This window comes from Pinus tabuliformis, chromosome 3_2 (assembly GCF_031772625.1).
Source record: "Pinus tabuliformis cultivar Carrire ecotype Pingquan chromosome 3_2, CPIR1, whole genome shotgun sequence".
NCBI lineage: Eukaryota > Viridiplantae > Streptophyta > Pinopsida > Pinales > Pinaceae > Pinus > Pinus tabuliformis.
In genome coordinates this window covers 250,714,049-250,786,137 of record NC_142302.1, presented here as the reverse complement: position 1 = coordinate 250,786,137, position 72,089 = coordinate 250,714,049, and positions in this window count along the sequence as shown.

Genomic DNA, 72,089 nt, shown 5'->3' with positions numbered 1-72,089 from the left:
TAGAATAGGAGTAGAAGTAATTTAGCTAGGTTGTTAGTTTTGCTTTCAATAATTGATAGGCAAAGTTATTTATATTCTCTACATGACCCTAGGGAATGTTTGCCTCTCTCAAGTAATGTTTGTTCTGGCTAAACGGCATTTGACGTTTACTAAAGACACCTTGTCTCTGTTAAAGGTTTTGGACTTCGGCTCCTATGAACAGCAAATCTTTTGAGAATTTGATCTTTATTATCGATAGAACTTTGACCCAGAAATGATGATAGTTTCAACTCCAAAAAATTAAAAGAAAGCTATCTCAGTGAAGAATTTGTTTTAGGTCAGCACAATGAAAGGTATCAATATTAAAATAAAGATTCTCTGTGAAAGCAGCCATTACCAAAAGCAGCCCTATCATTGTCGTCCAGAACTTTCTTAAGGAAAGAAAATTTGACTTCCTCCCTGCTGAAGGAAAACACAACATTCAGAGGAATGACCTAAAAAGATGCTATATCTCAAAGAATAAGAGGTCTCATCACGAGCCGACTTATCATGATCACAGATATTATAACTTGCTGACTTTGCCAAGACTGTCTACCAAAACAGGGCAATGACTCAAGATTGTTGCAATCAAAAGACAAGGGGTCTCATCACGAGCCAGCTTGCTCAGCAAAAGTGTAAATCAGGTGAATGACTGTGTCATAATTTGGCCACCAAACCAAGACATTGTTCTTTAGAGAATAAAAAAAAGGAAAAAGCATCAAGAAAGGGATTCTTTCTGAAAAAGTTGTAAATAACCTGAGGCAGGATAAAGGATCATTCCTGGATAATAGGTAACCCTGTCGAGGCTATGGACGCCTGCTGGCAGCAGTGACTCTACCTGCGACAAAGGAGCATATTTAAGAAGGACTGATACATAGATAACACTTTATTTTTATGTTTTACAAGACCAAGTAATGATTGATTTAAATTCGAATACAATCTGGGGATGCAAGTAATTGAGCTAGAATGGAGCTGAAACAAAACATCATTGACGCTTTGAAGTATCATTTGTCTTTATCTTTTTATAATAAAGTTCAAATTTCCTGAAAAAAAAAAATTTAGAAGTTTGAAAACGTCAATAGAAAAAGAGCAGAGATAACTGGTTCTCCCAAGTGAATCGCCAATTGTTGTGGCCAGCAACAACCCCCCTCTTTCAATCTAGTATCAACCACGATACTGAATGAATGGGGACCCTTAGTTAATTTTTAGGAAAAGCAAGGATTTCTTTTTGAGGTTACAACCATACGCTTAGAAAAGGTTTCTTGAATGTCTTAAGCCTAAGCCTGTGTTCATGAAAGCAAATCTTAAGGTCGCACCACATAAGGATAAGAAACACCTTCATTTCCCTTCTAAAGACCAATATGCGCGCCGCCCCAGTGTTAATAACGACATCGCATCGCAACATACTAGCATCCATAAAGAAAAGCTTACAAATCTGCCGATATGCGATCGCGCGATCGCATATCGCAAAAATGAGGCAAGCAAAGTTTGGCAAACATTGAATTATTGTGATCTGCGATATTGCGATCGCTGCGATTTGCGATTGCGCGACATGCAAGGGTACGCTGGCAAATCATAAAGCACCTTAGTACGAATCCTTCGGGCGCGTCACCCAAAGAAAAGCCACTTACTATAACCTGACTTGAAATTATGCGCTTTTAATGATAGTAATAAATTAGTTGTCAGTTATTAAGTGGAATAAAGACGCGTGCCTTGATGCGGATTTGCTTCACGTAAGGTGGCATATCTGATTATCTCTTGCATTTAAAACTCTCCCATCACCTTTCTGATCAGTCTTTCCATTTCACTCGTAACCTGCAGGAGCAAGGTGCAAAGGCAAATCAGACAGAAGCGCAAAGCGAAATGGGAAAGAAGAACAAAGCTCGAGGCTCCGAAACAAGAGAAAAAACCAAGGAGATGGCGCCCCTGTACACAGATACAGCCTGCAACAGAGATGCAGGTATCTCAACATGGGAAGGCATGTATAGGCTGTTAGAAGAAGAGAACCCTAGAATAATGAACGTAACTGCCGCTGTCGCGGGTGCATCACGTCCTTCGGAGGCATCCCTGGAAGACCTAGCGTGTTCTTTCCTCCATAGCGGCAAGGCCGAAGATCCTACCATATACAGACATGATCAAGTGGATTCTAGATGATGCGGAATTGGCAAATAGGCAATTCAAAGTCCAGGGACATGGGCTCATGGGATCGTTTGCTGCCCAAGACCTGAAGCTCATGTATCATCTTCCTGAACCGCAAGCGACCTATAATGCACAATTTGTTAAGAAGTTCGCAGTAGAAAATCCGGATCTATCAGACACCACTAAAGAATGGTCAAGAAGAGATGAGTCGTTGAAAAAGGATAAAAACGGTATGTACAGCACTGGTTCCCTTACCTCTCCATATTGTTTTGCTGCAGCCATGCTCTGTAGATTATTTGGTATGCCCAATATCAATAAGTTTTCATCTGAATGGCTACCATTAGTTGATGCCGCGACTAACTCCGAGATAGTAGATTGGGCCAAAATCCTTTCTGATACTCTATACACGGCGGTTGTCAATTACCGTTCTAAGAGATCCTTCTCCCAAAGGGTCTATCCTCCTTTTTATTTGTCTGCCTATATAATGGACTCTATCTATCTTGTATCAAATTTTCCTACCATGGGTTGGAAATGGACTACCCAAGACCCATTGCCCATCTATGTTTATCATAAAGTATTATGGGATTCCCAGTTTGCCCCTCATTTTTACCAGATTTTCCATGGGCTCATATTGCCCATACATAGAATGATATATGATAAGGACCCCCCAAGGTGCTCTCCCGAGGCCCAAATTGACATCATCCCCATCGCGAGATGGTTTGGGGAAGAATGGTTTACCTACATTCGAGTTTTTGGAAGCACTGTACCTCCACATGTCCTACCCTTGTATGTCCCTGATAAACTGTTGGCCCGGGAAATCGCTTATCAAACTTGTTCTGAAGGCGGCTTAACCAAGGACCTAAAGGACAAAAAGAAGGCCATTTGGCCTCAATTTCCCGTCACTTGTGGGGCCTTCTCTTTGTTCGATGTGGGGCACGCTTTTGACGCGGTGGAGAATGTGACGTGTCTTCAATTATTTAACTTCTCATCAAGACCATTCGACCCAAATAATGTGGCCCAGGAATTTACAATCAACGTCAAGATAAGAGTGTTCTCTAGGAAGAAAGATCTGCTTGATGATCTCTTTCAGAGTAAAAGCTCGCTCAAAGAGATTTTGCAAGAAGCTCAGTCGAGGTTGTCTCCAGACGACCTCCGGAAATTCACGTTATATAGAGAGAGAAAGCTGGCTAGTATTCCACTAGAAGGGTTGCAAGTAGCTACTAGAGAACCGACTCCGAGCATCAGCCTCAGTGAAAAGTACAGCAGTTCCAGATCTAAGTCCAGCGCCGCAAGAGAAATATCTGAACATCCTGAAGAGTCTGTGCATGACAAAGAAAAGAACGAAGAAACAACCAAAGACACAGCTCAGTCAAGTACGATGGCTCAGCAGCAAGTTATCACCTCACCACCAAGAAACGTTCCCCCTCCTGTCGTCGAAACACCTCTTGTCACAACAGAGTTGGATAAAGAGTGGGAAACCTTCAATGAATTAATTAATCTTGAAGGGCAAGTCCCGAAGACACCTGTGGGCAATACACAGGTGGTGCAAGAGGTCGTCTCGACCATAGTCAGTAGCGCCGCAGAAGCAGAACACCTTCCTATCGCTCCATCCTCAGAACTTCTACTCAACGTAGAAGAAATTCCTCCACTGGACATATTCTATAGTCCCCAGCACAAAGCAGTTGTAAGGAGACAAAGAAAGAAGAGAAAGCTTGAGAATGCACTGTCTCAAGATGCTGAACATCTAGACGTCTTGTGGAAAGACCCAAATAATAATCCAACTGAGAATCTCACGAAGCTGTCTCAGATTGCAGGAGCATATGCTTCTGTGACTATTGACAAGGCCTCTAAAGTTCAGCAACTCCTAAAAGAACATGAAAATCAAATACAACTGCTACAACAACAGTTGCAACAAGCCAGCGCAAACACTGAAGCTTCCAGACAGCTCGAAAAGCTACAGGAAGACTTTCGCCAGATGCAGGTAAGCTATCAAAGAAGTCTTGAAGAAAAAGAAAAGCAACTGCAGACGGTGCAAGAAATGCATAAAGATGAACCTAAGCTGGCAGAGTTTATTTCAGAGTCCATCGGCTTGAACGAGCAACTATCACAGCAACAGGAAGATATGGTACGTAGAATATCATAGTGGAGACACTTTTGTGAACTAAGCGATAGGATCACCAGCCAGGTGGTGGAATTGCGGAACGACTATGATCAGAACAACAAAAGAGTAACAGAATATTTGACTTGGAAAGATGATGAGGAAGGGAAAAGAGCAGGGGCACCCAAGATTAATGAAAATCGCAAGGAGCTGCTCTTTAATAAATGGGACGAACAAATCACACAGGCGGAGCAAGCAGCAGAGACAGCGGCGACACAAGCGAGCATCCTTATCGACTGTGTAAATGAAAATTTACACAGAGCCAATTTGATTTCAGAGACCACCCCGGGATACCTACTGAGCAAGTTGCAACTGGAGACAGAATGGAAGCAGAAAGCGCAGGCAAACTGGAAAACAATCCAGGCATTGGCTAGACTAAATTGGGAAAGTTACTGGACATACTTAGTTAAACCGCACAGCCAATGCATGACAGTAAGATGCATCATGAACGCAGCCGAGAAGGTAGCGCCAGCTCTTATGGATGTCGTTTTTGCAGCCCAGCTAAGCGCAGAAATCAGCCAGCCTACTCTTCTCAAGCCTATGCTTGACAGCTGCAACTTCAAAGACCAAGTTCACAAGTAATTTCATTTAGAATGTTGTTTTTTCCTTTTTAACTAAATTAGAAAAAGGGCGGTCATTTGAGAACCGTATCCTCAATTTTGTAATAATACTATTATTAGAATTAGGAAGTAGTATTTTAACCCTTCTCATTGCATTAGAGAAGGGTCCAAAATTTGTCAAAAACTTGTCCTAGGAATATGCACTTCTGCACCCTCAGAGGAGGTTTTGATGAATGGAAGGATCGAGATTTATTTATGTTTGCATTTTAATGTCTGCTACTGATGTTGCACTACTGTACTCTTAGTAGATATTAGAACAAGTAGAGATAAATCGTTATTGCTTGAAGTCTGTGAGTAAAACTCATTCATAAATGGTACTTTTATCTCTTGACGAATTTCTGCTTATATTCTTAGAGTGATATGCAGCTGATATTGTTTATATGTTAATGTATGAGCATATGGGTTATCATTTGGCACTTTTGTACGGTGGACTCATTTATTTACGCTTGACATATGAATGATTTATTTATGCGATATGTTGTTCACAATTGTTTTGTTTAACTTCTTATGCAGAATGGTTCATCTTAAATGGTTTATATTCTTGTGATAGCTGAATGATCTTTATTACCAGTTATTATATGAAATCTTTCTAAATCGCATAATGGAAAAGATATATCCCGGGTTAGTGTAGATTACATATGTTGTTTTCATTAGATTACTATAGCTTAGAATCAGTTTGCAAGTTAGATTTAAATTAGTTTTTAGAATGCTTCCAGAATCAACATAATCAAACTCTACACACACACACATCCCATGCATCGGGAAGCTGGTCCCGTTACCCCCAGTCGGACCCGCTACATCAAACGGGCAAGGAGCCGCCAACCAGGTTCCGGACCGGGTGGGTATCCCCCTTATTGTTGACCCGATTTCGGGGCCCTCAACATCTCCTTAATTTAAGGGATAACTGTTGCATGACTTCAAAAAGACTTCTAATTTGAATTTCTCCAACTAACTCAAGACGAATTAATTAATTATTTTCAAGCAGCTAATGAAACTAAATTCGAATTTTAATTTAAGGACAAATTAAAATTGGAATATTCTTGTTGCCACATTTCAACACTCCCTCTCAACAAGAAAGGGATTATCTGCCACCCTGATCCTATCTCTATGGAGCTCGAATTTACACTTTGGCAATGCCTTTGTCAAAATGTCAACATCTTGCTCCTTTGTCGAAATATACTGGAGCAACATGATCCTCCTTGTTACACAATCTCTGAGATGATGATACCGGATGTCGATGTGTTTGGACCTATCATGAAATACTGGATTCTCAGAGAGTTTGATACAAATCTATTTATCACAATAGATCACAGTTGGATCCATCCTCTGATCAAACAAACCAACTAGGATTTTCCGTATCCAGATGGCCTCACATGTTGCCTGACTTGCAGCCATGTATTCTGCCTCTATCATGCTAAGTGCAACCGACATCTGCTTCCTGTTGTACCAAGACACTACCGCTGACCCAAGGTTGAAAATCCCTCCTGATGTGCTCTTCCGATCTGATGGACTCCCTGCGCAATCTGCATCAGTGAAGCCCTATATCTTCACTCCCTTTGTTCATATGTACCATAATCCATATTGATATGTGCCTTTGAGGTATCTCAATACCTACTTTGCCGCCTTCCAAAACATCTTGGAGGGCTGAACGATGGCTTGACTCAGCTAGTTCACAGCATAGCACAAATCTAGTCATGTATCAACTAAGTACATCAGTGAACCAACAAGATGCCTGTACACAGTAGCCTCTACTACTTCTCCTGAAGTAGCATCCTCCTTCCTCCAGTTACCTACTAGAAGAGTCTACATGGGCTTGCATTTCTCCATGTGGAATCTATTGAGTATATCGTTGGCATACTTTCCCTGAGACACAAATAACTCCCCATCCTTCTGCCACACTTCCATGCCAAGGAAGTAATGCATGAGACCCATGTCCTTCATCTCGAATTATCTTGCAAGGTCCTCCTTGCAAGACATGATCAATTGATCATCACCTATCAACATGAGATCATCAACATAAAGTACAATGATCAACGGCTTACCTTTCACCATGATGTGGTATAGGTTCACATCCGCTTCACTCTTTGTGAAGCCCAACCTGGTGAAGTAGTTGTCTATCCTAGTGTACCAAGAAAGAGGTGCTTGCTTTAGACCGTACAACTCTCTCTTGAGTTGGCACACATGTGACTCACGATCGAAGGTCTCAAAACCTTCCAGCTGCTCTATGTACATCTCTTCCTCAATCTTTCCATTGAGGAATGTAGTCTTCACATCCATTTGATGGATCTTCCAACCCATCTATGCTAATAGTGCCAACATCAATCTGATAGATGAGTACCTTGCGACAGGAGAAAAAGTCTCATCATAGTCAATCCCCTCGACCTGTGAAAAGCCACGGGAAACAAATCTTGCCTTATGCTTCTCCACGCTACCATCAGCAGCTTGCTATAACTTTTAAAGCCAACGGGAACTCACAATTGACTTGTTCTCCAGTCTCAAAACCACATCCCAAACACGGTTACGAACAATGGAGTCATACTCCTCCACCACGAAACCACATCCCAAACACAGTTACGAATAATGGAGTCATACTCCTCCACCATAGCATCAACCCAAATCAGCTATTCCTCAAAGGAATATGGCTCAATATCAACACATTCCCCAACAAGGGCCATGTATCCAATGTACCTCTCAGGTGACCTCCTCTGTCTACGTTGAGAGGATGGTGCTCCCACATTCTCTCTCACATCCTCGGACAATCTGTCAGCTTCTCTTGTGTGTTTTCGTCCATCTCTGGAAGACTTGAGTGGATGTCTCCACTCCTAGAACCTTTGCATGTGGCTACTCTGCATCAGTCTGAGGCTCCTCCTACATAGGAACCAATAGTTCCTCCACAGCATCTAGTTGGAGCTCCCTCTCAAGGGAAACTCGCATGGCCTTTTGCTCATCAAACTTGAGATCTCTGCAAACCATTGTCCTCTGACTGGTAGGCAAGTACACCCGATAGTTGTGAGTTGTATCAGTGTACCCCACAAGTATCCCCAACTCTATTGTCGGCTCAAGCTTCTTCCGTGCATCCTTTATCACATGGAAATATACCGATGAGCCAAAGATCCTGAAGTGACCCACAGCTGGTCTCTTACCAGAGAAAGCTGCCTCTGGTGTCTTCATCCCAAGTATGCGATGTGGGCTTCTATTCTACAAATAGACCATTGTGTTGCATGCCTCAGCCCACAAGTGAAGTGGTAGGCCTTGGTCATGCAGCATCACCCGTGTTGCCCCTACAATAGTTTTGTTCTTCCTCTTGGCCACCCCATTCTGCTATGGGTTATGAGGTGCTGTCAACTCCCGTTTAATTCCTTCCACTGCACAGAAGTCCTTAAACTCTTGAGAGATATATTCTCCACCGTTGTCACTTCTCAAGGCCTTGATCTTCTTCCCTACCTCTTTCTCAACCAAAGCTTTGAACTCACAAAAATTTGTGAAGGTTTGGTCCTTCTTTTGCATGAAATAAATCCAACATTTACAAGAAAAACCATCAATGAAAATCACATAATACCTTTGCTTCTCTGTGGATGTCGTCGATAATGGTCTACACAAATCAGTATGAACTCGCTCTAAGATAGCCTCTACTCGACTGTCTCGATCATGAAAGGAAGACTTGGTGTACTTTCCCAAGGTACAACCTTTGCATGTGTCAACTTGCTCAATTTTACCTTTGGGAAGTCCTGTAGGTATCTACTGCATTATCTTTAAAGCCCCATGATGCAAATGGCCCAACTGACTGTGCCACAACTCACCAATGTCTTGGCTTTGCACCAATTATGCTTTCATACTCAATGTTGTACAATCATCTACCTCTAGTTTATAGAGCTTCTTCACCCGAATCCCTATCCTCTTGGTCTAACCCGTGGCTATGTGTCTTAGGAATGCCTTTCCTTTACTGAAGACAACATTGTAGCCTTTGTCCTCCAACATCACGACCGATATCAAGTTCTTCTTCAGCCCAGGCACATACATCACACCTGTCAAGGTGAGAGGAGCTCCATGCTCCCTTTGAAAAGCAACCATGCCCACTCCTGAAACACTATACCTTCCATCGTCACCCATCTCGATGCGCATCTTGAGGTCTTTCTCCTCCAAGGCACTGAATAAATTTTTATCATCGATCATGTCGAATGAGGCTCCACTGTCAAGATACCAGACACAACCCATCATCGATGACACCATGCATGCAATGAGGGTAAAGTCTGTTGAGCCCCAGAACTACCTCTCTTCTACATACTTTTCTAAACCTTTTCTCTTCCATTTTTCCACATCAGTGCCTCATAAGCTATCAAAGATTGTTACATATTCATTCTAGGAGTGCATTTAAGTGGTTTTCAAACTATATCCTTGTGCACGCTATTTGATTTAAATTTTGTTCATTAGCTACGGAATGTAGCCACTTTCCGCAACTGACTTGCAATTCCGCAATTGTTTTCATTGTTCTGTAGGTTACAGGTGTCAGCAAGGGAAACGAGGCACGTGGGAAGCTCAAAAATGTTCTACACATGGACAAGGTCCTATTTGTTCAGCTGAATTTGCAAAGAAAGGCATCAGTCAAAGGACAGTCAACAAAGAGTCCTACGTCCATTAGGTCTCTGTTCCAGCACGTGAAATAAGTCCGAGACCGTTCCTGAGTTCATGGATCCACTTTTTCCAGCTATAGGTTGTCTCCATGACGCAATCTAACACCCACCTTTCGTAGATTTAATGTTTATGGCAACCAAGAAGCTAAACTCACGGATTTTGTCCTATTTACATGTCCTCTGCTGAAGATTTTTCTCCAAACAACAGTTATCTATTTTCCTCTATAAATAAAGCGTTTGCAAATGCAAGTAGTTAGTCTTGATGTTAGCTTTGATGTTGTTGGTGTAGCGTTAGTCTTGTTGTTGTAACGAGAAGACATATTCTCTGTTTTGCAATACAAAAACTCTGTTTCTTATGACTGTTTAAAGCGTGATTTTGAGGTGACAGCGTATTAACCAAAGGCTGCGCAGAGGGCCCCTGCTGGCTGAGGTTTTGTTTTTCGTTTTTGTATAGTTTCCATGCGTGTTTTCTCTTATTTCCATTGTACATTTCTCATAATTCGTTTATGGTATTAATCGTTTTTATTCTTGTACATGATTTTGCAGCATTGTTATATTTTTCACTAATACTGATTAGTGATTTCAGGATAGGTTGAGCTCGAGCCTTTTAATATAATCTTTGCATCAAGTAGTGATCTGAGATTTGCTTCTCTTCTGAACTTTTTAGCTTTTAAATTTCAGTTGTTATGCTTTGATTTTAGTGAGATTTGTTTGTTGCTATTAGCTAGTTTAGACATCAAGTTATTCATATTATTTGACGTTATCTCTAGTGCCATGGCTTAACCCGAGAAGTTAATTGGCCAGCTATCGGATTATAAGTGAAGTAATTTGATTTTTCTTTCATTAATCTGCGAGTAGGTAATTTAGATATCAATTCTTCATGTTATTTGATGTTATCTCCAATGCCATGGCTTAACCCGAGAAGTTAATTGGCGATCTATCGGATTATAAGTGAATTAATTTGATTTTTCTTTCATTAATCTGCGAGTAGGTAATTTAGATATCAATTCTTCATGTTATTTGACATTATCTCCGGTGCCATGGATTAACCCGAGAAGTTAATTGGCGAACTATCGGATTATAAGTGAAGTAATTTGATTTTGCTTTCATTAGTCTACAATTTTTTGTTTTGAGTGCAGTAGTTTAGATTTTATTTCTGTAATTAGATGGACAGTAGAGACAATAACTTCATGATCAACACTTCATCTTTTGCTTGATTTAAGAAGCTGCATATTTACACTTTTATTCAAGTACTGATTTTATCAATAGCATGTTTTGAGATCTTTTGAAGTGCTAAGTTTTGGAAGTTACCATAAGGACATAAACCTTGTCTTGAAATCTACATCCATACTTGACCTTTAAATGTATCCTTAAGACCTTAGAATAGGATTTCCATTTGCATTAGACACTTTAGGAGATCAAGAAGAACAAAACCCCAAAACAAGATAAAAAATGAAAACAATAAAAGTAAGAAAGAGGTTGTCTTGCACATACAGTGTGCCACACTTCATCAGTTTACGACTCCCGGACTGATAATTAATGTTGCAATTTAGGACATAGCAAATTGACTAAACAAAGTCCATTTCGAACTAAGAGGCTAATGCCTCACCTTCTAATCTTTTCTATGATCCCTTCTTGGACTTCTTCGATGGGAAATTAGTCGCATAATGTCCCATCTTGTGACAATTAAAGCATCTCACTTTAGACTTGTCAACCTTCTTCCCTCCATGAGAAGAATTAGATTTGGAATGGGAAGCCTTCCCCTTCCCTTTCCTTGCCTTACTTGCTAAGGCCAGATTTTCTTCATCATCATGCTTGGATGAAGAACCATCTCGTGTGCTCCCCTTGATCTCCTCCTGCATGAGATCCGACCACAGTCGTTCCCAATTTGGCAATTCCTCCCTTCCATTCATAGAGTCCTGGTAGCTATTCTAGCTCTTTGGAAGGCCAAGGAGAGCGAGGCTCATGATATCATCATCGGCAGTAGTTATTCCTACACTGCTAAGCTCATCTCTGCAGTTGGTGAGCTTGTTCAGATATGTGGAAATAATATCGCCCTTCTCCATCTTAATTCTTCGAAGCTTATCCTTGAGCGCCAATTTCCTTTGGTCACTACTGTTCAAGTAGAGGTCCTTCAATGTCTTCCACATTGAAAATGGAGTATCCTTCCCATGGAGACTCAAGAAAATATGGTCTCAAACTCCCTCAAGGATGATCCGTCTGACCTTTTCCACACACTTCTTCCACTCAGCCAACTCTTGTGCATTAGTTGAAGTTGGCTTTTGGATTTCTTGATCAATGAATTCCTTCAATCCATTGTCTTCTAATACAGCCTCCATGTGATCTTTCCATGCTATGTAATTTGAGTTACCTTCCAAGGCATACTCGAGTCTCAAGCCATTGAATTCCATTAACCAACCTTGAAGTATGATAGGAATTATATTTTTCACCTACAACCCCGAACTTCAAACTTCGAATTCTCTTCTCCATGTATTGTTCACAACACTGATACCATGTAGAAATTATGGTTGTAGATTAACCTATTCATGCAATATAACCAAAGCAAAATACTATAATCTACTTCTACTTTCAGTTTGCGGAAGCTTAAAGATCGAGCTGAACAATATAACCAGAAGAAGAAGAATCAATGCACAATATAGAGAAGAATACTTCGGGGAAAGCCTCAACTAAAAACCCCACTATCTGTATTATCATACAAGGTGGAAATATATCAGAATTATACAAAGCCTTAGATCTCAAAACTAGCTAGCTCTCAGTACAATCCTCACAGATGCTCATAGGCAAACTTGACCTCCCACAAGTCTTCTCCTCTGCCCTCCAAGCTCCTATTTCCTTGTGCAGTTTCTCCTGGGTGATCCTCCTGTTACCAAGTGGAACACTGATTTCACACACTGCTCAAACACACTGTTAGAACTGCACAATCTTCAAGGAATGATGCCCTGACTGCATGCATGAGTTTTCTTTATAAGAGAACACATGCAACTGATAATACATTGTCCCTATCTTTAAACTCAACTGGATCTTTCTCAGAATAGACATGCATGAGTTACTGATGAGAGAATCTTCAGTTATCTGGAGTACACTAGTTAAGTGCATGCATGCATCAACTGACTAATAACTCACAATTAGGTCCTCAAACAGTTTGGAACTAATTTAACTGGACTTAACTCAGTAATCTACGCTAACTAATTACAAATCAAATATAACTCAATCTTATCTCCTTAATTAAGGGATAATCTCCTTAATTTTGAGGGATCACTGTTGCATGACTTCAGAAAGACTTCCAACTTGAATTTATCCAACTAATTAACTCAAGATGAATTAATTAATTATTTTTAAGCAGCTGGTGAGACTAAATTTGAATTTTAATTCCAGTATAAATTAAAATTGGAATATTATTGTTGCCACATTTCAACAATGGGAAAGTGGAGTGAGTTCCATAAGAGTTCCACCCACAACACAAGTGAGTATCGATCCAAGCAGTCACTGGTGGCCAAGCTAAAGGCTTCAAAATCATATGCATGTTCCGACTCTGGGTCAAAACTCGACAAGGGGAATGAAAGAGGGAAGCAGATTATCGATGCAGAGCCCAACGCCACCGTTGCCACCACGAAGATCCACAAGGAGGCACCCGAAGATCCAGAGGAGGAAGAGTGCCTCTTCCACTCCCAGATGTGGGTAAAGGGTTCCCCACTACAGTTCATTGTCGACAGCGGGAGCCAAAAGAACCTCATTTCAGCAGAGTTCGTGAAGCGGTTGGGCTTACTGACCACAACACATCCAACACCATACACCATCAGGTGGCTTCACCAAGGACGGGATCTTCGCGTGAGCCAGCAGTGTCTCCTTCCATACATCATCAAGCCCTTCACGAATGAGGTATTATGTGATGTTGCTCCCCTTGATGTTTGTGATGTATTATTAGGCCAACCATATTTATGGAAGCGACATTTTATGTATGAGTCAAGTCCTCGTGCTATTATTGTTACTTTGGAAAATAAGTTGTACAGGATACTAGAGGTAGCACCACCTACCGCCATCGCTTTGGTTACTGCAAAACAATGCAGTAAGCTCATTTCCAAAACCGGGAAATTTTCTTTCCTAATGATACGGCCTCAAGGAAAGAATAAGACGGTGGCCACGACCTCCAGATAGGGCCCCTCCGCAGGGCAACAACATATGGACAAGGTCATGGAGGAGTACAAGGACATCTTCACCTCCCCCGCAAGGGTGCCTCCACACTTTCAGCTCAAGCACACCATCGATCTGACCCCAGGTGTGTCGCTACCCCATGGACCAATATATTGGCACTCCGTCCTGGAGAACGATGAAATCAAGAGGACAGATTTAGGAGCTGTTGCAGAAAGGTCACATCCAGTCGAGTTCATCACCCTATGGTACAGAAGAAGGATGGGACTTGGAGGCTTTGTATTGAAAATCGAGCGCTGAACAAGATCACTGTCTGGAATAGGTGCCCGTTCCCATGGATTGATGACCTTCTGGACCAACTGAAGGGGGGAAAATATTTCAACAAAATTGACTTGAAGTCAGGATATCACCAGGTACCAATTGAACCCTCCGATGTGTGGAAGATTGCTTTCAAAGTTAAGGAGGGCCTTCTCGAATGGTTGCTTATGCCTTTCGGGTTGACGAATGCTCCTGTAACCTTCATGAGGCCAATGGATGACATCTTGTGACCATTCACCAACTCATTTGTAGTGGTATACTTGGATGACATCTTGATCTTCAGCCAAAGTTGGGAAGAGCACCTCCTCAACATCCGACAGGTTCTCCAAACACTACAGCAATAGAAGCTATGTGCCAATTTGGAAAAATGCACTTTTGGGATGACCCAAGTTCAGTATTTGGTATACATAAACATTATTGATGAATGGGGGTGCTTGTGGATCCAGCCAAGATCCAAGTCTTCCAGAATTGGCCAGCTCCAACAACTTTGATAGAGCTTTGCAGCTTTCTGGGTCTTGCCAATTTCTACTGCAAGTTCGTGCTAAGATTCTCTCATATCACTTGGCCCCTGAGTCAAGTCACCAAGGGAGGAGAAAAAGAAAAATTATTTTTCTTTGAATCTCAACAGACAACATTCAAAAAGTTGAAACATCGCCTCTACTTTGTACTAGTGCTCACATTACCATATTTGCAACAGCCATTTGAGATCGAGACAAATGCCTTTAACTATGCTATTGGGGCAATCCTTACTCAACAGGGGCATCCAGTGGCGTATCACAGTGAGACACTTTCAGAGACAGTCCAAAATTATTCCATTTATGAAGAAGAGGTGTTTTCCAATGTGCAGGTCTTCTGACAATGGAAGCATTACATTTTTTGGAAGAAAACAGTCATCCACATAGACCACTAGCCCCTGCCGTTCATACAGATGCAAGGGAAGTTGCAGAATGATCGCCATCAGAAGTGGTCCACATACCTACAACAGTTCCATTTGAATATCAAGTATAAGAAGGGCAGCACCAATAATTTTTCATATTGCCTCAGCCGACCACCAATCATAGCGTTAACCACCGTGCTCAACTCTTGTGGGCACGAGACTTCTTATTGGCCACTTGCCTACAAAAGCGACCCAGAATTTGGCCATACATACTAGATGCTCTTGGAGGGTCAGCAAGTTCCAGATTTTCACCTCTAGGATGCCCTATTATGCCACCGGGGACACCTTTGTGTTGAATCCTTCAAGAGAGCATGCCAAGATGATTTGGGAAGCACACTACAGTCAGGCTGCTAGGCATTTCGGGGTCGAGAAAATGGTGGCAGTACTGCAGAAATATTTCTATTGGCTGAATCTTCGATAGGATGTCGGGAAGTAAATCAGATCTTGCACTACCAGCGCCATTGCCAAACCAACGATCAAGAAGCAAGGCCTCTATACTCTGCTGCCTACCCCTAGTTGACCTTGGGAATCCATCTCCATGGATTACAAGTTGGGCCTTCCTTCTACTAAGCATGGCAACGACTATGTTTTTGTAGTCACCGATAGATTCTCGAAGATGGCCATTATGGCGGCCTGCAAGATGAATATCACAATGGAAGCCACTACTAAACTCTTCTTTGAACAAGTGTGGGTACACTTTGGGTTCCCACAGTCTATCATCTCATATCGGGACAACAAGTTCCTCAGTACATTTTGGTCCAGTCTCTGGTCGACGTTGGACACCAAGCTCACTAAGTCCACAGCTTTCCATCCCCAAACTGATGGCAAGACAAAGGTCGTCAATAGGATGATCATACACATTATGCGCATGTACAACTCAAAGCATCCACACACATGGGATGAGAGCCTCCCCTATGTCCAGCACAGCTATAATCGGGCTCTCCACAGCTCGACTGGCCACAGCCCTTTTCAGGTGGGCTTGGGATTCCAGCCACTATGTACCATTGATGTGGCCATGCCATTTGCAGCTACTCATGCAGATTCGTCTCATGTCCAGTCCAAAACTGAGAAGGCAAACAACTTCATTGAGCACATCCAACATATCCGCCAATAAGTCCACAACATTCTAGAGAAATCAAATTCCAAGTACAAGCAACGACATGATCAACATCGGGTGCCACACAAGTTTCAGGTGGGCGACAAACTCTGGTTGCATTTGCAAAAGGAACACCTTACCGGAGCCTATTGGAAACTCAGACCGCTCTGATATGGTCCTTACACCATTACCAAGGTAGTGAGAGACAATGCATTTGAGCTCAACATTCCCCCATCCTTGGCCTGCACCCTGTGTTCAATATGGACCGCCTTCGACCATACTTCCCACCATTGCTAGACACATCAAACATTGCAGAACAACTCACACCTATAGAGTTAAATCCAGATTGCATGGAACAAGCCACAATTGATCAGATCATGGACACATAGATCAAGAACACCCGACAGCAAAGGATCCAACTATATCGAGTCGTCAAAGTAAGCCAACTCCTTCACCAGGGACCAAGTTCAATAGAAGTTTTCTCATCTCATGGAGGAACTCCACACAATGTGAACCATTGCTTCCTAAGGGGGGAGGAATGATCCATGTGGATATTGGTGGCCACCTGCCTATTCCACTTGGACCCCCAACATTGTCTCTTTCAGTTTTCTGGTTTCCTTAATTGTAGCACAGTTACTATTTTTGGTAGTTTTTCGGGTCCTGAACTTCCAGAGCCATTTTGAGGCCCTAAATGACGTTTTTAGGGAAAACGGAGAGATGGGAAACGTCCCCAACTAGCTTACCTACTTGTTTTTCGCTTCCTCTTTGAGATCTTCGAAACAAGTAATTATGGTAGCCAAACGGAGATCGTATGCCAAAGTTACAACCCTAGGAAGTTGATGTACCAATTTACCCAAACAGGGCCAATAGTTTTGGCACTTCATCTCCTAAGGTTAGGTTTTTGGATGTTTATGGTTTTCCATTATTTCTCAATAATAAATAGGACTTTGAGCCTCATTGTAACATAGTTCGGAGGCATGCAGCCGACACATCTCTTCTCAAAGATAATCTACCATCGCCCAAGCTAGCCTTATTTCCATTCTATTTGTAAGCATATTTCAGTATTTGATATTAATGAAACGAAGTGTTATTTCTACCGCATCTTTGTATTGATGGTTATATCTGTAATTTTTTGCATCCCTGTTTAAATCTAAATCAGTGGTATTAGAGCAGTCGACTCTTTCTCTGTTTTTCTTTGCATGTCCCCAATGAGGTCAAGATATAAGAAGTTAGGGCATATAATGAGTTAGGGCTTGAACTAGCCGAACCTTTGCAATACCAGCCTCGCAAATCTCGACAGCCTCCCATGGCAGATGAAAAGAAATACAAAGGGGCAGGAGATCCTATCAAAATTTTGCTCGAAGAAGCCCTCGAGCAACAGAGGAACGCGATGATGGACAATTTTGTCCAGATCCTTCAGTGGCTACCCAAGGGCAATGCATCTACTTCTGGCAGCTACTCTGGAAGTGCCACACCCTTTAAGGTACAAGTTAACTTTGACATTCCCATATTTGAGGGTCAGATAGATGCAGACGTTGTAGATAAATGGCTAAATCTATAAGAAGGATATTTTCCATTCATGATTTTTCCAGCCAGGAAAAGATCACTTTTGCACTTCTCAAAGCAGCCCCCCACGTCAAGGACTAGTGGGAAACCTACTGTGAGCATAAGGATGAAGGTACAAACTCACTATTTTCAACCGCACCCACTTGGAACTCGTTCCAGGATGCCATCAAAGATCAGTTCTACCCTGTCGGGAGTTATGAGGATAAATACATAAATTGGACAACGTTTCGACAGGGAAGGGACCAAGATGTATCGGATTTTACCAATTTTTTCATACCCTTCGCACAAAGTTGGGTATCAAGGATTGTGAGAACCATTAGGTTCTCAAGTACCATGGCTTCCTACACAGATACATCTAGGACGAGATGGAGTTCCTGAACATCTCCTTGCTCGGCACGACATATGGATATGCCGTCAAGATCGAGCAAAATTTTAAATAGAAGAAGCGAGACTTTGGATCTGCAAATCCAAAGCAAGGGAAAGATACCCCAAACCACAGAACAAAGGACAAATCCAAGGCGGGGCAACCCAAGACAACCCACAAAAACCGCAAGAAAAGAACAACAACGTGAAGCCAAAGAAGGACACGGAAAAGTGGTGTGAGTTCCATAAGAGCTCCACTCATAAAACAAGTGAGTGTCGGGCCAAACAGTCACTGGTGGCCGAGCGAAAGGCTTGGAAATCAGATACATGTTCCGACTCTGAGTCAAAACCCAACAAGGGGAATGACAAAGGGAAGCAGATTATCGATGCGGAGCCCAATGCCACTGTTGCCACCACGAAGATCTAGAAGGAGGAACCTGAAGATCGAAAGGAGAAATACCACCTCTTCCACTCCTAGATGTGGGTAAAGGGTTCCCCACTATAGTTCATTATCAACAGTGGGAGATAAAAGAACCTCATTTCGGCAAAGGTCATGAAGCGGTTGGACTTACCGACAACATCATATCCACAAACATACACAATCGGGTAGCTTCACCAAGGACGGGATCTTCACGTGAACAGGCAGTTCTGCCTTCCATACAACATCAAGCCCTCCACGGATGAGGTATTATGTGACGTTGCTCCCCTTGATGTTTGTGATGTATTACTAGGCCAAGAATACTTATGGAAGGGACATTTTTTGTATGAGTCAAGGCCTCGTGTTGTTATTGTTACTTTGGGAAATAAGTTGTACAGGATACTGGAGGTAGCACCGCCTACTGCCATCTCTTTGGTTACTGCAAAACAATGTAGTAAGCTCATTTCCAAAATCGGGAAATTTATTTTCCTGATGATATGCTCTTAAGGAAAGAAGAAGACGGTGGCCACAACCTCTAGACAGGGCCCCTCTACACAACAAAAACAGAAGGACAAGGTCGTGGAGGAATACGAGGACATCTTCACCTCCCCTGCAGGGGTGCCTCTACACTGTCAAGTCAAGCACTCCATCAATCTGACCCTAGGTGTGTCACTGCCCAATGGACCAATTTATTGGCACTCTATTCTGGAGAACGACGAAATTAAGAGGCAGATTCAGGGGTTGTTGTAGAAAGGTCACATCTGGCTGAGTTCATCGCCCTGTCAGATTCCGATTGTGTTGGTACAAAAGAAGAATGGGACTTGGAGACTCTGTATTGACTATCGAGTGCTGAACAAGATCACTGTTTGAAATAGTTACCCAATCCCACAGATTGATTACCTTCTGGACCAACTGAAAGGGGAAAAATATTTCAGCAAGATCGACTTGAAGTCAAGATATCACCAGGTACCAATTGAAGCCTCCGATGTGTGGAAGATTGCCTTCATAGCCAAGGAGGGCCTTTTCATGTGGGCTTGGGATTCCAGCCACTATGTCCCATTGATGTGGCCATGCTATTTGCAGCTACTCATGTAGATTTGGCTCATGTCCAGTCTGAAACCGACAAGGCAAACAACTTCATTGAGCACATCCAACATATCTACCAACAGGTCCATGACATTCTGGAGAAATCAAATGCCAAGTCCAAGAAACGACATGATCAACATCAGGTTCCACACAAGTTTTAGGTGGGCCACAAAGTCTTGTTGCATTTTCAAAAGGAATGCATTACCGGAGCCTATCGAAAACTCAGACCACTCTGATATGGTCCTTACACCATTACCAAGCCAGTGGGAGACAGTGCATTTGAGCTCAGCATTCCCCCATTCCTTGGCCTGCACCCAGTGTTCAGTATGGACTGCCTTCAACCATACTTCCCACCATTGATAGACACATTAGACATTGCAGCACAGCTCACACCTACATAGTTAAATCTAGATTGCATGGAACAAGACACAACTGATCGGAGCATGGACACGCAGATCAAGCACACCCAACAGTAAAGGATCCAACTATATCAATTTGTCAAAGCAAACCAACTCCTTCACCAAGGCAAGTGGCTCACGAGGGACCAAGTTTAGCAGAATTTTCCTCATCTCATTGAGGAACTCAATGCAATGGGGACCATTGCTTCCTGAGGGGGGAGGAATTATACAGATGGATATTGGTGGCCACTTGCCTATTCCATTTGGACCCCCAACACTGTCTCTTTCAGTTTTTTGTTTTCCTTAATTGTAGCATAGTTTACTATTTTTGGAATTTTTTCGGGTCCTGACTTCCGGAGCCATTTTGAGGCCATAAATGGTGTTTTTAGGGAAAACAAAGAAACTGGAAATGTCCCACATCAACTTGCTCATTTTTTTTAGCTTTCCCTTCAATATCTTCGAAACGAGGTATTATCATAGCCAAAAGGAGATCGTATGCCAAAGATACAACCTCAGGAAGTTGATGTACCAATTTACCCAAATGGGGCCCACAGTTTTGGCACTTAAACTCCTAGGGTTAGGTTTTAGGATGTTTAGGGTTTTCCATTGTTTCTCAATAGTAAATAGGCCTTTGAGGCTCATTGTAACACAGTTCGGAGGCATGTAGCCGCCACATCTCTTCTCAGAGATAAGCTACCAACGCTCGAGCTAGTCTTATTTCCATTCTGTTTGTAAGCATATTTCAGTATTTGATATTAATGAAATGAAGTGTTATTTCTACTGCATTTTGTATTTATGGTTATATCTGTAAAATGTTGTGTTCCTGTTTAAATCCGGAACAGTGGTATCAGAGAGGTCTGCTCTTTCTCTGTTTCTTTTTGCATGTCCTCAACGAGGTCGGGATATAAGGAGTTATGGATTGAACTAGTCGAACCTTTGCAATACCACCCTTGCAAATCCCGATGGCCTCCCATGGCGGATGAAAAGAAAGATGAGGGGGTAGGAGATCCTATCAAAATCTTTCTCAAAAAATCCCTTGAGCGACAAAGGAACACGATGATGGACAATTTTGTCCAGAGCCTTCAGCGGCTACCCAAGGGCAACGCATCTACTTTCGGCAGCTACTCTGGAAGTGCCACACCCTTTAAGGTACAAGTTAAATTTGACATTCCCATATTTGAGGGTCAGATAGATACAGATGTTGTAGATAAATGGTTAAATCTGTTAGAAGGATATTTTTCCGTTCATGCTTTTTCCAGCCAGGAAAAGATCACTTTTGCACTTCTCAAAGCAGCGCCCCACGTCAAGGACTGGTGGTGTTATAGACATTTTTGTGCCTCACAGCATGGAACATGAAATGTCCATAATTACAGGGATCCTCAGTCCCTAAACATGTTGTTCTTACCCCTAAAAGAACAAGGTCATCAAACAACAACACTTCCAATCAGTTCTCCACCTGAAAACACTTCAAAACAGGCTTATTTTGGATCATGTCAGCTGCTCCACTGAGCTTCTGCGCTGGAATGCAACTGTCCCTCCTTGTACCTGCGCTGGAAGTCAAGATTAATGAAGGCTACCTGCGCTGGGCGAGATTGGCCAAGTGGCACAGTCATCCTGCAAGGTGTCAACTGCCCAGGAAGCTTCCAAACTGACACTTGGTTCATGAGATTCGCCCTGTGATGAGTAAGAGGTACTTGATCACCATGTGTAAGCAAGGATCTCCAAGTGGACTCAAGAACTGAAGATTAACTGAAGAGGGAGAGGACACTAGTCAGCTCTATGCCAGCCTCAAGCTGACTCATCCTCTCTTCTTCTCTCCTATATATAGAGCTCTTCTATGAGGTCTAAGGAGGCTGGAATTTTGTGTAAAGTAAGGAGGTGCTGTTGGTTTACAGTTAGAGCTATTGGGTGATTGTTTTACTAGAGGTGAAGAGGAGAGTTCTTGCTGCTGGGGAGGTGCTGCTGGATTGGAGCCATTATTGGTTGTAACCTTCTCAGAACCCTGTTACTTCTATCAATAAAGTTTTGCATGTTCTCCTATATACTTGTATTGCATTGATGTATTGTATTTACATGTATATTTGATTCATCCTAATCCATGCTTCAGTTATGAGTACATGTATCTTGTAGTTTGCTCTCTTGTTTTGTGCAGGATCTGTGTGTAGCTGGACCGGCAAAGAGAGCAAGGAGCTGGGAACAAGAGACAAAGAGAGAGGACAAGGATCGACTAAGCGAAAGACACCAGGTTGGTTAATCTTTCTTCATTCTCTCTGTACTTTCATAAAGGAAATCATCAAAACTTTACTTTCAGTTGTTGCTAAAGACTGTCACCTTTAGAGTAGGGATAGGGTCATCCGCATCGGATACTTTTCCCCACAACAAACTGGCGACTCCACCGGGGAGCCTAGTATCTTGTTGGTGTTTGTAGTATTTTGCTATTCATTTCTTGAAGAAAAGAGTACCAAATCGAAAAGCTTTTGACTATATCAAAAGCGAAGTAGAGGGACTGCTACTCTTGCTCATTTGCTGAGCAAATTCAAGATTTAAAGAGCTAATCTACAAAAGACTCTTTACTCTTTGTGATAGATCTTCATCCTCTTGATCATCCCTTAGCCTGTACTTGACCTATAGCTTTTTATTTCAGCAAAAACAGTGCATTTTTGAGCTTTTTATGACCCGGAAAACTTTGTAGACGAAACTCTCGTGAGTCAGTGCAGGCTGTCCACAGGCAGTCTGCATTACAGCGCAGGTACTCCCTTCGGGAACTGCGCTGAGAGTCAAACTGGCAGACTAGAACCTGCGCTGGTCCAGTTAGCCATTGTCTTGCTCAGCTTTCCCTTTGTGTCTTGGCCCTGTTTTCACTGATTTTTAGCTGATTGCTTGCTGGTCATTGTACTTGCTGTAGACCACTTCTCCTTGACATTATTCCGCCTCAGTTGTGTGATGAGACTGTGAATGTTCTTTCAGTATTTCTTTCTTCAGTTACAGTTTCCCATTGTGAAAAGCGAACCAGTATAGCTGTGACCTCTTAGATCCTGAACTGTAAAAGTGTCTTTGTGATCTTATGAGCTAGTTTTATTACTGTTCATGGCTGTTTGAGTTTGTTTGCTTTTCATTTCATGGTTTGAATCTATACATTTCCTGTGTTTTAAACAAGTCTATCATAAGGTGTCTTTTTGATTGTGGACAAGCTTGTTTATTTCTACTTGAAATTAGATTCAAAATTATACAACAGTTTCCTTTCTGTCTAGCATCAACATTAAGGATAACGAAAAGAAATACATGCATTGTGCATTTTGCATTTGACTGTATGCTTGACGATTTAGGAAGATGTGCATTTTAGTGTGTGTTCTTTGATCTGTGGAAAAAGTTGTGTCTTTCTTTTCCCTCAAGTAGATTAAGGTTTTCAAAGTTGAAAGATTGAAAAGATTTGCTTCTCATTCTTAGATTGCATATAGGAAGTTGTATATATACATCTCGTGGCGAACCTGAAAGGCAAACTGTTAAGAAAGATCAACATTAAAATAAACTCAATTTACATAACAACGCTTTGGAATTTAACGCAAACATCTAGAGGTCTAGGTAGAGACGTGTTCCGGCGTCGTTAAACATAGTGACTGTCGATCTCTACGAAGGTGGGTGATTCCTCCTGAGAGTCGGTGGCACTAACACGGACTTGAGCTCCCGCGTACCGTCGCGTATATTGGGAGACCCCTATAGGCTTTTATCCTTTATCCTTAGGAAACCGTGTCGGCCGCCCTACTGATCGCGATGCAGTGAACACAGCATTCACGAAGATCGACCACCCGTACCGTAAAACGTATTCTGTGGTTTCGCGAAAGGTTTGGCACACCCTCTGCCTAGATCTCCAGAGCAGTTTCTTTTGGCCTTTTTCAAACTCTATAACTGAAAAAGTCCAACCGAGCATTTGTCACTTCGGGCTCGTTAATACATCGAAGGCGACTAGAGTCATCTTTAGCTTTTTCTCGACTCTTAAAACATGAAAAAGCAAGTTTGTGTCTAAAAGCGTCGTTAATAAAATTTATTTTAAGCGGAACATAATCACCTGTTATTCCCACGTTGATCTTTCAGTTGAAAAGTATGGAACCCACCAACCAAGGAAGTAACCTTGGCGGAAGTCCAAATCCCTTCTCCTCTTGGGGAGATATTGGTGCGCCTCATATGGCTACATTGTCACTTCCAGGATTGACAATCGGCCTCCCTGTATGGCTCTTTTCAACTAATGTAGTCCAGATCGCCACTAATCCTGAGCAGTCGAATCAACAGTCAGAACAATCTAGAACTACCCACCAGCCTTCCACTTCTTATGATACTTCCTCTGATCCTTCATCTTCGCAAGGTAGAGCCGGCAAAAGTCAGCCTCCCAAGGAGAAGAAGGAAAAGAAGAAGAGAGAAAAGAAGCAGAAGGAGCCTCTGGCGAAGGCGACTGGGGGCAAGCAGAAGAAAGCTGACAAAAACCCACACACTGCACCGACCGGGCCTAAATCGCCATGTGTCATTTGCAAAGGGACCCACTTCCATCGTGATTGTCCTTGTATTCCCCGGATACTAAGGGACTGGTCCCCAAGGTTGCACAATCCGGTAGCATCAACCTCTGGTTGTCATGTTGATTGCAATCCGTCAACTAACGAGAGTGAAGGACAAAGAAGGGGACCAAGATCACCCTGTCTATTGTGTGAAGGCAATCATGCCATCCACAAATGTCCATTCTTAGATGAGGCAAAGAGAGTTTTGGAAGATCGTCCGGTATCACCGTTACGACTTCCTCCTGGATACCAAAAACTCGTGCCTAATCCCTCGATAGTTGAAAATCCAGCTGGCCCACTCAAGTGGTCAGCTGAAGTGTCGGTCATTGAGAATGAACCTACTGAATCCAGACCAGACGAAAGTCTAAAGGTCGAAACGGCAGTTGACCCGGTTCTTCCTTCAGAGGTTCTATCGTCCAATGACTCCGTCATTGAAGACCCGTCTTCAAATGACACCGTCGCCGAAGAGTCGTCTTCATGCGACACCCTCACTGAAGAGAATAAAGATGACACCATCCAGGTTCTTTTCATCAGCACCGACTCCGATGAGCATCAGGGCAATGCGCCCATTCCTTTATCGCAGGAAGGAACATCATCAGAGTCATATCCGGCCGTATATTCGGTCCCACCACCAAGCAACCTGGTTGTATCCTTTGATTGGAATCAACTAGGCAGACCCCGGTTACCGGCCAGTGTACCATTCAGAATCATTGTCCAGATCTATAGAATGATCATGGCTGGTACTATCATTGATGAAGGGGCGTCTGTGAGTATCCTTTCCTCTGTTGCTTGGAAAGCACTGGGTTCCCCAGCGCTTTTACCTGAGTTGAGAAATCTCTCAGGTTTTGATAAAGGAACCAGTCGACCATTAGGGATCCTCCCCAATGTACCTGTTACATTGAAAGGGAAGACCGTCGAGATGAACGTGATGGTCGTCCAAGGACCTTTGGATTATAACCTACTCCTTGGACGTGACTATATTTATTGCATGGGAGCGATAGTCTCCTCACTCTTTAGAGTAATGTGTTTTCCACACGAAGGAAGGGTGGTCAAGCTCGTAGACCAACTTTCGTTTCCGGGATCTCGCATCGCAAATAGTCAAATACCATTCCTAAATGGTCTGTTCACTCAAGATTCGCCTCCACCCCCGGTCCTCCTTCCCGATGAGCGCGAGTGATTCGGAAAGAAAGACTAGGACCCAGGGGGCATGCACCCTGGTCTGCTTCGGGCAGAAGAAACCCCGGGTATAAGAAAGAATTTCCGCAGAAGAATATGACTAGTCCGTACCCCGTCCGAAGGAAGTGGGGTTGTTCTAGAATAATAATCTTTTGTTAAAGTTATGTGTTTGACCAAAGAGTCATTCACCTTTGTCTAAAAAGTGGGCAATGCCCAAGTAGGAATTCCCTTATTGCAACAAGTAGTAACCATCTTTGAGTTCAAGCCTCGCCCATCGAAACATATGTTTTGAAGGATAAGCAGGGGCAGTCTACGAAGAAGGAGACCGTATTGTTGTGACAGAGGGTAACCATCTTTGGACAACCCAATGATAGACACCGCCGAAGAAAGAGATTGATTTGCGGCAGCAAATCGAACCGTCTTTGGAATAATAAGAAAGAGGCAAGCCTCCCTCAATAATACCAATGTTTTGTCTTTGAGTAGTGTTCTTCTATTGTCACAAATAGCTGTTTATTAAAAGTGGGCAAGACCCCTTAGAATAACGAGAAGACAAGTATCGTTAGCATTAGATTGGCAAGATGACAAGTAACTGTGAACACCCAAAGAAAAGCAGAGGTAGGGGAGAGGAGGGGCAGCCTCGAAATTCTATCCTATACCTGGGGGCATGCAAACCTTCTGGAGTGCAAGCTAGGGGCGGTTATTTATCTGGTTTTAAGATTAGCCGTTTCCAAACTTGCATGAAAGAAGCCTGTGGGGCAGAAGTAAAATTTGCCAAAGTGAGCATAGCTGTGGTAAGGCATAAGCTCTATAAAAATTGGTCCTTACGGGAGGCGTTCTTTTTATGACTGGTATATCGAGCAGTTTTAGCATATAGTTCATGCTCGTTAAAAAATAAACGCAAAATTCGAGCAGTTTTATGACTGAATCTATGCTCGTTAAAAAATAGAAAAGTGTGAGCAAAAGTTTCCCCCAAAGTTCAAGCTCATGGAAAAAATGAACCGGTAAATAACCTTTTGAGATCGTAAATTCATTAGCCATAAGAACCTTGATCGTGTTGTCATCCATCACCTCCACCGTTCATTTGGCCGATTATTCACTTCCATTTGTGTGTTTACCTCTTTTGAGAAACAGCTGCGAAGAGTGATTCCACCTAGCCATCCTCGTAACACTGCCGTGATTTGAAAATTCCAACCTGTACCTGGAATCTGATGCTATCCCTGTTTATCACTCGTTCCTCAAAAGACGAGTCTTCTTTCAGCTCTTTTCACTGACTCGTAAAATATGAAAAGTTTGCCGAGTTTTGGCCTTCCAGCTCGTTAAATGACCGGAACGCTATCCCTCCTCTAAATTTTAATCTTTTTGGACCTGAGGGATTATTGCACAAAAGGATCGAGCGCTTGTCTTGTTCGGCTCGTTAAAAGTACCGAACAGCCATCCCTTCTGTATTGTTTTATACTTTTTCGGACTTAAGGGATTTGCTGACGAAAAAGGAATTACGGAGTTAACTTTCTGTACCTTTTCAGACTCTCTAAAAATGAAAAGGACCGAGTTTTCTTTGTCGTTAGACTCGTTAAAATGATTAAATAGCGACAAACTTGTCTTTAGACGAGAACGAGTTTCCCTATCGCTAGGCTCGTTAAATCATAGCGATGGGCTTGCCCAAAGGGCAGGTTATAGAACAAGCATATGTTATCCTCCTCAAGCTTGACAAAAATAAAGAGGTACTGGTCAGAAATGACTGGGGAAAAATTGGGAGAACATCAAAGTTTAATGGTAGCAAGTCACTCTTGGACATGACACTTTTCCTCCGTACCACATCGGGTTGGGTTGTCTCATTCACCGGTCTCATCACCATGGTCCTCGCCAAACCATCCACATTTGGGGTAATGCTACCAATCCATCGCATCAGTGTCGTTATATGTTCAAGAGGGGTCATTCTGAAAGTGTCAACCGTGTCCCATCCACTGCCATACATTATCCTTCATCCATTCATGATCGCCACCCTGAATCATATGTCACAGTTTGTTTTCACCTCCACTAAAGTCATTAGCTCCGTTCCGTGTCATTGATGTGGGATTCATTAAGGCCCTCCTTTGACGGATCGCTTCTTGTCGACTTCAGCTCATTATCCAAGAAGTTGATCTAGGAACACCCCCATCAGTACTTTGAAGCTTGCATGCCTCAATGGCAAGTTTCTCACTTCCGGCGACAGGTATACATCAATGACCTTCGACCAAAAGATTTTGCGTGGCGTTCGACGCCAAGTCCTTTATTCACGCCACGTGAATTGTACTGCAGTACCTTGAGGGTCATCGTCATTATTGGTGATTCCTCTCGCGCTTGTTAACGGTTTTCATTATTGACCGGTAATCAAGCGATGTCTTTCCATGTTCGACTTCAGCGCAATTCTCACATGGATCGACTTGTACTTAGAGTGAAGATCGAACGAGTTTGAAGACCCCGGATCTAGTTTCATCCATCCGGGCTGCGATATATATTCAGCAAATATAAAAGCATTTGTCATGTACATCATTGCAACAGATGATCATCCTATTCAAAGGATGATAATTTCAGCAGAAAATTATCAGTCTACCTTCAGACGATCGTCTGTCATATGTACCAAAATGTATTTATAAAAGCTGAGCATGGGAATGCCCGCCTCAGCCAGATCATGAAAATAGAATGAAAAATAATGTATTGTATTGTATTGTATTACAGGGCGCATCCTCAGCACTGGAATGAACTTCGGACCCTCTAGATAAAGCATTTCACCCGATAAACGGCCTCATACTTTAGGGGGCAACTGTTATAGACATTTTTGTGCCTCACAGCATGGAACATGAAATGTCCATAATTACAGGGATCCTCAGTCCCTAAACATGTTGTTCTTACCCCTAAAAGAACAAGGTCATCAAACAACAGCACTTCCAATCAGTTCTCCACCTGAAAACACTTCAAAACAGGCTTATTTTGGATCATGTCAGCTGCTCCACTGAGCTTCTGCGCTGGAATGCAACTGTCCCTCCTTGTACCTGCGCTGGAAGTCAAGATTAATGAAGGCTACCTGCGCTGGGCGAGATTGGCCAAGTGGCACAGTCATCCTGCAAGGTGTCAACTGCCCAGGAAGCTTCCAAACTGACACTTGGTTCATGAGATTCGCCCTGTGATGAGTAAGAGGTACTTGATCACCATGTGTAAGCAAGGATCTCCAAGTGGACTCAAGAACTGAAGATTAACTGAAGAGGGAGAGGACACTAGTCAGCTCTATGCCAACCTCAAGCTGACTCATCCTCTCTTCTTCTCTCCTATATATAGAGCTCTTCTATGAGGTCTAAGGAGGCTGGAATTTTGTGTAAAGTAAGGAGGTGCTGTTGGTTTACAGTTAGAGCTATTGGGTGATTGTTTTACTAGAGGTGAAGAGGAGAGTTCTTGCTGCTGGGGAGGTGCTGCTGGATTGGAGCCATTATTGGTTGTAACCTTCTCAGAACCCTGTTACTTCTATCAATAAAGTTTTGCATGTTCTCCTATATACTTGTATTGCATTGATGTATTGTATTTACATGTATATTTGATTCATCCTAATCCATGCTTCAGTTATGAGTACATGTATCTTGTAGTTTGCTCTCTTGTTTTGTGCAGGATCTGTGTGTAGCTGGACCGGCAAAGAGAGCAAGGAGCTGGGAACAAGAGACAAAGAGAGAGGACAAGGATCGACTAAGCGAAAGACACCAGGTTGGTTAATCTTTCTTCATTCTCTCTGTACTTTCATAAAGGAAATCATCAAAACTTTACTTTCAGTTGTTGCTAAAGACTGTCACCTTTAGAGTAGGGATAGGGTCATCCGCATCGGATACTTTTCCCCACAACAGGTGGGAAACCTACTGTGAGCAGAAGGATCAAGGTACAAACTCACTGTTTTCAGCCACACCCACTTGGAACTCGTTCCAGGATGCCATCAAGGAGCAATTCTACCCTATCAGGAGCTATGAGGATAAATACATAAATTGGACAATGCTGCGACAGGGAAGGGACCAAGATGTACCGTATTTTACCAATTTTTTTCATATCCTTCACACGAAGTTAGGTATCAAGGATTGTGAGAACCATTAGGTTCTCAAGTACCACAACTGCCTACACAGATACATCCAGGACGAGATGGAGTTCCTGAACATCTCCTTTCTTGGCACAGCATACGGATATGCCATCAAGATCGAGCAAAATTTTAAACATAAGAAGCGAGACATTGGATCTGTGAATCCGAAGCAAGGAAAATGTACCCCCAAATTGCAAAACAAAGGACAAAGCCAAGGCGGGGCGGCCCAGAACAACCCGCCAAACTTGCAAGAAAAGAACAATACTGCGAAGCTTAAAAAGGACACAAAAAAGTGGTGTGAGTTCCATAAGAGCTCCACTCACAACACAAGTGAGTGTCAGGCCAAGTAGTCACTAGTGGCCGAGCTAAAGGCTTCAGAATCATATGCATGTTCTGACTCTCAGTCAAAACCTGACAAGGGGAATGACAAAGGGAAGCAGATTATCAATGCGGAGCCCAACGCCACCGTTGCCACCACGAAGATCCAGAAGGAGGCACCCAAAGATCTAGAGGAGGAATAGTGCCTCTTCCACTCCCAGATGTGGGTAAAGGGTTCCCTATTACAGTTCATTATCGACAGCAGGAGCCAAAAGAACCTCATTTCGACAGAGGTCATGAAGTGGCTGGTCTTACCAATGACAGCACATCCACAACCATACACCATTGGGTGCTTCACCAAGGACGGGATCTTCGCGTGACCCAACAGTGTCGCCTTCCATATAGCATCAAGCCTTTCACGGATGAGGTATTATGTGACGTTGCTCCCATTGATGTTTGCGATGTATTATTAGGCCAACCATACTTATGGAAGTGAGATTCTATGTATGATTCAAGACCTCGTGTTGTTATTGTTACTTTCATAAATAAGTTGACAAGATACCGGAGGTAGCACCGCCTACCGCCATCTCTTTGGTTACTACAAAACAATGTAGTAAGTTCATTTCCAAAACCAGGAAATTTGTTTTCCTGATGATATGCCCTCATGGAAAGAAGAAGACGGTGACCATGACCTCCAGACAGGGCTCCTCCGCACAACAACAATAGATGGACAAGGTCGTGGAGGAGTACGAGGACATCTTCACCTCCCCCGCAGGGGTGCCTCTGCACTGTCAAGTGAAGCACTCCATCGATCTGACCCAAGGTGCGTCGCTGCCCAATGGACCAATATATCAGCGCTCCGTTCTGTAGAACGACGAAATCAAGAGGAAGATTCAAGAGCTGCTGCAAAAAGGTCACATCTGGCTGAGTTCATCGCCCTGTGGGAGCCCGATCGTGTTGGTACAGAAGATGGATGGGACTTGGAGACTTTGTATTGACCATTGGGCACTGAACAAGATCACTGTCAGGAATATGTACCCGATCCCATGGATTGATGACCTTCTAGACCAACTAAAGGGGGGAAAAATATTTCAGCAAGATTGACTTGAAGTCAGGATATCACCAGCTACCAATCGAACCCTCTGATGTGTGGAATACTGCCTTCAAAACCAAGGAGGGCCTTTTCGAATGGTTAGTTATGCCTTTCGGGTTGACGAATGCTCTTGCAACCTTCATGAGGCTGATGGATGACATATTGCGGCCATTCACCAACTCATTTGTAGTGGTATACTTGGATGACATCCTGATCTTGAGTCAGAGTTGGGAAGAGCACCTCCACTACATCCGACAGGTTCTCCAAACACTGCGGCAACATAAGCTATGTGCCAATTTGGAAAAATGCACTTTTGGCATGACCCAGGTTTAGTATCCGGGATAAATTATTCATGAACGGGAGGTGCATGTGGATCCATCCAATATCCAAGTCATCTAGGATTGGCTAGCTCCAACCACTTTGACAGAGCTCCACATCTTTCTGGGTCTTTCCAATTTCTACTGCAGGCTCGGGTTGGGATTCTCTCATATCACTTAGCCCTTGAGTCAAGTCACCAAGGGAGGAGCGAAAGAAAAATTATTTTAGTATGTATCTCAACAGAAGGCATTCACAAAGTTGAAACATCGCCTCTACTCTGCACCAGTGCTCAAATTACCATATTTGCAATAGCCATTTGAGATCGAGACAGATGCCTCTAACTATGCTATTAGGGCAATACTTACTCAACAAGGGAATCCAGTGGCATATCACAATGAGGCACTTTCAGACACAGTCCGGAAGTATCCCACTTATGACAAAGAGATGTATTCCATTGCACAGGTCTGCTGACAATGGAATCATTACATTTTGGGGAAGGAAACGGTCATCCACATAGTCGACCCCTGCAGTTCATACAGATGTAAGGGAAGTTGCAGAATGATCACCATCAGAAGTGGTCCACATACCTGCAGCAGTTCCATTTGAATATCAAGTATAAGAAGGGCAGCACCAATAATGTTACAGATTGCCTCAACCGACCAACGATCATGGCATTAACCACCGTGCTCAACTCTTGTGGGAACGAGACTTCTTATTGGCCACTTGTCTACAAAAGCGGCCCAGAATTCGGCCACACATACCAAACACTCTTGGAGGGTCAGCAAGTTCTAGATTTTCACCTCCAGGATGCCCTATTATTCGACCTGGGACACATTTTTATTCCTTCAAGAGAGCATGCCGAGATGATTTGGGAAGTACACTACAGTCGGGCCACTTGACATTTCATGGTCGAGAAAACAGCGGCAGTATTGCAGAAGTATTTCTATTGGTTGAATCTTTGATAGGATGTTGGGAAGTACATCAGATCATGCACTGCTTGCACCATTACCAAACTGACCATCAAGAATTAAGGCCTATATACTTCGTTTCCTACCCCTATTCGACCTTGGGAATCCATCTCCATGGATTACATGTCGGGCCTTCCTTCTATTAAGCATGGCAATGACTGTGTTTTTGTAGTCGTCGACAGGTTCTCGAAGATGGCCATTATAGCAGCCTGCAAGAAGAATATCACAGCGAAGCCACTGGTAAACTCTTCCTTGAATGAATGTGGGTACACTTTGGGATCCCACAGTCTATCATCTTAGATAGGGACAACAGGTTTCTCATTACATTTTGGTCCAGTCTCTAGTCGATGCTACACACCAAGCTCACTAAGTCCACAACTTTCCATCCCCAAACTAATGGCCAGACAGAGGTCGTCAACAGGATGATCGTACACATTCTACGCATGTACAACTAAAAGCATCCGCGCACATGGGATGAGCGCCTCCCCTATTTCTAGCACAGCTATAACCGGGCTCTCCACAGCTCAACTGACCACAACCCTTTTCAGGTGGGCTTGGGATTCCAACCACTATGTTCCGTTAATGTGGCCATGACATTTGCAGCTACACATGCAGATTCGGCTCATGTCCAGTCCGAAATTGACAAGGCAAACAACTTCATTGAGCACATCCAAAATTTCTGCCAGTAGGTCCACGACACTCTGTATAAATCAAATGCCAAGTACAAGCAGCGACATGATCAACATCGGGTGCCACACAAGTTTCAGGTGGGCAACAAAGTCTGGTTGCATTTGCAAAAGGAACGCCTTACCGGAGCCTATCAAAAACTCAGATCACTCAGATATGGTCCTTACACCATTACCAAGGCAATGAAATACAATGCATTTAAGCTCAGAATTCCCCTATTCCTTGGCCTGCACCCAGTGTTCAATGTGGACCGCCTTCGACCATACTTCCCACCATTGCTAGACACATCAGACATTGCATAACAGCTCACACCTACAGAGTTAAATCCAGATTGCATGGAACAAGACACAACTGATCGGATCATGGACACGTAGATCAAGAACACCCGACAGCAAAGGATCCAACTATATCGAGTTGTCAAAGTAGGCCAACTCCTTCACCAGGGCAAGTGGCTCACCAGGGACCAAGTTCAGTAGAAGTTTCCTCATCTCATGGAGGAACTCAACACAATGGGGACCATTGCTTCCTAAGGGGGAGGAATGATCTAGGTGGATATTGGTGGCCACCTGCCTATTCCACGTGGACCCCCAACACTGTCTCTTTCAGTTTTTTAGTTTCCTTATTTGTAGCACAGTTACTATTTTTGGCAGTTTTTCGGGTCCTGAACTTTCGAAGCCGTTTTGAGGCCCTAAACGACGTTTTTAGGGAAAACGGAGAGACCGAAAATGTCCAAAATTGGCTTGGTCATTTTCTTTTGATTTTCTCTTTGAGATCTTTGAAACGAGGTATTATGATAGCCAAACGGAAATCGTATACCAAAGTTACGGCCCAGGGAATTTGATGTACCAATTTACCCAAACGGGGAACACGGTTTTGGAACTTCATCTCCTAAGGTTAGGTTTTTGGATGTTTAGGGTTTTCCGTTGTTTCTCAATAATAAATAGGCCTTTGAGCCTCATTGTAACACAATTTGGAGGCATGTAGCTGCCACATCTCTTTTTAGAGATAAGCCACCATCGCCCGAGCTAGTCTTATTTCCATTCTATTTGGAAGGATATTTCAGTGTTTGATACTAATGAAATGAAATGTTATTTCTACTGCATCTTTGCATTTATGGTTATATGTGTAATTTTTTGTGTTCTTGTTTAATCCATATCAGTGGTATCAGAGCGGTCCGCTCTTTCTCTGTTTTTCTTTGCATGTCCCCAACAAGGTTAGGATATAAGGAGTTAGGGCTTGAACTTGTCGAACCTTTACAAGACCAGCCTCGCAAATCTCGACGACCTCCCATGGCGGATGAAAAGAAAGACGAGGGGGCAGGAGATCCTATCAAAATATTGCTTGAAAAAGCCTTCGACCAACAAAGGAACGCAATGATGGACAATTTTGTCCAGATCCTTCAGCGGCTACCCAAGGGCAACGCATCTACTTCCGGCAGCTACTCTGGAAGCTCCAAACCCTTTAAGGTACAAGTTAGCTTTTACATTCCTATATTTGAGGGTCAAATAGATATAGATGTTATAGATAAATGGTTAAATATGTTAGAAGGATATTTTTCCATTCATGATTTTTCCAGCCGAGTAAAGATCACTTTTGCACTTCTCAAAGCAACCCCCCATGTCAACGATTGGTGGGAAACCTACTGTGAGCATAATGATGAAAGTACAAACTCACTGTTTTTAGCCGCACCCACTTGGAACTCGTTCTGGGATGCCATCAAGGAGTAGTACTATCGTGTCGGGAGCTATGAGGATAAATACATAAAGTGGACAACGCTGCGATAGGGAAAGGAACAAGATGTACCAGAGTTTACCAATGTTTTTCATACCCTTCACACAAAGTTGGGTATCAACTATTCTGAGAACCATTTGGTTCTCAAGTACCGTGGCTGCCTACACATATACATCCAGGACGAGATGGAGTTCCTAAACATCTCCTCACTTGGCACGACCTACCGATATGCCATTAATAACAAGAAAAAGTTTAAACAAAAGAAGAGAGACTTTGGATCTGTGAATCCGCAGCAAAGGAAAGGCACCCCCAAACTGCAGAACAAAGGACAAAGCCAAGGCGGGGTGGCCCAGGACAACCCGCCAAAGTCACAAGCAAAGGACAACACTGCGAAGTTGAAGAAGGGATTGGGAAAGTGGTGTGAGTTCCATAAGAGCTCCACTCACAACATGAGTGTCAGGCCAAGCAGTCACTAGTGGCAGAGCTAAAGGCTTCGGAATCAGATGCATGTTCCGACTCTGAGTCAAAACCCGACAAGGGGAATGACAAATGGAAATAGATTATCGATGTAGAGCCCAATGCCACCATTGCCAGCACGAAGTTCCAGAAGGAGGCACCCGAAGATCCAGAGGAGGACAAGCGCCTCTTCCACTCCCAGAAGTGGGTAAAGGGTTCCCCACTACAGTTCATTGTCGACAGCGGGAGCCAAAAGAACCTCATTTCGGTAGAGGTCGTGAAGCTACTAGGCTTACTGACCACACCACATCCACAACGATACACAATCAGGTGGCTTCACTGAGGACGAGATCTTTGCATGAGCCAGCAGTGCTGCCTTCCATACAGCATCAAGCCCTTCACAGATGAGGTATTATGTGACGTTTCTCCCCTTTATGTTTGTGATGTATTATTAGGCCAACCATACTGATGGAAGCAACATTTTGTGTATGAGTCAAGGCCTTGTGATATTATTGTTACTTTGGGAAATAAGTTGTACAGGATACCGGAGGTGGCACTGCCTACCGCCATCTCTTTGGATATTGCAAAACAATGTAGTAAGCTCATTTCCAAAACCGAGAAATTTGTTTTCCTGATGATACGCCCTCAGGGAAATAAGAAGACGGCGGCCATGACCTCGAGATAGGGCCCCTCTGCACAACAAAAACAGATGGACAAGGTTGTGGAGGAGTACGAGGACATCTACACCTCCCCTGCAGGGGTGCCTCTACACTATCAGGTTAAGCACTCCATCGATCTGACCCCAGGTGCTCCACTGCCCAATGGACCAATCTATCGATGCTCCATTCTAGAGAATGATGAAATCAAGAGGAAGATTCAGGAGCTGTTGCAGAAATGTCACATCTAGACGAGTTCATCGCCCTGTGGGAGCCCGATCATGTTAGTACAAAAGAAGGATGGGACTTGGAGACTCTATATTGACTATCGGGTGCTGAACAAGATCATTGTCTGGAATAGGTACCTGATCCCACAGATTGATGACCTTGTGGACCAACTGAAGGGGGGGAATATTTCAGCAAGATTGACTTGAAGTCAAGATATCACCAGGTACCAATCGAACCCTCTGATGTGGGGAAGACTACCTTCAAAACCAACGAGGGCCTTTTCAAGTTATTGGTTATCCCTTTCGGGTTGACGAATCCTCCTGCAACCTTCATGAGGTTGATGGATGACATATTGTGGCCATTCACCAACTCATTTGTCGTGGTATACTTGGATGACATCATGATCTTCAGCCAAAGTTGGGAAGAGCACCTCCACCACATCCAAGAGGTTCTCCAAACACTGCGGCAACACAAGCTATGTGCCAATTTGGAAAAATGAACTTTTGGCATGACCCAGGTTTAGTATCTGGGATACATGTGGATCCATCCAAGATCCAAGTCATCCGGGATTGGCCAGCTCCAACCACTTTGACAGAGCTCCGCAGCTTTCTAGGACTTACCAATTTCTACCGCAAGTTCGTGTTGGGATTGTAGAAATTTTGAATAATAAACACGTATTCATAGAGATTATCCCGATTATACACTATTGCGGAATATATGCATAATACATAACCTCCTCTACGTTGATCATCAATTTAGCAGCATCAAAAACAATGAAACATCAATAGCATGCACACATTAACACAGTATGTAACCCGGGGAAAGCTTACAGCTGAAAACCCCACACTATCTATATATTAATGATTGAGAACATGTAACAATACACAGTACAATACTCCTCTCAATTATCCAGCACTATCTCTACCTGTTACACACAAAACTAGCTCAGATCTGAACAAGTCACAGGTTCAAATCTCCTCCTCTGCTTTGCCTGCCTCTATTGCACAATACCAAGTGAAAATCACTCACCCTGGAAATCACGTGAGGACAGGCTATTTCACTGGGCATATATTGGGCAATCCTCATGGGAATACTCAATCCATTGATTGTGCAAGACCTCATGCACAACTATAGTCACAACTGATAGCAATATCAACCTCTAACACCTGTCTCCACTGAACTGTACATGCACTGAGTTAACTGATGTATTCTTCAGTTGCATTATGAGTTAATAATTAGTGAATAAATTTAATCAATTAATTCACATCACTCATCACTAGTCTATTTGCAGTTAGACTAATTACAACTAGTTTAAGAAAGTCAAACTAAACACAACTCCATCAACTCTACAATCAACTCCACCAAACTCAACCACATGAGTTCTAATTGATGTCCTGCATGCAATAGCTCAATTGACTCACAAGAAAAGCGTATTTCCTTCTGATAGCTGCATGTGCCACATCTTTAGCTCAAACTGAAGTGCTCCAAGAGGATAAGATAATGTTTATAGTCTAAATATTATTATGAGACAAAAATATTTGACTTTTCTATTTTTAGCCTGGCAGTCTAAAAATAGACTTTGATCACTCCGCTGTGAACCAGAAATAGAAGTCCATCTATTTTTCCCAACATGACCAATCATCCATAAACAACATCCTACAACTCATAGACATGATCCATCTGTCTAAAAATAGACATAGTCTAAAAATAGACTTTGCGCCATAATTTGCCTGCGGGTCCACTTAGTGAAGGCAACTCCTTTCCACTAAGCTCCATCATCTTGTTGCATTCTCAACACTCCCTCTCAACAAGATATGGATTATCAGCAACCCCTATCCTGCCTTGGTGGTATTCGAATTTGCTCCTGGTGAGCGCCTTCGTCAAGATATCAGCATCCTGGTCCTCCGTTGGAATGTATGAAAGTAACATGATTCTCCGCTACACACAATCTCTGATATGATGGTACCTGATGTCAATGTGCTTAGATCTATCATGAAATATAGGATTAGCCGAGAGTTTAATGCAACTCTGGTTATCACAGTAAATCACAGTAGGCTCCAAGTAAGAACCGAACAAACCGACCAAAATCTTCCTCATCCATATAGCCTCGCATGCAGCCAAACTTGCTGCCATATACTTGGCCTCTGCTGAATTGAGTGCCATGGATCGCTGCTTCCTACTGTACCAAGAAACTGTTGTCGACCTGATATTGAAGACCCCTCCTGATGTGCTCTTTCTGCCCATTGGACTCCCTGCCCAATCTGCATCCGTGAAGACACATAGCTTCACCTCATCCTCCTGTCTGTACCACAAACCATATCCCGATGTGCCTCCCAAATAACGGAATACATGCTTGCCTACCTTCCAGAAGAGCTTGGTAGGCTTAACTATAGCTTGTGAAAGCTGGTTAACAGCATAGCATATATCGGGTCGTGTATTGACCAGATACATAAGCGACCCCACCAACTGTCGATAAACAGTGGCATCCACTAATTCTGTCGAAGTGGCATCCTTCTTCCTCCAACCTCCAGGAAGAGGAGTATCAACAGGTTTGCAAGCCATGCATGTTGAAATTTTCCAGTATCTCCCGAGCATACTTACCCTGAGAAACAAATAGTCCATCACTGCGCTACCAAATTTCCAATCCCAGGAAATAATGAAGGAGGCCTAAGTCCTTCATCTCAAACTCCTTAGCAAGATCATCCTTGCATGAAAGTATCAACAACTCATCACCCGTTAGAATCAAATCATCTACATAAAGTACAATGATAAGCAACTTACCCTCCACCACAATCTGGTATAGGTTAGGATCCGCCTCACTCTTGGAGAATCCAAGTCCGGTGAAATAACTGTCTATCCATGTGTACCAAGCACGTGGTGCTTGTTTCAACCCATACAACGCTCTCTTGAGCCTGCACACATGCGACTCGCTGTTGAAGATCTCAAAACCTTCGGGCTGCTCAATGTACACCTCCTCCTCAATGACTCCGTTGAGGAACGCAGTCTTCACATCCATCTGATGAATGTGCCATCCCATCTGCGCTGAGAGAGCAAGAATCGTCCATATGGAAGAATACCTTGCGACAGGTGCAAAGGTCTCCTCATAATCGATCCCCTCTATCTGTGAAAAGCCTCAGGAAACAAATCTTGCCTTGTACTTCTCCACACTCCCGTCAGCTACTTGCTTAACTTTGTAGATCCATCTCAAACCCACCACTGATTTCCCTTCCGGTCTAGGAACAATCTCCCATGCACTGTTTCTGAAAATTGAATCATACTCTTCCACCATGGCGTCTACCCATGTGGGATCCTCCATGGCTTCCTCGAAAGAGGATGGCTCAATCACAACACATTTGCTCATAAGAGCCATGTATCCAGTGTACTGATCAGGTGACTGTCTCTGCCTGCGTTGGGCTGTAGGTGGTCCTACAACTTTCTCTGCATCTTGAGCCAGCCGCTCAGCTTCTGTCAAGCGCTTCCGCCCTCTGATGGTTGGCGCTGCATGAGTGGTCTCTTCCACTCCATGAACCTCGTCCTGTGGCTGATCCACGTCCTGAAGCTCATCTTTAGGAACTAATAGCTCCTCATCTGCATGCAAGTGTGGCTCCCTCTCAAGCGAACACTTCATGGCTTTCTCCTCCTGAAATTTATATCCCGTCGCACAACAGTCTTACCATTGTCTCGCAAATACACATGATAGTTGTGGGGCGTATCAGTGTACCCCACAAATATCCTAACCTCTGTAGTCAACTCCAACTTCTTCCTGGCATCCTTCATCACATGCATGTAAATGTTAGCACCAAAAATCCTCAAATGAGAAAGATTAGGCTTCTTACCAGCATAAGCCTCCTTGGGTGTACTCATGCCAAGTATCCTGTGAGGACAATGATTCTACACATAAACTGTTGTATTGCATGCTTCCGCCCACAAGTGAAGGGGTAGGCCCTGATCATGCAACATCGCCCTACAGCACCCACGATCGTTCTGTTCTTCTGCTCAGCAACCCCGTTCTGCTATGGGTTATGGGGAGCTATGAACTCGCCAGAGATGTATTCACCACCATTGTCGCTCCTAAGAGCCTTCACCTTCTTCCTGACTCCTTCTCAACTAGTGCTTTGAACTCACAGAACTTTGAGTATGTCTCTCTCTTCTTCTGCATGAAGAAGATCTTGCATTTACGAGGGAAATCATCAACAAAAATCACATAATACCTATGTTTTGCTATCGAAGCTACTGAGAAAGGTCCACACACATCTGTGTGAATTCTCTCAAGAATCGTCGTGGCACGACTATCCTTCTCGTGAAAGGTGGCTTTCACAAACTTTCCCAAAGTACACCCCTTGCACTGATATGACTGCACAAGAGTGCCTTTAGGAAGCCCTGTAGTGATCTACTGCAGTATCTTCAAGGCTCCATGGTGAAGGTGACCCAATCTCCTGTGCCACAGCTTGCCATCATCTCGGCTCAACAATCCTTCTGCCTTGCATGCCATTGTTGCACATCCATCTACATGCAACTGATAGAGATTCCTCTCTCGAACCCTATCTTCCGGGTTTCTCCAGTTGTCTTGCTGTGCAGGAAAGCCTTTCGCTCGCTGAAAATAACATCATATCCCTTGTCTTCTAACATCACCACAGAGATAAGATTCTTCTTCAATCCTGGAACATGCATCACTTCCTTCAATACGAAGGGTTTACCAAACTCCCTCTCAAAGGAAATGGTACCGATACCGGTCACACTGTATCTACCATCATCGCCCATCTCGATGTGCACTCCAATATCTTTTTCCTCCAGATCAGAAAACAAATCTCGATCTCCTGTCATGTGAAAAGACGCACCACTGTCCAAGAACCACACCGATCCCATCACACTTGAAACCAATCATGCGATAAATGAAAAATCAAGCTCAAACTGCGAGGCTAGAGCCTCTCTTGCTGCAGATCCAATAGCTTGCTTGTTCTTCTTCTTCTGCAGACAATTAGTGGCATAGTGTCCGTGCTGGTGACAATGAAAGCAATTCACCTTGGACATGTCCTGCTTCTTGCCTTTCGCACCAGACTAAGAAGCTTTATTGTTCTTCCCCTTCTTTGCTTTGGCATCCAAAGCGCAATTTTCTTCATCAGGTACCTTTGATGAAGATTCGTCCCTGGTATTCCGCCTGATCTCCTCCTGCACAAGATCTGACCAAAGTCTCTCCCATCCTGGCAATTTCTCCCGACCATTGACAGAGTCCTAATAGGAATTCCAACTCTTCGGAAGACCAAGGAGAGCCAAGCTCACCAAGTCCTCATCATCGACAGTCACCCCCACACTTCCCAGCTCATCCCGACACTGAGTGAACTTCGTGAGATACTTGGGCATACTATCTCCCTTCTCACATTTGATGTTTCTGAGTTTATCCTTGAGCGCCAACTTCCTCTAATCGCTCTTGCTTTGGAATAGATATGTCAACGCTTTCCACATCAAGTATGGAGACGCCTTTCCATGCAGGATGGACACAATGTGACCCTTCGCGCCCTCCAATGGAATCCTTCGACACTTTGTTGTCTTCTTTTGCCAAGCATCAACCTGTGCAGCATCAGTAGGCTTTGGGACATCAGCCTCTATGAAATCCTTCAGCCCATTATCATCCAACACTGCCTCCATCCTATCCTTCCATGCAATATAGTTTGAGCTGCCCTCAAGAGCATACTCCAATAGCAATCCATTGAAAGACATTGCCACGTTGATACCAAGAAAACACTGCTGCAAATTCGAATTCCACCAGCTCCAAACTCAACTACCTCAGATCTAAGATTCATGAGAACAAAGTATTCCTCGTACAAATATTGACTATATGGGCTTTTACCGGATATCTCACCTTCCAAAGGAAGGATGAATCCAGAGGCTACCTAGCCCGATTACAGACTATGCCTGAAGAAATAAGATGTAAACACTTGCTGAATAGTAGATCTGATGATCAACAGCTCCGATACCATGTAGAAATTTTGAATAATAAACACTTATTCATAGAGATTATCCCGATTATACACGATTGTGGAATACATGCACAATACATAACCTCCTCTACGTTGATCATCAATTTAGCAGCATCAAAAACAATGAAACATCAATAGCATGCACACATTAACACAGTATGTAACCCGGGGAAAGATTACAGCTGAAAACCCCACACTATATGTATATTAATGATTGAGAACATGTAACAATACATAGTACAATGCTCCTCTCGAGTATCCAGCACTATCTCCACCTGTTACACACAAAGCTAGCTCAGATCCGAAAAAGTCACAGGTTCAAATCTCCTCCGCTGCTTTGCCTGCCTCTATTGCACAATACCAAGTGAAAATCACTCACCCTGGAAATCACGTGAGCACAGGCTATTTCACTGGGCATATACTGGGAAATCCTCATGGGAATACTCAATCAATTGATTATGCAAGACCTCATGCACAACTATAGTCACAACTGATAGCAATCTCAACCTCTAACACCTATCTCCACTGAACTGTACATGCACTGAGTTAACTGATGTATTCTTCAGTTGCATTATGAGTTAATAATTAGTGAATTAATTTAATCAATTAATTCACATCACTTATCACTAGTCTATTTGTAGTTAGACTAGTCCAAAACGTTGGTTTCAAAACTGTTCACAGGTTTTTCCTCAAAATAAAAAAATATTTTAACAAATTCAAATTGAACACAACTCCATCAACTCCACAATCAACTCCACCAAACTCAACCACATGAGTTCTAACTGATGTCCTGCATGCAATAGCTCAACTGACTCACAAGAAAAACGTATTTCCTTCTGACAGCGACATGTGCCACATCTGTAGCTCAAACTGAAGTGCTCCAAGAGGATAAGATAATGTTTATAGTCTAAATATTATTATGAGACAATAATATTTGACTTTTCTATTTTTAGCCTGGCAGTCTAAAAATAGACTTTGATCACTCCGCTGTGAACCAGAAATAGAAGTCCATCTATTTTTCCCAACATGACCAATCATCCATAAACTACATCCTGCAACTCATAGACATGATCCATATGTCTAAAAATAGACATAGTCTAAAAATAGACTTTGCGCCATAATTTGCCTGCAGGCCCACTTAGTGAAGGTGACTCCTTTCCACTAAGCTCCATCATCTTATTGCATTCTCAACAGGGATTCTCTCATATCACTTGGCCCCTAAGTCAAGTCACCAAGGGAGGATCGAAAACAAAATTATTTTGATTTGAATCTCAGCAAAAGGCATTCACAAAGTTGAAACATCGCATCTGCTCTGCACCAGTTCTCGCATTACTAGATTTTCAACATCCATTTGAGATCAAGACAGATGCCTCTGACTATGCTATTGGGGCAGTCCTTACTTAACAAGGGCATCTAGTGGCATATCACAGTGATACACTTTCAAACATAGTCTGGAAGTATCCCACTTATGACAAAGAGATGTATTCCATTGTGCAGGCCTGCTGACAATGGAAGCATTACATTTTGGGGAAGGACCCGGTCATCCACATAGACCATTGGCCCCTGCAATTCATACAGACACAAGGGAAGTTGAAGAATGATTTCCATCAAAAATGGTCCACATACCTACAACAGTTCCATTTGAATATCAAGTATAAGAAGGGCAACACCAATAATGTTTCACATTTCCTCAGCCGACGATTGATCATGGTGTTAACCACCGTGCTCAACTCTTGTGGGCACGAGACTTCTGATTGGCCACTTCTCTACAAAAGCGACCATGAATTCAACCACACATACCAAATGCTCTTGGAGGGTCAACAAGTTCCATATTTTCACCTCTAGGGTGCCCTATTATGCCACCTAGGACACCTTTGTGTTCCTTTAAGAGAGTGTGCCAAAATGATTTGGGAAGCACACTACAGTCAGGCCATTGGGCATTTCGGGGTCAAAAAATCGGTGGCAGTACTGCAGAAGTATTTCTATTGGCCAAATCTTCGATAAGATGTCGGGAAGTACATCGGATCCTGCACTGCCTGCACCATTTCCAAACCAACCATCATGAAGCATGGCCTCTATACTCCGCTACCTACCCCTAGTCAAACTTGGGAATCCATCTCCATGGATTACATGTCGAGCCTTCCTTCTGCTAAGCATGGCAACGATTGTGTTTTTGTAGTCGTCGACAGATTCTCGAAGATGGCCATTATGGTGGCCTGCAAGAAGAATATCATGGTAGAAGGCACTGCTTAACTCTTCTTTGAACGAGTGTGGGTACACTTTGGGATCCCACAGTCTATCATCTCAAATTGGGACAGCAGGTTCCTGAGTACATTTTGGTCTAGTCTCTGGCTGATGTTGGACACCAAGCTCACTAAGTCCACAGCTTTCCATCCCCAAACTGATGGCCAAACAGAGGTCGTCAATAGGATGATCGTACACTTTTTGCGCATGTACAACTCAAAGCATCCATGCACATGGGATGAGAGCCTCCCCTATGTCCAACACAGCTATAATCGAGCTCTCCACAGCTCGACTAGCCACAGCCCTTTTCAGGTGGGCTTGGGATTCCAGCCACTATGTCCCATTGATGTGGCCATGCCATTTGCAGCTACTCATGCAGATTCGGCTCATGTCGAGTACGAAACCAACAAGGAAAACAACTTCATTGAGCACATCCAACATATCCGCCAGCAGGTCCACGATATTTTGGAGAAACCAAATGCCAAGTATAAGCAGCGACATGATCAACATCAGGTGCCACACAAGTTTCAAGTGGGCAACAAAGTCTGGTTGCATTTGGAAAAGGAACGCCTTACCGAAGCCTATCGGAAACTCAGACCACTCTGATATGGTCCTTACACCATTACCAAGGCAGTGGGAGATAATGCATTTGAGCTCAGCATTCCCCCATTCCTTGGCCTGCACCCAGTGTTCAATTTGGACCACCTTTGACCATACTTCCCACCACTACTAGACACATCAGACATTATAGCACAGCTCACACCTACAGAGTTAAACCCAATTTGTATGGAACAAGCCACAACTGATCGGATCATGGACACGCAAATCAAGTACACCCGACAGCAAAGGATCCAACTATATCGAGTTATCAAAGTAGGGCAACTCCTTCACTAGGGCAAGTGGCTCACCAGGGACCAAGTTCAGTAGAAGTTTCCTCATCTCATGGAGGAACTCAATGCAATGGGGACCATTGCTTCCTAAGGGGGGAGGAATGATCCAAGTGGATATTGGTGGCCACCTGCCTATTCCACTTGGACCCCCAACACTGTCTCTTTCAATTTTTCAGTTTCCTTAATTGTAGCACAGTTTACTATTTTTGGCATTTTTTCGGGTCCTGAACTTCCGGAGCCATTTTGAGGCCCTAAACGGCGTTTTTAGGGAAATCGGAGGGATAAAAAATGTCCCAATATTGTTTTCATTTTTGCTTTCGGCTTTCTCTTTGAGATCTTCGAAATGAGGTATTATGATAGCCAAATGGAAATTGTATGCCAAAGTTACGACCCCAGGGAGTTGATGTACCAATTTACCCAAACAGGGCCCACATTTTTGGCACTTTATCTCCTAGGGTTAGGTTTTTTTATCTTTATGGTTTTCCATTGTTTCTCAATAATAAATAGGCCTTTGAGCCTCATTGTAAGACGGTTTGCCCAAGCTAGTCTTATTTCCGTTCTGTTTTAAGCATATTTCAGTGTTTGATATTAATGAAATGAAGTGTTATTTCTACTGCATCTTTGTATTTATGGTTATATCTGTAATTTTTTGTGTTCTTGTTTAAATCCGGATCAGATGCATTATAGTGCAGAAGCATCTCCTCTATTGGTTGGTTTTACTAATTCCGATTGGGTTGGTGACCTGATGATCGGAAGTCTACCGTAGGTTATGTCTTCACTCTTGGTTTTTGACCTATTACATGGGCTTGCAAGAAACAAAGTGACATTTCTCTTTCTTCAGCAGAAGAAGAGTATCGTGGCGTCGTAGAAGCTAGTAAGGAAGCCATGTGGCTTCGTCAGATCCTGTCAGAGTTTGGCTTTCAACAGCAGCATCTGACTACACTTTGGTGTGATAATCAAAGTGTCACTCAACCAAGCAAAGATACAGTCCAACATCAGAGCAACAAACACATTGAACTACACATGCACTTCATCAAAAATCTCATTCATGACCATGTTCTTGAAGTACAATATTGTTCAACCGATGATCAAGTTGCAGACATATTTACAAAGGCTCTCACAGAGGTGAAGTTTACTAAACTTCGATTTATGGTTGGAGTTCAAGAAGTTGTCACTAAGGGGGGATAGGTTCTAATGCCTCCTTCCTTCTCCTATTGTGTCATATTTGTACATCCTTCAATCCTATCCCAAGTTGTTCTTAAGGGGGGATGTTAGGATATTCTAACACATAGGAAATAGTTAAGTATAACTTGGTCTAGTGTAGAGTTAGGTAAAGTGTGTTTCTTTACTATGTACTTTTGTAACTTACAATCCGACGGTCACAATATGTTCTACACATGAACTGATCTGACGATTCATTCTCTCCTCGATATTATCAACACTTGATCTGTGGCTTAACACCTGATTGGTCCATGATCTCTATTTAAAGAGCATGGAGGGTCATTGGTAGAGTGACCGTTCATAAGAGAAGCTTATGTAAATTTTCTTTCTTTTATTATTAAATTGCCTGAAGTGGTTGCATTGGCTCACGCCGTGGACTGTTTCCCTCTTTGAGGATTTTAACCACATCAAGAATACTGGTGTATTGATTTGTGATCTGTTTGTGAGCGGTGTCCTTTGGTGTTCTATCTGAGGAACTTACCCTGTATATTCCTACACATTTACTTAGACTCTTTCCCCTTCTAAATAGGCTATATTCTACATAAATACCATGGGTTCTCATAAAATTGGAGCTTAAAAACCTGTAGAAATTCAAAAGTAAATTTAGAAAAAATCATATAAATTCAAGAGTAATATAAAATTCAAAATAGAAAATGGATCTAATATAGATTTTGAGAAAATGGGACAAATTATTACTTTTAATTTTATCTCAAATAATTTGACCAAGTATAGATAACATTACATAACATTTTACAAAAATGTTGACATACTTACATTATGCCCGAACATCTCCCCCATACTATATTGTAAAGCGCCTCTCGATGCAACAATAAGGTATTACATTATCATCCTTTAAGCAAAATATAAAGAAATAGTCAATACAACTTGGGAAACAATATGGTTTGCGAGGGTTGTTGGAGATATAAACTTTTCCCAAACTAAAATCATATCTTTTTTAAAAGTCAATAAGTTATTCTTGGGGAAAAACATCCAGTATTTCATGCAAAACTAAGCATGTTGTAAATTTTCCATCTCTGTATAAAAAGGCATACACATGAAGAGATTGAAATGGTTTATTGCAAAACACACAAAAAGTTGAGAAGAAATAGAAGAATCTCTGACCCTGAACATTTAGAAGAAGAACTTAACCATCTCTACAAGGTCTTCATCAACAATGGCTATCAGAAAAACATTATCCAAAAGATATTTAAAGAATCCACAACCAATACCCAAAAAAGGAAAACTCTGGAAAATCCTAGAATCTCCTTACCCTATATTAAAGGAGCCACTGACAAAATCGCTAGAATTCTCACCAAGCATAACATTATGGTTGCCTTCACACCCCCTAACACCATCAAAAACATGCTAGATTCTGCCAAGGACCTAATAGACCCAAAAAATCACAAAGGAGTATACTCAGTTCCTTGCTCATGTGGCAAAGTATATATAGGTGAAACAGGGAGATCCTTTGGCGTTAGGCTAAAAGAGCATATTAATGACATTTCAAGAAATAGGTCAGAAAAATCTGGTCTAGTTGAGCATGCTTGTTCCTCCTCACATTATATTTGCATGGAACAAGCAAAATTAATTCACAAGGAAGACCATTATTTAAAAAGAAGGGTAAAAGAAGCAATTGAAATCGAAAAATCCTCTAATAATATGAATAGAGACAACGGACTAAAGTTAAGTGACACTTGGAAACCCCTATTAAATAAAATAAAAAAGCAATAAACATAGATTTACACACATTATAAATAAATAAATAGAATAAAAATATATAAATAAATAAATATCAATTTTAAGAAAATAATACAAAATTATTTAATTAATTAAAATTGATAAATATAGCCTATCATAGCTAACTACCTATCTAATCCTTTAAATAATAATCTAATCACCTAATAAATTAGTTAACATAAAATTTCAAAACTAATCTTTAAAATTATATACATGCATGTAACACAATTAACATACAGTTAGGATCTTAAACTAATAATTTAAATTTCTAATAAACATAGATTTAGTAATCCTTTAAATAATAAGTTAATCACATAATAAATTAACTAACATAAATTTTCTTCGGGTAAAACAATTAACATAGAGTTAGGATCTTAAACAAATAATATAAATTTCAAATAATCATAAATTTACACACATTCATTAAAAATAAATAAATTAATAAATGAAATGAAAATAATTAAATAAGTAAACATCAATATTAAGGAGAAAAAACAAAATTATTTAATTAATTAAAATTGATAAACATAACCTATCATAGCTAACTCCCTATCTAATCCTTTAAATAATAATTTAATCACATAGCAAATTAGTTAACATAAATTTTCAAAATTAATCTTTAAAATTATATACATTCCTGTAAAACAATTAACAGATAGTTAGCATCTTAAACAAATAAAATAAATAAATAATTAATTAATTAATTAAAAAAAGAGGGAAGATAATAATAATAATAATAATAATAATAAAATAATAGATTTATTTTATTTGAAATTTAAATAAATAATAATAAAATATATATATATATAAACAATAATATAATAAAATTAAAACTAAATAAATATATAAGAATAATATTTAATAAATAAAATAAATACTTATCTAAATAAATAAATTAAATAATTATTAATTAATTTATCATTTATAAGCCGACTACAAATGAAGACATCAGAAATATTTTTCAATTAACTATTAATAAGCTCCGTAATTTCACACTCTCTCTTCTCAAATACAAATCTCATTGCCCTGATGATGGACTCACTAAGCTAGTCTGAAACATTGGTTTCAATACTATTCACAGGTTTTTCCTCAAAATAAAAATTCTATCAACCTGTATGGACTCCCTCTTTAACACCATTAAGTCCCACCATGGAAGGGACATAATGAACAATGCTTTAAATTTTGAGAAGATGAGAATCTCGAGAGCTAGAAGTACGTCAAATCTCATATTTCTAAAAGAATGTAGGGATAAAAACCTCATTCCAAATTTCGCCAAATGTAACCATCCCCTTAAACGAGGTCGAAACATTTCTGTCTTCAATAATCTCAGTAAAACCCTCATCAAACATGAAATCAAATTTACCAGAATCCAATTAATTAAAATTTCTGAAAAACTTCTGAGATTGCATCTCGTGCTCGCATCGGCTCTTCGTTCTGATCTTTGGAAAATCTTGGATGCCTTCACCTTCGCCAAAGCTGAAAGGATTTTTAATTATAACTTAGCAAAGAAATCCAGAAAGCTTAAAAACCTGGGAAACGTTGACTTCAAATTTAAATCTTCATCTCAGACGCAGAAAATTGGCCATGAATACAACCACACTCACCAGCACAACGCTAACCGGCATTATGATGCCACCATCATGCAGTTTGACAATTTGAAAAACCCTCTGACAGCGCAGTCTGATTTTAACATCGTAGAGAAAGGCAGCAACTGTAACACTCCCATCTCACATGGCATTCTCCAACATAATGAACAGCATGAAAGACATGCTGTCAGCGCAGTTAATATCGTAGGAGAAGGCAGCCCCATCACGCAAGGCGTTCTGTCCAACAACACGCATAAAGAATGCATCAAGCAATTGGACATCCAAACAACGCAGATTAAAGCCGATGAAGATTCGCTCAAGCAATTAAACAGTCAAACGGCGCAAGGAATAACTAATGTTGCAGAAGACATTACGCAGAATGAAGACATCGATGATATCCAACACGGCGCTCCCATCAGACATACTCAGGTTATTTATAAGCAGATAGATGGCAAATCGCAGGTTGAAGATACTCTCACGCAAGTAAACAGCCAGACAGCGCAAGGGATAAATAATACGCAAAAAGAAACAGTTATCAACCTCTCAAATCTGGCATTAGATGACAATTTGAAAACGCTGCTAGAAAAAGGCCTTAATTTTGCTTTATCTCCAGCAAAAATACCTGTGCATGATATCATTAGTAACATTGAGGTCATCATCAGAAACACTAATCAAAATGTTGCAGAAGAAATAAGACAAGACGTGGCTAGAATTCTCAGAAATGCCAGACCTCCTCCCAGCAACATCTCCAAAGAAGAATCCATAGCTTTAAAAAACATCAGGAAGAACAAGGACATCATAATTTTAAAAGCAGACAAAGGAAATTCCACTGTTATTATGGATAGGACAGATTATGACAATAAGATGGAAGAACACCTTAACAAGAGTGGCTGCTATAGAATTCTTAACAAGGACCCCAGCAACAAAATTCTCCACTTAGTTAGTAACAAAATCAAAAACTCCTCTCTTGATCCTACTATTAAGAACAGATTAATATCAAATAGTGCCATCATCCCTAGAATTTATGGGGTTCCCAAAATCCATAAATCTAGAATTCCTCTGAGACCCATTGTGAACACCATAGGATCACCCACTTACTGGTTAGAAAAATACCTTGCAAACAAGCTTAGACCTTTATCAGGTAACACTCCCTCTTATATCAAAGATTCTGCTTCTTTCATAGAATGGATTAAAAACCTGGAAATTAGTGACAATGGTCTCCTAGTTAGCTTTGACGTAGTGTCTCTCTACACTATGATTCCAGTAGATAAAGCCATAGAAGTTTTGAAGAATATTACAGACCATGAAACTGTAGAACTAGTAGACATTTGTCTAAAATCTTCATACTTCAGCTTCAAAGGTAAAATCTATGAGCAAACTCATGGAGTTGCCATGGGTTCTCCTTTATCTGCTCTGATTGCCAATTTATATATGGAACATTTTGAACAAATGGCCCTTAAATCTTTCCCCTTTACACCTGATGAATGGAAAAGATATGTAGATGATATTTTCGCTAAATGGAGACATGGTTTAGATAAACTTAATGAATTCTTATCCCACTTAAACAGCCTCTCAGAACACATTAAATTCACTATTGAGATTGAAAAAGACAACCAGCTCCCCTTCCTAGATGTCCTCCTTACCAAGAAAAATGGAAAACTAAGCCACCAGGTCTTCAGAAAACAAACTCACACCGACAAATATCTTCACTCTAATTCCCACCACCATCCGAAGCAAAAAGTAGGTGTCATCAAAACCCTAGCTACCAGAGCTTCAAGAATCTCTGACCCTAAACATTTAGAAGAAGAACTTAACCATCTCTACAAGGTCTTCATCAACAATGGCTATCAGAAAAACATTATCCAAAAGATATTTAAAGAATCCACAACCAATACCCAAAAAAGGAAAACTCTGGAAAACCCTAGAATCTCCTTACCCTATATTAAAGGAACCACTGACAAAATCGCTAGAATTCTCACCAAGCATAACATTATGGTTGCCTTCACACCCCCTAACACCATCAAAAACATGCTAGATTCTGCCAAGGACCTAATAGACCCAAAAAATCACAAAGGAGTATACTCAGTTCCTTGCTAATGTGGCAAAGTATATATAGGTGAAACAGGAGATCTTTTGGCATTAGGCTAAAAGAGCATATTAATGACATTTCAAGAAATAGGTCAGAAAAATCTGGACTAGCTGAGCATACTTGTTCCTCCTCACATTATATTTGCATGGAACAAGCAAAATTAATTCACAAGGAAGACCATTATTTAAAAAGAAGGGTAAAAGAAGCAATTGAAATCGAAAAATCCTCTAATAATATGAATAGAGACGACGGACTAAAGTTAAGTGACACCTGGAAACCCCTATTAAATAAAATAAAAAAGCAATAAACATAGATTTACACACATTATAAATAAATAAATAAATAAATAGAATAAAAATATATAAATAAATAAATATCAATTTTAAGAAAATAATACAAAATTATTTAATTAATTAAAATTGATAAATATAACCTATCATAGCTAACTACCTATCTAATCCTTTAAATAATAATCTAATCACATAATAAATTAGTTAACATAAAATTTCAAAACTAATCTTTAAAATTATATACATGCATGTAACACAATTAACATACAGTTAGGATCGTAAACTAATAATTTAAATTTCTAATAAGCATAGATTTACTAATCCTTTAAATAATAAGTTAATCACATAATAAATTAACTAACATAAATTTTCTTCAAGTAAAACAATTAACATAGAGTTAGGATCTTAAACAAATAATATAAATTTCAAATAATCATAAATTTACACACATTCATTAAAAATAAATAAATTAATAAATGAAATGAAAATAATTAAATAAGTAAACATCAATATTAAGGAGAAAAAACAAAATTATTTAATTAATTAAAATTGATAAACATAACCTATCATAGCTAACTCCCTATCTAATCCTTTAAATAATAATTTAATCACATAGCAAATTAGTTAACATAAATTTTCAAAATTAATCTTTAAAATTATATACATTCCTGTAAAACAATTAATAGATAGTTAGCATCTTAAACAAATAATATATATTTCTAATAAAATAAATAAATAAAATTAATTAATTAAAAAAAAAAAAGAGGGAAGATAATAATAATAATAATAATAGATTTATTTTATTTGAAATTTAAATAAATAATAATAAAATATATATATATAAAATAAACAATAATATAATAAATTTAAAACTAAATAAATAAATAAGAATAATATATAATAAATAAAATAAATACTTATCTAAATAAATAAATTAAATAATTATTAATTAATCTATCATTTATAAGCCGACTACAAATGAAGACATCATAAATATTTTTCAAATAACTATTAATGAGCTCCGTAATTTCACACTCTCTCTTCTCAAATACAAATCTCATTGCCCTGATGATGGACTCACTAAGCTAGTCCGAAATGTTGGTTTCAATACTGTTCACAGGTTTTTCCTCAAAATAAAAATGGAAAGTGATCGGTTTGGGTATGTATGGCCAAAAATGAGATGGTGGCGTTGTATTAGTGGAGTTGAAGGATGGGATTTTAAGAAGTAAACTACACGAGCATAAATATCTAGGAGAACATATAGATCAAGGGGTTGGCAAATTGAAGAACAGACTAGAAAAAAATGTCGTAGTCATAAATACATGCTCAAGGGGCATGGAAAGATAGACATGTATAAGTATTTGTAATTATCGTGGAGTAATTGTCACACTCATTTACCTATTCAAGGTAATGATAAGTGTTTGGAATTTTACTAATGTATATGGGTTTTGGTGTAACAGAAAACCTCAATATTGTATCAAATCCTTGACCCAATTTCAATTTCTTGAGTTGTGTTCAAGGGAAGACCCTGGGAATATGGAACTAACTTCCTAGGAGTTATATTAATAAATAAGGAAACCAGTTCTATGAAATTTTATAATTATATGTGTACTCAAAGTAATGGTAAAATTTTAGAAATTTTATGATGCTTAAGGATTTTTGGATAACAAAAAACCTCAATAATTGTTAAGGAGAAAGGTTCTGTGAAGTTTTGTAACTCTCTGTGTAAGTTTTAAATTTATTTCTTTGTTTTTTATTTAATTCCTTGTAGAAGACAAATTGGTTGTTAGTTTTTTAAGTGGTGTAGGATCGACATAAGGGGAACTCACTGTAAATTCAAATGGAAACCCATAGGCTTTCTTACTCATTATGTGGTATCAAAACCTTGTAATTGTGTGAAGAGAGACAATGTGAACAAAGAATTAAAGAGTTGAGAAAGATCATACATGGAATGGAGACCTGGAAAAATGGTGAAAAGGAATCAAAACTAGAACCAAAAAATGAAGAAGAACAAAAGAACGAAGAGAATAATAGAAAAGCACAGAGGAAGACTTGCTACCCAATGTTGGATTTTGTGCAGAAGGAACATAATCGGAAATAGAAGGAAAAGATGTGAACCTGGAACAAAATTGTGAGAAACTTATATTAAAAAAAGATCCCACTAATTACCACCAATTGTTTATGTAAATGTAGAATTTGATGTGGAAGTAACAAACTATGCAGTAGCACACTAACAAAAATTATAGAGTTGCAATCAAGGTGAGAGTAAATGAACCATAAGACCAAAGAGGGTCATGGGTTGGAATTTTAGCTTCCAGAGTAAGTGAGTTTGAATTAATTTGTATTGAAGGGAGGCATAAAAATAGGCCTATAAAGTGAGATAGTTTTAATGTAATTTTTTTTAAAAGAGGATGATTGAAAAGGAGTTATATGAAAAAAATGAAATAAGAAAGATCACATAGCAGAGACAGTGGAATATATTAAATGTGTATATATGTTTGTAGAATGATTTTTTTTATAATTATTATTATTATTAATTTATTTATTTTTGCTCGTTTATGTGAGTCTTGAGATGATTGACACGACTAGCATGTGGCTTGAGTAGTTGTGACCCACGTGCATCTAAGTCGTCAAAATCACATGGAGATCACACCTGGCCTTGTTCCACACTAGCCCTTAGCATGGCAGATTTTTACATATAGAGTTTCGAACCGGTGAATTTTACACCACAAAGTGCCATAACAAACACACCGTCAATGCTCTATGCCCCATAGGTTATTAATAATAATATTTTAAAATGAAATTATAATTTAATTAATTTTATGATTTTTATGATTTTTTTTCAATCTTGGCAATTTGAAATGTATCATGAAAATTATATAAGAGAGTAAAAGAAGACTTCCTACCGTAGGGTTTTGTGCAAAGGGAACAAAATTGGAAATAGAAAAGAAAAACATGACCCTGAAAAATTTGTGAGCAAATTATATGGAAAGATTTTTCGCACTAATTACCACCAGATATTGTTTACATAATGTAGAATTTGATGCGGAAGAGACAAACTATGCAGTAGCACACCAAGAAAAGTTGTAGAGTTGCAATGAAGGTCAGATTAAATGAACTAGAAGACCAAAGAGGGTCATGGATTGGACCATATGGTGAGATTTTGTGCAAAAGGAATGAAATTGGAAACAGAAAGAAGATACATGAACCTAAAACAAATTTGTGAGCAAATTATATGAGAAGTTTTTTCCTACTAATTACCACCAAATATTGTTTATGTAAATGCATAATTTGATGCGAAAGAAACAAACTATGGAGTAGCACACCAAGAAAAGTTATAGAGTTGCAATCAAGGTGGGAATGAACCAATAGACCAAAGAGGGTCATGGCTTGGAATTTTAGCATCCATAGTAAGTGAGTTTGAATTAAATTGTGTTGAATGGAGGCATACCAATAGGCCAATAAAGTGAGATAATGTAAAATTGGTTAAAATAGGAAGATGGAAAGATCGCATAGTATAGATAGTGGAAGATGAAGAGACAGTTTTTGTGGACACTCTTTATTGGTTTTGAAAGGGACATCACATAATGCTGACAAAGGAATGTATGGTAAATAATTTTAATATTTAAACATACTATGATTAAATTTTGGGTAATGTAATTTTGATGATTGCATTTCATTATGATGGATAGGGAATACATGATGGAAAGAAAAGAATTATATTTATAGTTGTGTTTATTTGGTAAAAGGGTTTTTCAAATTTTAATTTAATTATTACTTATTTTTATGGAAAATTTTAGTAGTAATCAGGGATAGAGGGTTGAAATTTATCTCAAAGGTACTTATGCTTTTTTGTTTTGCAATTTAATTAAAAAAATGTCATGTCCACAAGTGTAAGATTTGATTTCTATTTAGTTTATCTATGGCATTCAGCAGTTATTTTTTATTGTTGCTTTGCATGTTTTTAAATATGTATATACTTTTATATTGGTTTTTTTTATAATTAATAATAATAATAATAATTTAAGATGAATTTATAATTTAATTATTTTATACTATTTTTTCAATCTTGGAAATGTGAAATGTATCATGTGATAAGTGTTTTAATGCTCATCAACTTTATCAGTTATTTAATTTATATAATTGTACTAGCATATGACATAAGAAAGATGTTGAAATATGTTTGTTTTTGTCACTAAAATAAAGAAATTATCAAAAGTGAAAGTGCATTGTAAAGAAGTCACAATATATTATGCATGGGTGCTAAACGAAGTGATGGAATTCAAGCGAGAAAAAAGTTTCATAGTTGCAAAAATAATTTAAAGAAAATAAGATTTTGGAAAAAGTTTCGAACTCGTTAGAAGAATTTAACAAGATAGTGAACGAAGAAGTTGAAGAAACACCACTGAGGAGGAAAATCAATGATGAAATTGAATTGATTCTAAGAGCAAAGTTATCAAATCAAGTAGGATGTAGAACTTTGAGCCCAATGAAAAGTGGAAAACTGAGTCAACAAATTGTTTTTTTCAAAGCGTTTTTTATGGGAACTAGAAATCTCTCTAGATATATGCAATAGATCGCAATCCGCATATATCATAAACTCATATTTCATCCTAGGATTGAGACATCCGCAGAAACTAGATCTAGGATCCCAAACTCCAACTGGAGTATATCCTAAACTCATAGTTCGTCCTAGGAATGAGACATCCAAAGACCAATGGAAACTAGAGTTGGGATCCCAAACTCCAACTGGATGCCTATCCTTCTAGCCTTACTATGACAGGGCACGGTATCCCCATGGGATTCAAAACTGGGTGGAGGAGATAACATCCCAGTGAGACAACCACCCCATCGTCCCATGAAGAGACAAGAGAACAAATTGTTAATTTGTTGAAGATATATTAGATTAGATAAAATATATATCCATTTGCAATCCTACTGTTACGGACAGCAAAGAAAGATGCACAATGGAAAGCATGTATAGAATATCAAGCATTGAATAACATATTTTTGATTCCTAAAATGGATGATTTAATCAATTGTATAGGCGGTGCCAAGTATCTTAGCATGATATATTTAAAGAGTGATTATTCATGCCATTTGCATTGTTAATGTCCCAAGTATATTTATGAGTTAGCGGTAAAGAAGAACACACAAGATTTTGTTTTAATTTTTATTTTTTAACTCATGGTGAATCAGTAACAAGTTGGAGTAATTTGGGCTAGGCCTAGAATCAAATCTTCTGGTTGTCAGTATAACTCCAAAAGTATATCCAACCACCTACAAGTCAAATATACTAATAACTTATGACTTAACAAAAATCAAGACATCACTAGAGAAAAGGACACTGCTTTGCAAACCTTCATGTGCTAGAAATGTTGAAAAAGACACAATGAAGAGTCTTGTTGAAGAAATCCATGTCTTTTTTTCAAGAAAGAGTTGATCTATCTATGGTGTCAAAAGATGACTTGAAAATGGATCCAAAAATAGTGAAAGCAATCTTAGAGTGGCCATAACTCATAGTACCACAGAGTTCACGAGTGTTCATGGGATTTTCAATTTTTAATGTGAAATTTATCATAGGGTTCAACAACATATGCACTCTAATGGGAGAGTGCATAAAGAGTAAAGAATTTTAATGGCACGAACAAACATAAAGGAATTATGAATTTCTAGAGCAAAAGGTAGTAGAAGCCTTAGCGTTGAATTTATCAAAATGCAGGTGTTTTTCAAGTTGATTGTGGCTATCAAAGCGGTGTTAAGACGGAAAGATAAACCCGTAGCATTTCTTTGGAAGAAGTTGAATGAAGAGAAGTTTTCTACATGCTAAAGGAATTTTTTGCTACTGAAAGAATTTTTTTATTTGCATACCATTAGAGGTTAGGTTCATTAATGAGGAGGGTAAGCTAAACCACAAGGTCCTGAAGGGGGTAGAGTCATTACATAGTGTTGTATTTGTGTTGGGAACAAGATAGAGAGACACCAAAGTTATAGATGCTTTGGGTAAAAGGATATCACTACTGACTATGATGGAAATAGACCAAATTGAGCATATGCAAATCAAGGAAATGTAAAGGGTTATATACTCCATTAGCATTTTCAAGAGCATCATAAGAAGACAATTCAATTGATTTTTCTATGAGGCTTGTTACCCACCATTTTGTGGGTGATATCCCTAAGAGAATATTTTTTTTTCCAAGATGGTCCTAAGCCAGTAGCTAGCAGCCCCTTGCAGCCACCAGCTAGCTCATTGTGGCATTTCTCCGCCACCTGAGCTAGCCATGTGCTCGCTTTCCCATCTGCCATGATCATATGTTTGAAGGTGGGCCTCCCAAACCTAATGGTATGCCTTGTCATTTAGTAATTGAGTATTGTAGTTTTCACATTGTTAGGGTCCTATAATTTTTATAGGGTCACTTGATTATAGCTGATGATTATTATATTTGAGATGTTGTAAATAATATTCCATCCTGCAAATTATTTCAAAGGAGCAAAGTATGAAGTTTAAGGAGATTTTTGCATATAAAGTTTGGTTCAGATCATGTTACATGTTTTCCCATCAGTAAGTGCTCAGAAGAAGTTTCCCAATGATATATATGGTGCTTCAAACCGACATTCGGATAAAAAGAAAGATCAAGTTGAAGTCTACACCAGAAAGCAAAGAAGAAGGCATAAGTGAGAAATTATTTATTTTGAATTATTAGAATTAATTAAAAAAATATTAATAATAATAAATCAATCAAAACTCTAAATCATGAAAACCAATTTATCACACGTTAAGAAAACTACAAAAGTCAAAGCCTATGGCCTACCCCGCACTCATGCATTAATTTTCCCCCAATGTTAAAGGCCTCTAGATATGTGAAAATTAAAATCAAGTGTTATTAAAATATTTTACCCCAGCCCATCCGACATTTAACCAAAATGGGGTCCAAAAAGTGGTTTTCACTTTTACCAGGTATTACAGGTGTCATGTTTCCCTTTACCTCGGACCACCCTTCTAAAAACCTCTTACTACCCACCCCCTCTGAAAACCATTAATTATATTGTTTTTCCTTTTATAAAATGTGGCGGGAATGGAATTTCATGTGATTATGAAGTAAATGTTATGTGGATGGAAGCTGACTAAAAGAAATGAGGTGAAACAAGATTTTAAAGGAATTCACGGATGGAAATCAAAGGAGTAAAATGATTTTACTTATAGATGTAAAAAGAATTTACAGATACATGTGAATTTCAATTAAAGGAATTCATGGATGGAAAGCAAAGGAGTAAAATGATTTTACTTATAGATGTAAAAAGAATTTACAGATACATGTGAATTTCAATTTTGTTGGGTTGTGTTATATTCTTTCCACGACTAGCCCGCGTAGTTAACCGGGGGGTTAGAAGGGGGACGAAGCCCCCCCTTTGTTGCGTCGATTGCGTAGTGGGGGGAGTCATAGGGGGTTTGAGGGGTACAGGTAACCCCACTCTATGGGGTCTAGGGAAATTTGGACCCTATGTTAGGTTGGGTGGACCTACCTATGGTTTTGTGCATGTTTTTCGCACATGGTTTTGGACGTGATGATTTTCAGTGCATGGTTTTGGGCGTGATGGTTTCGGTCCATGGTATTGGATGCTTCGGCATGTATAAATACGTATTGTAACATTGAAAGGAACATAATGAAAAATCAAGCCGGTAGCCCCAGTTTTGGGATCCAGGGGAAATCTCTGTGCATATGTGTTTTATGTGTTATGCTCTCGCATTGTTTATATTCTGTGTTTTAGAATTCGTATGCAGGTAATTTATGTACGGGGTTAAAACCTACATTTGGTATCAGAGCCAAGTTTTGGCTTCAAGGGGATGCCTTTGTTGCTGAGGGGTTTCGCTCAGGCCTATGGGAGATCTGCGAGATCGATTCTGGTAGTGAAAGTAGATGGTGAGCAATGGAAAGATAGAGATCGAGAAATTTAATGGTCAGAGTGTTGAGTTGTGGAAACTCAAGATGGAGGATCTGTTGATGGATAAAGATCAGTGGATCGCGATAGATCCGGGTACTAAACCAACGGGAGTGTCCGATGAAGAATGGAAGAAGTTGGATCGGAAGGCAAAGAACACAATACAATTGTGTGTCTCAAATTTAGTATTTCTGAATGTATCAGGGGTAGCTACGGCGAAGGCTTTGTGGGACAAGTTAGGGACTTTGTACCAATCTAAGTCTCTGGTGAATAAACTGTTCCTAAGGAAAAAGCTGTATAACCTGAGGATGAAAGATGGAGACTTGGTGATAGAGCATTTGAACGCATTTAATACTATGGTAACCTAGTTAGCATCTGTTGATATTAAAATTTTAGATGAAGATAAGTGCATCAGTTTGTTGTGTTCTCTACCAGATTCGTGGAATAGTCTGGTTATATTAGAACTTGTGCACAATGATGTGTTTGGACCTGTGAAGGTTCCATCACTGGGTAAGTTTGTGTACTATGTATCTTTTATAGATGACTTCTCAAGGAATACATGGATATATTTCCTTAAGAAGAAATCTAAAGTCTTTGATAGGTTTAAAGAATTTAAGGCTCTGGTGGAAAACCAAATAGACAAGAAGATAAAGGTGTTGAGGACAGATAACGGTGGAGAGTTTTGCAATAAGGAATTTGAAGAATTTTGTAAGCAGAGTGGTATAGCACGATAGAAGACTACTCCATATACACTCAGCAAAATGGAATTGCAGAAAGAATGAATATGATGTTGATGGAAAGGGAAAGAAGCATGCTCAGTGGTGTCGAGTTAGGATGGAAATTCTGGGCAGAGGCGATGGAGACAACATGTTACCTGGTCAATAGATCACCTTCATCAGCGTTGGAGGATAAGACTCCACAAGAGGTATGGACTGGTAAGAAACACTCTCTTTCACATCTGAGGGTATTTGGATGTGATGCATATGTACATGTTCCGAGAAACGAACCAAGTTGGATAGTAAATCTGAAAAGTGCATCTTTATTGGGTATAAGGATGGTTTAAAGGGTTATAAGCTTTGGAACCCAGGAATAAGGAAGGTTGTGTACAGTCGAGATGTGGTGTTCAAATAGGTGAAAGATGTTATTAAACATGAATTCCAACCAAAGGAACCTAAGAAGATAGAGTTTGAGCTAAAGGAGGAAGAATCAGACTCTACAGCAGAGGAGGAATCAGAAGATGAAGAGCCACAAACTCCAGAGATGAGAAGATCAGTTCGAGAAAGAAGGCAGCCAGAAAGGTATAGTCCATCTGCTTTCTGTTCAAATTTTGCTTTATCTATTACTGATGATGATCCCAGAACTGTGAAGGAAGCAGTAAATTCAGAGGATGGAAAACTCTAGAAAGAGGCCATGGTTGATGAAATGGCATCTTTGCCCAAAAATAAGGCTTGGGATCTAGTGGAGTTGCCAGTTGGAAGGAAACCCATTGGCAGCAAATCGGTGTTCAAGAAGAAGACAAATGCATAAGGAAAGGTGGATAAATACAAAGCTCGGTTGGTAGCAAAAGGTTATTCCCAGGTGCCGGGAATTGATTTTGGTGATATTTTTTCTCCTGTTGCCAAGGTAACTTCTATTAGATTACTTTTATCTGTTACTACTGCTTCTGATTTTGAGGTAGAACAAATGGATGTGAAGACAACATTTCTTCATGGGGATCTGGAAGAGGAGATCTACATGAAGCAACCTAAAGGCTTTGCGGTGAAGGGTAAGAAAGAACTAGTATGCAAGTTAAAGAAGTCTCTATATGGGTTAAAACAGTCACCAAGGATGTGGTATCATAAATTTGATACATTTATACGGGGACTTGGCTTCACCAAAAGCAAAGCAGATCATTGTGTGTATTTTAAATTAATTGGTGACCGTTTTATTTATTTGGTCTTGTATGTGGATGATATGTTGCTGGTTGGAAATGACAAAGAAATTATCCAAGATTTGAAGACCCATTTGTCCTCCAAATTCGACATGAAAGATCTTGGTGCTACAAACTATATTTTGGGCATGGAAATTAAAAGAGATCGGACAAAGAGGAAGCTCTAGTTAAACCAGAGGAAGTATGTCAAGACAATATTGCAGAGGTTTAATATGTAGGATAGTAAACTGGTGAAGGTTCCTATTCCTATAGGTGTAAAGTTATCTGTTGAACAGTGTCCCAAGACACAAGAAGAGGAAGAGGACATGTCCTGTGATCCATATGCAAGTGCAGTCGGTAGCTTGATGTATGCGATGGCATGTACTAGACCAGACATTGCACATGTAGTGGGAGTATTGAGCAGGTTTATGTCAAAACCAAGGAGCATTGGACAGTAGTGAAGCGGGTTTTCAGGCATTTGTGTGGCACTAGTGATTATGGTTTTTGTTACCAAGGAAGACCAGGATTGGACAGAGTTTTGGATATCCGTGGCTTTGTTGATGCGGACTGGGCTGGAGATCTGGATCAGAGAAGATCTACAAGTGGGTATGTGTTTAACCTATTTGGAGGTGTAGTCAGTTGGATGAGTAAGAAACAATATGTAGTGGCACTATCAGCTACAGACGCAGAATACATGGCAGCCACTCATGCAAGGAAGGAAGCAGTTTGGTTGCATAGGTTGTGTTCAAGTATGGGGTTAGTACAGGGAGCTATAAGGATAGACTGTGATAGCCAAAGTGCAATTTTCTTGGCAAAGAACCCTACTTACCATTCAAAGATGAAGCACATTGATGTTCAATATCACTTTGTGAGGGATATGATAGAAGACAAAAAGGTGTTGCTGGTAAAGGTGGACATTTTGAAGAATACTACAGATGCATTGACAAAATCTATGAGCTCTGAGAAGTTCTCTTGGTGTAGAGAAACAATGGGCATTGCAGGGTTGGATAAATGACTAAGCTCTCTTGTGGCCCCCTATGGAAAGAAAACAACAAGTGGGAGAATGTTGGGTTGTGTTATATTCTTTCCACGACTAGCTCGTGTAGTTAACCGGGGGATTAGAAGGGGGACGGAGCCCCCCCTTTGTTGCATCGATTGCGTAGTGGGGGGAGTCATAGGGGGTTTGAGGGGTACAGTTAACCCCACTCTATGGGGTCTAGGGAAATTTGGACCCTATGTTAGGTTGGGCGGACCTACCTATGGTTTTGTGCATGATTTTCGCACATGGTTTTGGACGCGATGGTTTTCGGTCCATGGTTTTGGATGAGATGGTTTTCGGTCCATGGTATTGGATGCTTCAGCATGTATAAATATGTATTGTAACAATGAAAGTAACATAATGAAAAATCAAGCTGGTAGTCCCGGTTTTGGGATCCAGGGGAAAATATCTATGTATATGTGTTTTATGTGTTATGCTCTCGCATTGTTTATTTTCTGTGTTTTATAATTCATATGCAGATAATTTCTGTATGGAGTTAAAACCTACAAATTTAGTGAAAATCAAAAGGGAAACAACACATGGTTTTGGAAATCCATCCAAATATTTACAGGAGTAAAAGGAAATTTATAGGGGAAGGTAAAAGGATAAACAAGCCATAGATTTAGAAAACAAACCATGGATTTTTGAAACAGTACATGGATTTGAAATCATGAATTAATTAAAATATTTGGAAATATATTTAATTTAAATATATTATTTTTTCCAAATATTTTGTGACAAAACAAAGTATTCAAAAGATGATGAACAAGGAAATGTACAATCAGTCATCAAATCTCAAAAAGGACATGAACAACTTGTTGCATGTCCAATCATCAATAGCCATTCTTGACAATAGTGCCAGTAGCTTCAGCAGTTTCAGATTTCCTAGATTTTGGTTCTATTTTTGTAATAAGTTTGAGATATTTTTGTAATTAATTCTAGATATTTTCTACTCAAATATTTTTGCAATAATTTTTATAAATACTTCATAATTTGAAGTAATAGAGGTTGGGAATTGTACTGAGAAATACTACCATTATTGTAAATATTATCACTGAGATTTAGTGGCCATTTGCATTAATACAAGCAAGTTGTTTCAGGATTCCTGTGTCATATCTATGTGGTGAAGTGCTTCTTACTATAATCAATTTTCTCTGTTTTTCATATATGTTTATTTTCTCTATTGTTTTAAAGAAAATTAAGTTCAGGATTTGTTTCAAAAGAACCCTGTTGTGGCTTAAAACAATATCAATGTTTTATTCTGAAGTTTAAATATAGAATTCTTCATTGCTCTATATTTAAAGTGAATCCTAATATGTGTTTCCTTCTCCATCTTATAAACTACAAGGATTTAGTAGTATGCCTACTCTGCCCTGTTTCACTTAAGCTTGATACTTCTGAAAATTGATCACCCCAAACATCTTTGAATCCATTTCCCAATGGATTTTCCCTTGTTGTTCCAACTAAACCTTGAACTTTCACAACTAGCCTAAAACCCTACCAAGTAAACAAATATAAATCTGACGAAGAGATCCCTCTTTGAAGCTGGCAGGGGTAGATCCCAGCTTCCAAGTGGTTTTGTGGTTACCTTTGTAATTATTTCACAGCCTTATTAAATTGCAGAGTGATAACACTTATCATGGACACTTTTGGGTATGGATTAATGAGGGGATTCGGTACAAAGAATGGGCTAGGAATGTGCTCTTGTCCCCTAGACCCCTTTTGGATATTAACCTTGGATTCTAGTCTTGTGGATTCTCTTTTACAGACCATTTGGCTTTAGGGATGGTATTTCACGAGAAAACTTGATTTTGGTTACGTGGTCCTGCTCCCTTATCCGCTTATATTACCCCTTTCCATTCATTATTACCCCATTCATCATTTCTCCTACCTGGGTTTGCATTCCTCCACTGGGTCCAAATAGGTTTAGCTCGCCCCTTCCCCTTGCCCTCACCTTGGTTCAAGCCTAGAATGATGCCCTGGAGGTTGATGTAACTAAAAAGAAACATAAAATCATATTCGGCCACATCTAACAAGAAAATGTACCACAAAATGCAAAAGATGATCAGGACAAACACATTTAGCACATGGGAAAAATCCAATTGTTGGTTGTGTGGGGCCTAACCCAGGTTCAACGTTAGTTAGCCAAGAAAATCCCTACACTAATGGCCTTTTCGGCATCAGCACTAGAGCGCGGACCGAAGTCTCACCTGAAGCAGGATGGGGGGATGCTGGAACCAAGTTTCTACACCCTGAGATGGTCATGATGTCGTTTTATACCCTTTGTTCCTACTTTCGCGCAGGTCACTAAGCTTTATGGCTCTATCAATCTAGCCCTTTATTCCACCCTTTAGTACCTCCATGAAGGTGTACAATTGACCTTCGCGCAACCTTAACCTGTGATCCAAGTACTTTCGCGCTACTATGACAACGTATTGTACAGGTTCCCAAGTTATCATAAGTGTCTTACTTATCTTACTACACAATCATAGTTAGCGTTGTGTAAACTGATATTCTTACTTGTGTTCAATTAACTAATATAATCACATATATTTGCGCAACACATAAACATTATAAATGAAACCCAAAACGCTATATAACCAGATGCATTAACAGGAAATAAGTACACATAATTTGTAGAATACTTCTCTTTACTGATATCTTCAGATTAATATAGACTCTAACCACCCTACGCACACAGTTGCAGGGGTCCATGCACTTAGTTGCAGACTTCCACCCTAGACCTCTATGCACTCAGCTGAAGAGCCTCTACTTATGCTAAGACCCGAACACTTAGACTTCTCTACCAAGACTCCAAGACTTGTCTTACTTTTCTTCCATTTCTAACTACTTAGATCTAACTTACTTATCTCCTTTTTATACAATCCCATGGTCCGCAGACCATGGATGGATCTTTACAGCCAACTTTACACTTTACAAAATAAGGGCAGACAACCCTTTATGACTCTTGACACCTTGGCGCTCCACGACCACAAAATGCGAAGATTTTACAACTTTATTACAAAATTGACCCAAAATTATCCTTGGTGGATCCTGTTCCCAACAATCCCCTAACAAAAACATGGTGACTCACCCTTGAGTAACTCTGCGGGCATGGAGATCTTGGCGTGAAGACCTCCTAGCTCGACCTGTATGATCGCAACCTCGGTAGTGCACTGTGCGACCACCTGCTTTGCTTCTTCAATCAACTGCTCAGTCATCGGTCCTGAACTGTCGGCCTGAAGCTTCTGCTAAGTTGCTTGAAGATTCACGAGCTTTCCTTCAATAGAGGTCGTGACCACATAAGCCTCATCCATCCAGGTCTTCAATCACACCTTCATCACTGCCTCCTTGTGTTGCACTGCATCTACCTGTTCTTTCAATTGTTTGGCCTCCTGCAACTTTTCCAGTCTCTGCATGAGAGAAACGATATGCATTGTACCTTTTACTTCGTCATAGCACTACTGTAGCTCTCGCGATTTTGTCTCCAGCCACTATACATTAGGGTCCTCTTGCAGGCTCATCAGGACCTCGAATGATTGTTCAAAAAGTTGTGTGAAATCTACTACTACACTGTCGACCGTCGCTATCGCCTCTGCGACAGTGGTTGCACACTACTCCTTTACTTCTGGCGGAGTTGAAGGCTGGGCCTTCAACCATAAATTTGCGATTTGTAGGTTCAACTCCATCTGAACCCTAGCCATCTCTGTGTGAGCGTCATGCACCCTGTAGCATGCTTGCGGATGCGCACCTCGACCAGTTCTTCCTTAGGAATAGCCAACTCTAGGACCATTCAGCATGCCTCCTCAATGACCTGAACTATGCACTTGCTTTGATCAGTTATTTCAGTCATAGTGGCAATGGAAGAGTCTCGCTGTAGGGCCATCTGTTCATTATTAATCCTCTTCTTGTTGATCACCTACAAAGCACGGTGTTTGTGGGCTCTCAGCTTCATGATCACTTCATCCTACAATAGGTGGAGTGCCTCGCCAAGGAGTGCTACCAAGTTCAACCCTACTCCCTTGAGGGCATTGACAGTGGGCCTATCAGCTTCATTCTTCGTGGCCAAGGCTTCATCCGCAGCACTATTGCGTTGGAGACCTTCGCATGCAGCTTCTTGGAAACTTTTGAAGTGCCGATAACGAGGCTGGTGGACACCATGCCAATCTGTGTTGTGTAGGTCTTCATCTCCTGCAAACCTGTCTGGATGGCCCCCAATACTAGTTGTTGTTGTTGTTCAAACTGTTGTAGTACCTCCACGGTGACATCCTGAATCGTGTCTCCAATGTCATGCAAATCTCCCTCTGTGAGGGTGATTGGGTCCAGTGACATCTTAGTGACCTTGGATTTCTTCCTCAACTCTCCTTTCTCTTGCTCCCTTGGATGCTTGATGCAGGTCGGCATCGCTTGTGGGTCCGCGACGTGTTGCTCAGTTTGATCATCCGTTTCTTTCTCTGTGTCAGGCAAAGGCAACCTCGCCCCTTTATCAAACCTTCGCTCTATTTCAACTGTCTTCTTTTCTGTCAACTGGGTGGAATCGCGCTCTGCCTAGGCCTTGTCAGCGGCCTCCTTCTTCCTCTTCTCGACCAATTGCACCATCTTGAGCTTGGCCTTCTCCTTTTTATGTTGCGCAGTAAACTTGCTCGCCCCCATCGCCAAGTCTGGGGTGGTGCACCACTTTGCTGCCAACGATCAAGTACTGCATCAATTGCGTCATCCGTTGCCAAGTAAGGCAAGTCATAACATGTCTACGCAGGGTCCTTCCATGCCTTGATCAACACATGGTGAAATTCTGCCTTGAACTCCACGTACCCTTGCAGGTTGGCAAACATAGTAGGTGACAACTGCGGTTTTCGATTGATAGCCATGCGGATGTTCATTTCCATCAAGATCCAAAAGATCTTGTTGTCCTTGATGTGTTGCGCATCCTTGGTCACCCACAGTGAATCATACTTCGCTGCTTCTGGCAAGTCTTGCACGACCGAGGGGAATTGATTATCTTTTAGTAACTCCCATGCTACCAACACAATAGACAGCAAGAGCCACGCATAGTGGAAGGTCTTGTTGAGCTCCTGTGCCTCGCGGTAGTTTGCAAGGAACTCACCGCAGAGATAGTGTGCCCAATTGAACTGGACTCCTTCGGCGCATTGGGCTGCAAGAGCAATGACTGGTGTTGGCACTTCATCTATGCGACACTTCCTCATAACCTTCCCTGCCAAAATTTGCGTAGCCACCTTGACTACAGGGTCACTGATACTTGAGATGGCATAGCCTTGCGGCTTCTTCACTAGCTTGAATTTCTCCTTCATGGCCTCGACGAGGGCCTACTCGCTACCCTTTCCTTCAAACATCATGGCTGGATTTTCCCCTATGTAGGGCAGTTGCGTGATCATGTGGATCAATCTGTCAGTGATGGATATTGGCTCCTCCAGCCACAAACACCCATCATGCACCAAGCATAGCAGCTATTTGATGACCAAAATTATAATGGGGCTACAGTTGTAGTGCGGCACCGATAATAGGTTGAGCAGACCTGCCTTGTCTACTCCCCTGAGCCACTTCCGCGGTTCCAATGTAGTCATCCTGATGGTTGTGTTAATAATGCGGTGCATTAGCTGCTCTATCGCCAAGTGCGAGAACTTCTCATGGTTAGCTAAGTCCCAATCTTCTAGTTTTAACAGAGGAACCCGCCCCAAGCGCGGTCCTTCAAAGACAATCTCATCCGACAGCAGAGGGGTTTGCAAAGGTACCTTGCTCTCGTCAATGTCCTTTGGCACCTTGGTCTTTCCCTTGCACGAAGGGACGTACTTGGGCAACTTAGTGATAGGGTCAACACCCTGGACTTCAACTTCCTCCACGTCTACCCCCAAGTTCTCATCGTCCATTGGGATGTCCTCCATTTTTTCCTCCTCTAGCTCCAGGTTGATGGCTTTTCCCTTTTACTATGCAGTGGGCTTGTCCTTCGGTGGGTTTCTTCTCGGCGATGCGCGCACTAGTATTGCAGCCTGCTTGCCCTTTTTTCCTTCCCACTCTCTTTGGTTGGGGTCGACTTCGGTCTAGGCGTCCGTGGTGATTTTGGAACTTCAGCTAATATTTCTGCAACCTCCAGGGCAACTCCCTCTGCCTCCCCAACAACTTCTGGCACAGCTCCCTCGGTTGTCACTGCTTCGGTATCCATAGCTTCTACAGGTGTCGACATGACGCTATTTAATTGTTCTTGTGTCTCCTTTGGTAATTACTCAAACGCCAAACTCGCTATCAGAGCTTCAAAGTATTCACTTTCATGTGCGCCTGAGAGCTCAACAACTCAATTCTCAAAATGCCAATGTTTTTCGCTGGGCCCCCTACATTCGGTTTATTAATGCCAGATTGGCGTCAGATTTACAAGGATCTTACCCATAAAGTTCGTCTTAAATGTCGGTCGCCCGCTCCATTTGGTCGTATTTCTACCGTCAAATCATGAACAATGACTTTAACGGTCACTTTTCGACTAACTTGCGTGATTTATCCCTTGGTAGCGCAGCTCCCTTCACGTTGTCATAAACCCTGTGACACTTCCTCGCTCTGTACAATCCTCCAATCTCACAGTTCCCCAACCTAGGCAATGTAGTTTAAAGTCTCACGCCTCCTTTCAACTGCCTAGAGTGCTAAGACTATGCTACCCTTATATAGTGACATGGCCGGATCACCGGTGTATGGCTTCAATCGGCTACCATTCACCTTTCTTTGGAAGGAATATCCATTCAATTTAACCAACTGAACTACTCCACCGTTGGTAATCTCCTTAATAACATAGGGCCCTAACCAGTGCATTCTAAATTTCCCTGGAAATTTGTCAAACTTGTTGTCATATAACAAAACCAGGTCATTTACCTTAAAGGTGTGCAACTTAATGTGTCAATCATGCCATGCTTTTTCGCGTTGCTTTCGGACCTGTTAGTGAAATCCAGCTAGAAATCTCTCTTCCTCGAGCTCAGCCATCTGCGCGAACCTCTCTTCCAGGGCTCCGTGATCCGTCATACCTGTGAGTGTTGCTATGCACAGACTAGACATAATGTATTCCATGGGCATCACTGCTTCAACGCCATATACAAGCCTAAAGGGTGTTTGTCTAGTCAACTTTTTGCATGTCGCCCAATAGGCCCACAGTACTGTGGGTATGCGTAGGTCCCAATCACTTCGCTGAGCATTGCAAACCTTGGTCAGCACATTCTCTAGCACCTTATTGAATGCTTCCACTGCACATTTGCCTGTGGGTGATAAGGCTTGGTTTTCTGGTGATATACCTGAAATTCCTCCGTCAGCGCACTGATCGTCTCATTCAAAAAGTGTGTACCACGATCACTCATCAGAATCTTTGGACACTCAAATCACGTTAGTACATACTCAAAGAGGAATTTCGCAGCAGTTGCACCCATGCAATCCTTCACAGGCTATGCCTCCACCCATCGATTCAAATACTCAGTCTCAGTGATAATGTATTGCACTCCCGTCTTCTTCCCTTGGGGCTGAATGGGTCCCACAAAATCTATCGCCCATTTCTCAAAAGGTTGTAATGTCATATGTGGGTTCAGAGGTAGTTCATCCCTCTGCGATGGCCTGCCAGTCCTTTGACACACATCACACATCTTACACTAAGCTTTGGAATCCTGATGGAGGGTTGGCCACCACAACCCTGCACAAAGAATCTTCTGCGCAGTCGCTCTTCTTACATAATGGCCTCCTACAGCGCCCCCATGAGCGTCTGCGAGGATATTGCTCCTTTCAAACTCCGGTACATATCGTCGCAATACTTCATCAAAGACCATTTTGTATAGATGTCCGGCAATGACAAAACATTCTATCGTGCGTACCACTAAATCCTTTTTCTGTTTGACGGTGTAACCTTCTGGGGTAGTTCCTATCATTAGGAAGTCTATGATGTCTTCAAAATTACCATCAGCGACATGTACTGCAAATAGTTGCACGTCAGGCAATCCCTCCTCCAAATTAGTGGACTCTTCCCCTATTTCAATGCATGACAGATGGTCTGGTCCCGCATTTAGTCGTCCAGGCTTCAAATAACCTCAAAATCATACTCCTGGAACAATAACAACCGCCTACAGATTCTCCCCCCCAAAATAGGCTTATTGACCAGGTATTTCAACGCGGAATGATCTGTATACATCTTAAAATGTCCACCCAGCAAGTAGTGTATAAACTTCTTGAGTGCGTATACCATGGCTAACCCTTCACACTCAGTGGTGGAATAGTTCTTCTAAGCCTTGGATAACCTCCTACTTGTGAATGTTATAGGATGGTCCAATTCTCCTCCGCCAGCCTGTGTTAGTACTGCTCCCAGTGCTATACATGACGCATATACATGTACATGAAACTCCTTCTTCCAATCCAGGAAGACTAAAATCGACGCAGTGACCATTTTTTCTTTCAATACATCCAAGATTTTCTTATAATCCTCATTCCAACAGAACGTGACATCCTTTTTCAACAATTTCTCCATAGGCGCGGTGATTTGGGCATAGCCCTTGATAAAATTCCTGTAATACCCCATATGTCCCAAGGTTGCACGCATCTATTTTACACTCCTCGGGGCCTCCAAGTAAAGTATCATTGCAATCTTCACGGGATCTACCATTATTCCATGTCTACAAACCACATGTCCCATCAAAGTCCCAAAAGGAACACAAAACAGGAATTTCTTCAAATTGAGTGCAATCTAGTACCTTCGACAAGTATCTAGCATCAGACACAAACTTGACACATGGTGTTTCACCAACCCAAACACAGTCCAGTCATCAAAGTACACCTTCAGAAACTTATGAATGAATTCTTTGAACGCAACAATGACTAAGCGTGAAAAAATCGCAGGCGCATTCTTCAATCCGAAAGGCATTACAGTGTACTGAAAACACCCCCACTCAGTCGCGAAGGTTTTCTTGCTTCTATCTTCAGGCGTGATTTTGATCTGATGGTACC